The sequence below is a fragment of the Quercus suber genome, unplaced genomic scaffold (assembly GCF_002906115.3).
Source record: "Quercus suber isolate HL8 unplaced genomic scaffold, Cork oak 2.0 scaffold_14, whole genome shotgun sequence".
In the NCBI taxonomy this organism is placed as follows: domain Eukaryota; kingdom Viridiplantae; phylum Streptophyta; class Magnoliopsida; order Fagales; family Fagaceae; genus Quercus; species Quercus suber.
The window spans coordinates 677,372-749,460 of NW_027069479.1; the positions used below are offsets into that span (position 1 = coordinate 677,372).

The 72,089-nt window shown below is 35.4% G+C and overlaps 4 protein-coding genes and 1 long non-coding RNA gene across 7 annotated transcripts in view; 2 read left to right on the forward strand and 3 right to left on the reverse strand.

Annotated features, from left to right (window-relative positions):
- Window positions 1–1,067: 1,067 nt before the first annotated feature.
- Window positions 1,068–2,421, reverse strand: LOC112038383 (probable F-box protein At4g22030). The gene has a single exon (XM_024071194.2). It carries the CDS (start codon window positions 2,378–2,380, stop codon window positions 1,139–1,141), a length of 1,242 nt encoding a protein of 413 aa, XP_023926962.1. The 5' UTR covers window positions 2,381–2,421; the 3' UTR covers window positions 1,068–1,138.
- Window positions 2,422–12,101: 9,680 nt separating this feature from the next.
- LOC136070550 (uncharacterized) lies at window positions 12,102–18,737 on the reverse strand. 3 transcript variants are annotated; one of them, XR_010631774.1, is made up of 5 exons: window positions 18,510–18,724; window positions 18,286–18,422; window positions 18,030–18,128; window positions 16,479–16,547; window positions 12,102–12,706 (listed from the first exon to the last, which is right to left on the reverse strand). It is a non-coding gene; the product is annotated as an uncharacterized LOC136070550 (long non-coding RNA). The 3 variants fall into 3 exon arrangements; XR_010631776.1 differs by lacking the exon at window positions 16,479–16,547 and having other exon boundaries at window positions 18,510–18,723; XR_010631773.1 differs by lacking the exons at window positions 12,102–12,706; window positions 16,479–16,547; window positions 18,030–18,128 and having other exon boundaries at window positions 18,160–18,422; window positions 18,510–18,737.
- Window positions 18,738–22,289: 3,552 nt separating this feature from the next.
- LOC112013946 (short integuments 2, mitochondrial) lies at window positions 22,290–29,839 on the forward strand. Its single transcript, XM_065781210.1, has 6 exons — window positions 22,290–22,364; window positions 25,196–25,315; window positions 25,936–26,077; window positions 26,199–26,269; window positions 27,028–27,112; window positions 29,649–29,839. The coding sequence occupies exons 1-6, from the start codon at window positions 22,290–22,292 to the stop codon at window positions 29,837–29,839; spliced, it is 684 nt and encodes a 227-aa protein (XP_065637282.1).
- Window positions 29,840–38,328: 8,489 nt separating this feature from the next.
- LOC112010042 (putative wall-associated receptor kinase-like 16) lies at window positions 38,329–42,909 on the forward strand. The gene is made up of 3 exons (XM_024042391.2): window positions 38,329–39,231; window positions 39,402–39,566; window positions 41,562–42,909. The coding sequence occupies exons 1-3, from the start codon at window positions 38,349–38,351 to the stop codon at window positions 42,758–42,760; spliced, it is 2,247 nt and encodes a 748-aa protein (XP_023898159.1). The 5' UTR covers window positions 38,329–38,348; the 3' UTR covers window positions 42,761–42,909.
- Window positions 42,910–68,221: 25,312 nt separating this feature from the next.
- LOC112021726 (protein ACCELERATED CELL DEATH 6) overlaps window positions 68,222–72,089 on the reverse strand; it is a 7,721-nt gene continuing 3,853 nt past the window's right edge. Inside the window, exons 3-4 of the mRNA XM_065781212.1 lie at window positions 69,629–70,206; window positions 68,222–69,213 (exon numbers count right to left, since the gene is read on the reverse strand). Of these exons, the coding sequence (XP_065637284.1) occupies window positions 68,545–69,213; window positions 69,629–70,206 (1,247 nt within the window). The 3' untranslated portion in view covers window positions 68,222–68,544. The remainder of the gene's footprint in view (window positions 69,214–69,628; window positions 70,207–72,089) is intronic.

The following is a 72,089-nucleotide window of genomic DNA, read 5'->3' on the forward strand; positions in this document are numbered from 1 at the left end:
TTTTATTTTATTTTTTATAACTAGTAATTCAACAATGTTATTAGCCAATATAGGATTTGTGTGTAGATCAACTTCCGAAAATCATAAAAAAAAAAAATATATATATATATATATATATATGTTGAATCTAGCCATGAAATTTTTACAGCTTCAATGGTGGGTTTTTCTAGGCCCTAGCAGCCTCGCATAGGAACGCAACCAAGGCCATGGCATACCTGCGTGCACGCTGCCTAGGCCATGGCAACCTAGCGTGGGCATGCAACAAAAGCCGTGGCATACACGCTGCTTAGGCCCTGGTAGCCCTGCATGGGCACGCAACCAAGTCTATGTCATGCATGTAGGGAAAAGAAATTGAGCACAAAAAAAGGCAATTAAAAAAAAATCAATTTAAGGTCCAATTAGTCTAAAATGAACTAGAGGAGACCAAATGGACAGAATTAGGCCAAATGGATTGAAGTAAACCAAATGAACCGAAGTGGAAAGACTGTACCAAAGTGGACTGAATGAACCGAAGTGGAAAGACTAGACCAAAGTGAATAGAAAGGACAGAATGTGCTGAATTAGATTTGATTGGATTGAATTAGACCAAATGGCCCGAAGTGGACCAAATTAGACCAAATGACCCAAAGTGGACCGAATTAGACCGAAATGTTACGTTTATGTGGCTCAGAAAGAGTGTAACAATAATAGATGTTACATTTTAGATTTTAGATATTATTGTTATTTTTTAAGAATTACATGTACTAAAATTTGTACTAACTACAATATCACCGAAAAATAATTAGTAATTTGTTTAATATATTGCTGATGTGAAACTAAAAATTAAATGAAAACATTTATGAAGTGCATTACTTGAAATATTTTATTGTTTGATTAATATTAATTTTTTTTAAAAAATTAAGTGAACTTTTTTTTTTTTTAAAGAATTCAGCTTAAATGACTCATGTACTAATGTATTTGGACAAAATAATTAAATTAACTCATTTAACACCATTCTTTGCAAACTTAACAGAGACAAAATTTGTGTTTGTATTGTATGTTATATTGTTATACAAAGAGTACAATCGTTAAAAAGAATCAAAGTTAGCCCATTTCAATGTTACCTAATCATACAAAAATCTTGTTGTCCAAACTAAAATTAGAAAAGTTTGCTTGCAAATTCATCAATTGAAGTTCCCTCTCTTCGGGAATAGGCAGATTTTCGTGCAAGTTCTTTTAGCTGTGACAAGCTTCTTCCAAACTTCAAAGCCACCTTCATCTCAAACAATTCCCCATTCTCTCTTTTTTCCAAATCTTTTTCTTCAAGTGTGCCTTCAATTGATTCTTCCAATAGGCGAAAGAAGCCAGCGTTGTTTCTATACATCTCAAACACCATTCCAACTTGTCCACCATGTTCAAAAGCATTAACAGCATTTCCTAATGCCCCGGCAGCCACCGCTATTATTGCTGCCCATGATCCATTACCCACAAAAGTGGAACCGATGGCAGCAATGCCAGTGAGTAATGGGCCTGAGATAGCCAAAATCTTGTTGATCTTCAACATCAAGTTGCCTAGCCTTGCATAGTCTTTAATGTCTTTTCTCTTCACCACTTCAATAATATCTCTCATTTCAACTTCCAGCTCCTCACTCCAACCATTCTTCGCCATCTTATGAAATTTACCTTCTTGTTCTTTGGTTTTGTTCTGTGATTGTTCTGATGGCCACCAAACAGCAGGTTCAAACTTGGAAGGAAACTTTTCGAGCATTGCTCCTAGCAAGGGAAGTGGGAAGGCTTTATCAAGAGCCAAGACCTTTTCCATCACAATTTTCACATTCTCCTGAGTTGGATTGCCAAGAGTGAGGATAGTTTGGATTTGGCTTTGGAGTTGCTTGAACAATCTGGTAGCATTACGTTGTTCCTCAGCGAGTTGTGAGGGCTGAATTTTGTTCATTATAAGCAACAATCCTGTGGCTGCAGAGTACAATAGCGCCGACGATAATTTCAAAGCCAATAGAGGCATTCCAGCGCCTCCAATTGCTCCAACACCAGTTAAGGTTGCAGCAGTAAGAGTTATCATGTTGATAGAGTTCAAAAGAAGGGTGTTCCAATTGTCACGTTGCTTTCCAATGTTATTGTGCATCTCTACCCTATCAGCTACTGCTTCTAATAGTGCGTAGAGTTGGGTATTTGCAATACTAGTGGAGTTGTATGATTCAACATCAATTGGGACTGTATTTGTAAAGCCAGCCCTCATGTTCAATTCCTCAACCACAGTTCTTGTTGGCATTTTTGGAACTGACATAGGGACTCTTGGAAGTTTTGGGACAGGAATAGTAGCACTGATTTTGTTTGAAGAAGAAGAAGAGAGTATGAGAGATGAAGTTTGTAGGGAAGCCATTTGATTGAGGTGGTCTCTTTGGTTATTTTCTGTCTTTGGAGGATGAGAGGTTGAGAATGGAGGTAGATAGGCATGTGGAGTCTTATTTATACCAACGAAATATAACTGATAAGAAGGGGTCAGATGTGGAAAATATTGACTGGCAACTGGCTTGACTTAGCCCAATCGGCTGACCCATTCCCTCTTCATAATTTTCAAATTCAAAGTTTGCTCCCTTTGCTTGGGTCTCTCATGCCACCCAGTAAAAACCTATTACATCAAACCTGGTTGCTATTTGACCAATGCTGCCTGGTCAATTTCTACAAGTCAAAAGAACAAAAATGCCACTAGAACTACTATACCCCTTCAGACCAGGCATGCACTCTTGTAAATTGTAGTATTTGCTGTGAATCTGATGGAGAAAGAAATGGTGAGGGTTAATAAAATACAAAATCTTATTGATAAAGAAGAAATATAAAATATGGGATATGATAGAATTTAAGTGATCACTAACTATTTCTTGATATGTTAGCCAAAAGTCTTGTAATTCAAAAGTGTTTTCCTAATAGAAATATCCAAAACTCAAATCTTTTAACCCCCAATTATTAAAGTATCAAAAAATAAAATAAAAACACCTAATGTGTGTGGAATAACCACTCCCTATTATGAGAAGTAACAACTACATCCTAAAATATCACCTATTATGAACACAATCATGCCGCTCATCATAGGTCACTTTTATGTCCATAATAAATAAAATGGCTAAAATAAAGGGAAACACTAAAAATTTTGCCTATATAATAAGAAATCCAAAGAAATCCAAACGAATGACAAAAAAAAACCACGAAAAAATGAGGTAAAAATTAATTTAAATATTGAAGAAGCTTAGGCCAGCATCACATTAAACACCACAAACGATGAATTCTATATCTTATTTTGTACATATCATTAATTTAGATTGTCGTGCATTTTCCGTGCATCAACAACACCCTTTTTGCAGCCATTAGAAGTTATTTTATGTCATCTTAATACTAAAGGAAAAACAGTAATTTCACATGGGTGAAAATTCCATAACTAACATTGACCTTTAAATTCACATCATATATATTGTAGGGTCAGTTTTTTGTAGCCTAAGCCCAAAAGAGATTGGTTATAGGCCCAACGAACCCAGAATAATAAATTTGTAGAGAGTGGGTTGAAGGTTTAGGCGCCGACCGGCGTCTTAGAAACCTGAACATCTTTTTCTTTTATTGAAGAAACACTTGGAACAATTTACAACTAGGAGGTGCTCTTCGGCCCATGGCCAAGGAGGCTTTTCTCCTCCCTTCACTCCAAACAACCCCAAAAAGCCTCCCCACTACATTTTGCTTGTCTCTCATATATACTACTCTCTTCTTCTTCCTGTTGATCGTTCATTGGCCTCTCCTCTGGCCGCCTGTCCTATCAGAGGTCGTATCTGTGCTCAAGTGGTTCACTCTGATCGATGTAGCCCTGCCCGGGGGTTGCATCCCCATTAATGCGGCCAGAAGGGTTAGGTGAACGTATTAAGTGTTGAGGTGACAACTGGCTCTGGGTCTGTCCCCCCTCCCCTATAGTTATCCTTAGTATGCCGAGGACAAGGAGATCCTCGGCGCGGATCCAAAGAAGGGTTTGCTCCCCAAATTGGCCTTGGGTGGTCATCCCTCCTCGGACTGGGCCATTTGGGCCTGGCTTGGAGTGGGCCGTGGCTACACGATTTCCTAGCCCCACAATAGCCCCTCAAAATCTTGCTGCACGCATCCTTGGGCGGGGAGGAGGATTTTGACATCCTCGGCCTCATCCCCCCCCCCACCCCTCGTTAGTGCTGGGGCCCATTCACCTGCCAAGGGCATGTCGCTGACGCTTCGGAGCACGTAACGTGTCCATCATTAAATCCAGGCAGCTCTGTGCTCCCCACGTCCAAGGAGGAGTTATCCATCCAACGGTGGAGATTCTTTTGGCATTCATGAGCGGGAAAACCCGCATGGCTCCTCGATCTAGGGTATAAATACCTGTACGAACCGCTTCTTCCTGTTCCTCATTTGTAATTGAGGATATTCGTGCGCCCTTCCCGAGTTCAGACACCCCCTTACTAGCACCTCCAGCACAAAAGCCAGTCTGAGGAGCCCTTTCTTTTTCCTGTAAGTCGCTTTCTCTTTGGCCCCTCTTTCTCGTTACCCTTTTTTCTGCTTCGCCTGTTCTTTCTTAGTTCTTTTAGGCGTCCACTAGGATGGGTAGGTTTAAGAAATACGTTGATACTAAGGAGGCAATGGAGAAATTCAGCACCGACTATAAAATTCCCGGCAATGTGAATCTGAGACATTGTGAGGATGGGGAGTGGCGCATATACAGGCAGGAGGGCGAGGTGGTAATTCTCGTAATCGCCTTCCTTGAAGGGGAGATGACGATCCCCATGGGGCCGATGATGAGGGATTACCTCATGCACTTTCGGTTGGCCCCCACCCAGTGTGGGATAAATGTCTTTAGGATTCTGGGCTGTGTGGACGCCCTGAACGAGAAGATGGGGCTAAGGTTGACCCACCATGACGTGAACTGGTGTTACAATCTTCAGCTTCTTAAGGGCCATTTGTATTACCTGAAAATGAGGGACGACAGGGTGCGGCTCATTCAGTGCCTCTCCGAGTCCAGCAAGGGGTTCTATAAGGATTTCCTCATTGTGTCAGGGGAATGGCATGATGGCCTTCACTGCCCAACAACAGAGGGCACACCAGGTGGGGCAGTGGGAAATAGATAGGGTTTTAAGCTCTCGTCTCTTTTCTTCACCCCCCTTTCTTTTTTACTAACGTCCTGGTATTTTTCGTTTGCAGACCCGCATGCCTTCCAGCGTCACTTCCATCTGATCAACCAAGAAGACTTGCAAAAGGTGTTGAGGGCGCCGGTGTACATAAACGAGGACGACAACCAGGTTAGGGCCGCCCACATAATTTTGGGTTATACACCTACCCAGAAATCGTTCCCAGTTCCGAAGCATGTCATCCTCGCCAACGATCCTCGGCTCCAGAGGATTACTGTGACCGAGGACGGATTTTCGTTCCCCGAGGGGCCCTCCGACCAGGAAACTGTCACATTAGCCGTCCCCTCCTCTTCCCAACTGTTTGCTGAGGCTGCTGAGGGAGCTCCAGAGGGGGAAGGGGACGCGTTTGAAGTTTTCACTCATCTTGATCAGTCCGAGGATCCTCCCGGGGACTTGGGTGATCCCAATTTGAGCGAAGCAGACCTCCTTGTTTCAGAAACCCCTCCTCAGCCGTCAATGGGTTACAAGAGGAAACCCACCACCAAGTTGTTGGACCTGCTTGAGGGCCAGCCGGGGGAGTCCCAACAGAAAACTCCTACTCCTCCTTCGAAGGCTAAGTCGACTTCCGTTCGGCAAAAGCTTCCTCCTTCTCCTTCTCAAAACCGCTCGCCCTCTGGGTCCGTGCCTGCTGGTCCTAAGAAGAAGAAGGATAAGGGTAAAAGGATCGTGGGGGATAGGACGGTGTCCTCACAGGAGGAGGACATTGCTCTGCGGCCATCCAAGCAGCTTAAGATAGGCGGAAGAAGTCCGGATAGGCAGGTCGTCGACACCACCTCGTCCGGGGCTAACGCTTGGCTCCCAGCCCCGATGCTCCGAGGGGAGCCATTGAGGGATAACGCCTCTCTTAGGGATTTCAACGAGGGCGAAGGTACGCGCGTGGCAGACGCATTGGAGAGGAGCTTGCTGCTCCCAGCGGACATGGCTGAGCTTGACTCATTAACGAGCGAGCAGGTCTTCCTCAGCCTTAAGTGATATGTGAGGATGGTAAGGGCTATAACCTCAATTCTTTTCCCACTCTTTTCCTTTTATGGGGCTCATCGCACATTGGTCATTTTGACAGGCCGTCCAAGCTATCTTTGCATTGGAGGGGGCGACAAACGACCAGAAGGAGGTCCTTAAAAAGAAGCGCGACTGGCGATACCAGGCCACCAATACTCTGAAAAATTCTGAAGCTGACCTCGTCAAGGCTCGATAGGCTCTGAAGGAGGTGACCAGTGAGCGGGATAATGCACTGTCTGGTTTTAAGGGCGCCTAGACCCAGGCCACGGAGCAGACGGGGCGCTTGCGCGAGGCGGAGGAGCAATTGCGGATCGCGAGGGATCTGATTACTGACCTGCGGGCTGACGTGGCTAAGGCTGAAGAGAATCAGAGGGCAGCGGAGTGGGCCAGGGACCAGGCCCTGCGGGCCAAGGACGAGGCTAATCGTGGTAAGGAGATGGCCGAGCGTGCCAAGGAGGAGGCCGAAGCCGCAGCCTATGCTGAGGGGGTGGCTGCAGTAGAGGCAGACTACAAGGCTCAAGTCCCGGGAGTGTGTAGGCGATATTGCTCCCAGGTCTAGGCTGAGGCCCTCAAACAAGCTAGGGTGGAGGCTGCGTCCGACTTGTGGAAGGCGGAGAACGTGTATTATCCCCCCGCTATCCGTGAGGCCGCCCCTGAGGACCCTGAGGTTGGGGAGATTGCTGAAGAGGTGCGGGCAGCTGAACTGGGGGAGCATTCGAGTGAGGAGGTACCCCCAGAGATAGTGGAGATCCCTTCCGATGATCCAGCCCCCACCACTGAGGAAGTAGCTGCTCTCGCCGTACCCCCGCAGACTATCCCCTCAGGCCAGGGCTCGGAGGGGTCAGGGGCTGCCTCTGTCCAACCGGAGCAAGAGGAGTAGGCTCCCTGGCGTTTCGGCTCGTCCTGCTTTTATTTTATTTTGTTATACTTCTCTTCTATGTACTGTGGCTCCTGCCATGCAATTTTTACGAACTCATCGTTGCAATGCGAATTTGATTTCCCTTTACTTGAATTGCTCATTTGTGTACACGCTGCCTGCTTTTCCTTTCTTCCTTAGATCTGTATGACTTTAGCTTGAATTGCATGTTGGTCAGTTGCACCAGTAACAATGATAAGGAGAGAGAACGTATGCATGGGCACCTCTCTCGCGTCTCAAGGGTCCTATGGGGCTTGGTCCTCTCCTAACTTGGGATGTTTTGTAGTTGGCCTCCCTGTAGGCCTGAGTCCGAGGGCCATGCGACGCCCCTGTTCCGTTCGGCGTAACGGTCTGATTGAGTGGTTAGTTTCCCCATAGGCCTGAGTCTGACGACCATGCAGTGCCTTGGTTCTGTCTAACGCTTTGATTTCTCTGTAAGTATCTAGTTTCCCTATAGGCTTGAGTCCGAGGACCATGCAATACCTTAGTTCTGTCTTGTACCCAGGTATAGAGGAGCGAGTAGTTTCCCCATAGGCCTGAGTCCGAGGACCATGTAATGCCTTAGTTCTGTCTAACGCTTTCATTTCTCTGTAAGTATCTAGTTTCCCCATAGGCTTGAGTCCGAGGACCATGCAATACCTTGGTTCTGTCTAGTACCCAGGTATAGAGGAGCGAGTAGTTTCCCCATAGGTTTGAGTCCGAGGACTATGCAGTGCCTTGGTTCTGTCTAACGCTTTCATTTCTCTGTAAGTATCTAGTTTCCCCATAGGTTTGAGTCCGAGGACCATGCAATACCTTGGTTCTGTCTAGTACCCAGGTATAGAGGAGCGAGTAGTTTCCCCATAGGCCTGAGTCCGAGGACCATGCAGTGCCTTGGTTCTGTCTAACGCTTTCATTTCTCTGTAAGTATCTAGTTTCCCCATAGGTTTGAGTCCGAGGACCATGCAATACCTTGGTTCTGTCTAGTACCCAGGTATAGAGGAGCGAGTAGTTTCCCCATAGGCCTGAGTCCGAGGACCATGCAGTGCCTTGGTTCTGTCTAACGCTTTCATTTCTCTGTAAGTATCTAGTTTCCCCATAGGTTTGAGTCCGAGGACCATGCAATACCTTGGTTCTGTCTAGTACCCAGGTATAGAGGAGCGAGTAGTTTCCCCATAGGCCTGAGTCCGAGGACCATGCAGTGCCTTGGTTCTGTCTAACGCTTTCATTTCTCTGTAAGTATCTAGTTTCCCCATAGGTTTGAGTCCGAGGACCATGCAATACCTTGGTTCTGTCTAGTACCCAGGTATAGAGGAGCGAGTAGTTTCCCCATAGGCCTGAGTCCGAGGACCATGCAGTGCCTTGGTTCTGTCTAACGCTTTCATTTCTCTGTAAGTATCTAGTTTCCCCATAGGTTTGAGTCCGAGGACCATGCAATACCTTGGTTCTGTCTAGTACCCAGGTATAGAGGAGCGAGTANTTTTTTTTTTTTTTTTTGGGTGGAGGGGGTGGGGAATGAATGAATCATGTTAAAAATTTTTTTTATGAATATATGATTATGGCATGAAATGAACACAAAGAACAAATCTATCAAGTCTAAAGAAGAATATAATGAATTAAACAATAAGCTATATTAACAAGAAACCCTATTAATCTAAACACATGTTTTTTGTACTTTTTTATTTTATAAAAGAAAAAACATAATTATCTAACATATTTAAGCAAAAGAATCCTAATTAGCTATTGGACTCAAAACTTTCGTCCATGCACCCTAACCAAATTTTAGTCCACTTCGAGTCGTAGTTCTCACCATGGTCCATGGGTCAATTTCTTATACTAGGGTGAACTTTTGGATCCCTTTTCAATTCTTATACACAGAGGTTTTTTCCCTTAAAAGTGTGCCCTTGATCAACCCTGAGCCTCCTCTTTTTTGAATTTATTTACATTTTTATTAGACTCACTTCAAAACAAGACCATTTCAAGTCAAAGAAGTTAGAATTGATCAAATAATATGACCAAATTACTATTGCCAAAGTAAATACTTACTTTTTTGAAGCTTCAAAAATGAAATTTTCAATTACTATTATTTATTACAATTTACATATTTACTTTGTTTAAATATTTACAGCAAGTAAAGAGATAAATATTTTAGTATGAATTTGTATCATTTAAGTCTTTAAGCTTTTTCCTCTCCAAAAAAAAAAAAAGTCTTTAAGCTTTTAGTATAATTTTAAGTCTTTAAGCTTTTATAGGCTCTTTATGTTCTTTCACAATTAAAAATTTTCTTTACTTAATCAAGATCATAAATTATCCAACAAGATTAAAAAAAAAAAAATGGGTATGGAAAATTAAAAATTATGCATTATCCATTGGAATCATCTGGTATTTCAATGTCATCATAATTAAAAAGCTCAACCAATATGAATCGATTCTTTGTATTAATTTTAAATTAATCCTTTAGGAATTAATAAGCTTAGAATGATCCTGTGATGCATGTCTATGGTAAGAATTTTTATGGAAAAATCAAATTAGCCTCATACAACCTTGGAAAAGCAACATATTGTATACGAAAAATAGAAAAGATTAATTTACCCTTAATGCTCATGATAACCACGCACATATATTATATATTATATATTATATATTATATTATATATATATATGTGGGCCGGAAATCGTGCAGCCACGGCCCACTCCAAGCCAGGCCAAATGGCCCAGTCCGAGGAGGGATGATCACCCAAGGCCAATTTGGGGAGCAAACCCTTCTTTGGATCCGCGCCGAGGATCCCCTTCTCCTCGGCATACTAAGGATAACTATAGGAGGAGGGGGACAGACCCAGAGCCAGTTGTCACCTCAACACTTAATACGTTCACCTAACCCTTCTGGCCACATTAATGGGATGCAACCCCCGGGCAGGGCTACATCGATCAGAATGAACCACTTAAGCACAGATACGACCTCTGATGGACAGGCGGTCAGAGGAGAGGCCAATGAACGATCAACAGGAAGAAGAAGAGAGTAGTATATAAGAGAGACAAGCAAAATGTAGTGGGGAGCTTTTTGGGGTTGTTTGGAGTGAAGGGAGGAGAAAGCCTCCTCGGCCATGGGCCGAAGAGCACCTCTAGTTGTAATTGTTCCAAGTGTTTCTTCAATAAAAGAAAAGATGTTCAGGTTTCTAAGACGCCGGTCGGCGCCTAAACCTTCAACCCACTCTCTACAAATTTATTGTTCTGGGTTCGTTGGGCCTATAACCAATCTCTTTTGGGCTTAGGCTACAAAAAACTGACCCTACAATTGGCGCCGTCTGTGGGGAAGGATTAGTGCACCGGCCGGCGACAGGCGACGGTTCTAAGTAAATTCTATGAAAGACTGATGGTGATAAAAAAAAAAAAAAAATTCGAGCAGATGATTCAACAGAAAAGAAAGAGAAGTCGATATTATTTCATAAAAAAAATTTACAGATTAAAATCAGAGGCTCAGGCAGGCATGCATTACCAACGTTTCCTACCAGCTAGTTCTACAATTAGAGCCCAGGTGGACCTACAAATTCCCTAAAACTAGCTAGAGGGAAGTGTCAACCCATGCTTTATTGGCATCAAGAGAATGGGAGAAATTGCACACTAAAACAACGGAATTGGCGCCAGCAGTGGTGACAAATTCTGTCAAATTTCTCCACCCTTTCTCGTGAGGGCAAGCTTGACACAAAGTGGGAAGCAATAAAGCGGCGACCAGACAAACCTCCCTCACGGATGTTACGCTTCCACTAGCTCAGTCTCTAGGGAGCGTTGGAGCGTTGATACCAAAGGGCCGGCCATGACGTGAATTAAAAGCCTCTGTCGGTGGTAAGGTGCAAGAACCCGCGTACTTTAACAGAATGGCCTCACACCCGCCCTTCCCCCTCCTGACCCCTCAAATTCTTGCCGTATTAAATCCTGGGGCGCAAATGTCTCTCTCTTTTTATGCTTCATGACCTAATGAATATCACCTCCCTCCTTCTTCGATGAAGGTGATCAATCTAGAGCTCGAAAAGTGTTTTTTTTTTGTGGGGTTGTAACATGATTCATTCATTCCCCACCCCCTCCACCCAAAAAAAAAAAAAAAAAAGAGATTCTTTCATTGAGATGGCAGATTTAATCGTATAATTATGTTTTTGGTGCATATCTCTCAAGTAGATTTGTAGATCCATGCACTTATGAATTATGATAGTATGTGTCACAATCATAATTCTAATTTTCATTGCTTAGAATCGTCCTTTGATAGATTTGTGTATTTTCTTTTCATAAAAATGAGGTTATTTTACATAAAATTATGAAAATTAGGTTAAATTATTAAATTTCTAGATTTGAGATCTAATCTAAATTCTTATGATAATATGTGAAATATGTTTATTCTTTATGTATAAAAACATCTGCGCCGTACACCTTTCAATGCAAATTCTAATATGCTCATGCATTTTCAAGTGATTTGTTGATGTTCTTGCTTCGATTGACCACCTTTGTAGTCCTTTTGGATTAGCTTTCTAATGCTACTTGTTTTTCCTCAGTCATACAAAACAAATAAAGCCTGCGCTGGTTGAAATTCAAATCCAAATTTGATTTAGCCTTAATATCATTTTCCTTTGAGTAGTTGTTCCCTTTTGCCTTAAATTAAATTGGATTGACCTTCTTTAACTTGATTAATGTCTACATCAAAAATGAGTCCATCAGATATTTTTTTTTAAGAAAATTCACTTGTGCCATTGTGCAATTTGCTTGTTAACTCGCTCGTTTTTATAGAGCTTGTTAGAATCACTTTCAAACCCCATTAAAAGACTTCTTTTTTTTCGGTTTTTGTTTGCTGAATAACCCCATTAAAAGACTTATTCATGCTTTAAAACTCATTTGGAAGTACAAAATTAATTATTGAATATTATTCCAAAACCATTCTATAAAATGCATATATCAACACAAAATAAATACAATAACACTTTCTAATAAATACAACTAGTCGCTAACCCGTGCAATGCACGGGAAAGTTGCTAAAAATGAGATCAACTCAATATATATATTGGATCCAAAGGAAGTTACAAATTGTCAAGCTTTACAATTAGAATCATTTGCAAGTTAGACTACAAAATTGGGTAAAAGAATCAATTGCATGTTACGAACTATCCAGCTTTTTATTGGTAGCAGAATCACTTTCTCAGTTTCCACTAAACAAATTCAAACCCATACCTCAGCTTCCACATAAAAAAAAATTCAAATTGATTATCACCATTTTAATATCTATTTAAAACATTGAAGATGTGACTAACTTCAAAAAATATTATCATCAAAAGTCAAATATTTATTTGATAAGCAAGAACTTTTATTGGAACACACTACCAAACTCAGTTACAAAGTTCCAAACCCAAAGACTTATCTAAGTCTGTGCACAAACTCAATTACAGATACAAAGAAAAACACAACTAAAACTACAATTCAATCAACTCTAGAACAAAACAGACACAAGAATACCCCCAATATAAACATAAATTTCAAAATCACAAAATTATCCAACACATAACTGGGCTAAAAATCTCAGAAAGGTTGGGATTTCTTCTTTATTTTTCCTACTCAAGATATGGATTCATTCAAGTACCTGTACTTGCAGTAGAAAGAACATGAAGGAAACATTTATCAGAAAAAAATTAATAGCAAAGCTATAGCTCATTCCACAATTGACAAATTATCTACCAAAACCTATAAAGTAATCCACAATTGACAAACTAATTAACAAAGCAAAACTCACAATTCACCAATGAATCTAAAAAGACCCTTCACAACTGATTGAGCTTCCATTTACTTGTACTTCACTATTTTTTTTTATCCTCAACACCCAAATAGATGTTTAATTAAAATTTTGAGAATATAATCCAACATGCAAAACTCAGATATGTCCCTAAAAAATCACAAACTTGGTCATCCATACAAAAAATTAAAAAATAAAATAAAATAAAAAAAGGAAAACAAAAAGAAATCTGGGTATCCATAAACTTGGTCATCAAAAACACAAAATATAAACTCTAATCAATTAACCACTAATCTATTAGAACCTACTGTATCTGAAATTTCAACCAAAAATTTTCTCAAATTTGAATCACATACACAAACCAAAATTCAATAATATCAATCAGAAAAATCAATTGGTACATATAATTCAAAAGAAACCAATAATGGAAAAAACCCATTCTCAGCTTCTTTTCATTTATGCCTTCTTTTCATTTTTCTCATCATTCAACCTTAATCAAAACCACTAACCCAAATGCCTAAATTAGAGACCATCAACCCAATAACCCATATACCTAAATCAAAGACACTCAACCCAAAATAACAAAACTTAAATCATATTTAACACCAATTTTTCTTGTCTAAAAATACTTGCACTATAGTGGTTCCTGCAATATATGGGTGGAGGCTAGGCTAAAGGTGTGGTGATGGTTTGACATGTTGGCAGCCCTCAGATTTCTCTCTCTCTCTACCTGCATTGACAAAAAGAGAACTGAATGGTTAGGGTTTTTGGTTTTAAGAAAGATAGAGACAATGGCTAAACTTGTCGAAGGATCTCTCTGAACTTGTTGAAGGAGAAGGAGAAGCAGAATAGGAAGGAAAGAGAGAGCATCTGAAATTTGAATGTGTAAGGTTCCCATAAAACTTATAAGAGGAGTCGGGTAATAGGTCTAGAAAAAAAAATCATATTTAAAAAATAGAAAAAAAATAAAATAAAAAGCTGATGTGGAAATTTGTGTAGCTTACCAAAAAGGTAAGAGGCTTCGGTTTTATATATTGATGAATTTTGAATGTTCCCTAAATCCTAAATTAGACCTTTTTTTGTGTGTAGTTATGCCAACAATCCAAGTCTTGCAGAAATTGAGTTAATGAACGAACCCATGCACCAAGAGTCACTCTAGACAACCTTAAAAACTATTATAAATCTGAGTATGATGCTGTGAGAAAGTACACACCAAGTGCTTATGTGATCCTCTCAAACCAGTTGGGGAACGCTGATCTAAAGGAGCAACTCTCATTTGCTAGAAACTTCAATCATGTAGTCATTGACATGCATTACTACAATCTCTATTCAGATGAGTTTAGCAACATGAATGCACAATTTTATGCACTAAAAACCGTAACAACATCCAATGGCCCCCTTAGTTTTGTAAACCAATCTTATGCAGTAGTGGCAGCCACTACTGTTGTTTGGTATAAATCTTTCCTATCTGGACAGAACCTAAGACCAAGACCACTTTTAAATTAGACCCAAATTCACTAAACCCACAATTCATTCTCAATGATAAATTTCAAATTTGCAGAGAATATCCCAAACTCTAATCTCAATGCACAAACCCACCATGAAATAAATCATTAAAAAATCAAACCTTCTTCTCAATATCCCATAAACTTTCAAATACATAATCTCAAAGACCATTGTGATTCAATTCATCTCCTTTCTACTATATAAACCTATCCTATTTGCAAAACCTGAAATTGTCTTTAAAAGTTAAATACCAAAACATTAAGACCAAGTCCAAGTTCAATACCAATCCCACCACCAATACTCTACTAAATCTGTAAAAATATTTAACATATTTGAAGATGTAAACAATTCTTCGCCTTTTCCTCTTTGATTGTACATTAGGATATCAATCTCCGAATTTCCTATCCTTGATATGAAACATTAAATTACGTAATAAAAAAAAAAAATCAAACTTCAATTTAAATTAAAATTAAGATTCTAGTCCTTAACATCCTCAATTATCCAATAAATGTATGAAACACAAATTTTAAGAACTACTTAAGCAATATTTCAAATAAATTAAAAGACAACTTTAAACTATTCTTTGTATATTTTTCCTTTGTTGCTTTCTAGTAGTCATTAAATAACTCCTTTTGTTTTCCTTGATAACAAATGTTGGTGTGAGTTGTACATTGCTTTCAACATCAATTTTTCGAAACTTTGTAGAATCACCACATAGGTAATACCTCCCTTCATACCAAATACAATTGAGGGTTGCTACTAAATTTGTGAACACATAGAGGAGAGTCCTATACCAAATTGGATCCATAGACCAAATTTTATTCATTGGGAAATTTAAACAAATAGAGAACAAACACAAAAATAACCAAGACAAAACCTTCAAACTCACATTGATCATTTTATAGAACTTGGCATACAAAACAAAAATCCCAAAGCCAAAGCTTATCAGTAAAATCACATACCAAATAAAATGGAGGTTATGATGTGGTTTTGGGGAAGGAGATGGGTAGAGAGAAGAGAGAATAGACTAATAGAACACAACGTATTCAAGGCCTAGTGATATCCATTGAGAAGCTTTAAACAGGGCCAAAAAAGTCCTTTAAGAAACCTTTCTTTTAAAGGTATAGATATTATAGTAGGGCTGTCCAGGAGACCCAGAGACTCGCTCAACCTGGCCAACCCGCCCAAGTCCGACCCGCTGCCACCTGATCTGACGACGTTGGCGGTCAGATGCAGGTTCCGAATTGTCAAACCCGACCCCGGTGGGTCGGTTGGCGGTTTTGCATTTCAAAACCCATGAAACTCGACCCAAACCGATACCTTCAATGTTTCCGGCGAAATATTACGCAACCCAGACCAAATCTCCGATACCTTTAAACATTTCTGACGAAATATTAAGCAACCCGGACCAAATCTCCAATACCTTTAACGTTTCCAGCGAAATATTCAGCATACTAGACCAAATCCGGTGAGATCTCGCAGTTATCCGATGAAATTTAGGCCAGATCTCGCCGGATCTTGCCAAATATCGGCCTCGGCAATGAAACCCGAGGCCAACTTGATACAACCCTAAACCAACAAGACTCGAACCGAAAAATCCAGCTAGGTCGTCCGGGTCGGTTTGGAGTCCTATTTTAATCCACCCAACTCAGTTGGGTTGGGTCCGGGTTGGGCACAAATCCGACCTGGCCTGACCCGTGGACACCCCAAGGTTATACAATATCAATTGATTATTTTATATTCTAAATAAAATTTGATTTGTGGTAAATTATGATAAAATAAGCTTCAAGACCCCAATATTTATAAACCACTTAAGTCAAAAAGTAAATTCCCAAAGTCATAATCTATTTATTCTAAAGACAACCACACACAGAGACATTTAACATTCTTTCAAACATTGCCCTAACAAAAACATTTGAGAGAGAGAGAGAGAGATGGGTAATTATAGAGAGACAAAGCGAAAAAACTAGTGAATCAATTGGACAAAATTCTGTGTTGATTAGTATATTAAAGCCAATGAATGTTTTAGATACCAAAGAATGTTGAAGGCCGATAGCAAAAGGGTTTTGAAGAGGCCATTGTTGATTTATTTAAGTTTTAATTCTTTTAAGAATACCTTACAAATTGGCTCCCTCACTAACTCTTCTCCATTGTTTGGTTGAGTAACTGTTCTTGTTGAAAGAAACTGATACAATAGGAAAAATACAGAGTCGTTTACAATTTAAAGAAAACAGGTTAAACAGCCAAAATTGATGATATAAACTTTGCAACATTTTCTAATAGAGCAAAGCAATACAAATAAGGAACCAAGCCAACTAAAACTTAGGCATACACTGCCAAAAAAAAAAAAAAAAACATTTATGCACAAAGGGTTCATTCTATTACTTTAATTTAGTAGATTTCCTTCTTTGCTGTTCAAACTTCCTGACAATGGGGAAAGAAATACCCTTTCTTTATCTCAGATTTAGGCTTCTTATAAACTTCATTATCCTTGTTTTGTAACAAAGACAACACCACCTTAACGAAAACAGTTTCCGTGAATCAAAATTCCTAAGCAAATCTAAAAATACCCATAAAGTAATCTCCAAAAGGAATATAAGCAGAGCATTTACCAATAGGACTGCTATATTAATAAGAAATATTTTCCTCAAAGCAAAAGCCTATTTGAAAAAAATTTAGTGAAACCCTTCGCATTGAAGTTAAGATTCAAAATAATTTTCAGTAAGGATGGAAAGTCTTCTATCCGTTTTTTACCTTGTACTTCCTAAGTGATGGAAAGTTTGGTTTGGGCATTTTTACAAACACTTTGAGGGAGCAGACAACACAGTCACCAACCTAAATCTTCAACTTGTAGTACAACTTTAAACAACAAATAATTCTTCAACTTTCAATTCCAAATTCATTCAAATCCCAGTACCAAAAAAATAATTAAGCTCCACAAAGTTCCACACAACACTCCAAATCATCACACTAGTATATCTCAAACCCAGTAAAAAAAACACATGAATGATATAAATAGTTACTAAGTATTTACTATCTAACCACTCCAAATTATCTCACACACACACACACACACACACACACGCATACAATGAAGTATACAGAAAATTTCAAATACCAAGAGCAATAAAAACACAGGCAAAGTAAGAAAAACACAAAAAGGAAACTCACAACATGGTTCATGTGTCCCTAATTTATTTGTTGTTTTCTATTTTAAATGAAGCAGTGTGTTCATAACCATAAGGGCAGAGTTGCAGAGACTAAAGAGAGTTGAGTTAAACAATGGAAAGAGATTGAGGTTGGGACTTGGGAGACTGAGAAAAGAGGGAGAGAGCAAACTGTTTTTAAAGAGTCAAATAGTTTGAAACATAAAATAAAAGAGTCGAACTGTTTTATGGTTTGATTTTGGGTAGAAATAGTTTATTTTTTCCCTATATCAATATTCATAAACCGGGAAAAGAAAAAAAAAAAAAAAAAGGTTTGAAGTTTATATGACATCCCAAAGCATTAATAGTTAACACATGAAACAAAACAAAAAATCAAACAAAACACACCAAAAGATTTATTTGAATTTTCTCAAAAACGACCCTAAAACCCCAATCTTTACTGCCAATCTCTTCAATCAACAATAATTCCCACAATCACAATTCAAATAATAAATACATACCCACTTAGACAGCCATTGGTTTCTGCTTAGAGAATTTTGTAGGGGGATTTTCGGAACTATGAGAAATCAATCAGAAGGGCAAAAACATAGTAATTGAACCTGAAATCAATCGTAATAAAAATAAAATAAATAAAAAAGGAAAAAAAAATACCCCTTATTGACGCTCTCAATGAACAATAATAATGTAAGGCTCTTTTGGATTTTTAAAAAAACCATAAATTTACTCCAAATAAAGAGAATGGGTAAGGGGGAAAACCTAAATTAAAATAAAAACATCATAAACCATTCTTTAAAACGCCAAGAGACGGAGCCCCCGTACAATCTAATCTTCTATAGGGTTTCCCCAGGTTCAACAAAGCCAACATCGTTTAAATCCGTAGTTGATAGCAAACCCTGATCTTAGACAATTTAAAAAAAAAATTAGAATCATTACTTTGAAGAAATTTGGAATCCTAACTTCAAAATTGTTACTTATCTGACCTTAAATTGCAGAGACATTGAAAGTTGAGAGAGACTTGGAGAAAGACGAGGGTTGTGTGAGGACTTTTTTTTTTTTGACAGACGGTTGTGTGAGGAGTTGAATAGGATTGGAGTGATTGATGTTTGTGTGAAATTTTGAATATGTGTGGAGAAACCCGGAGAGAGGCTGTGGTTGTGTAAGATAAGAACAAAAAATAATGGTTCGTGGGAAGGAGTAATGAACCAATCAAAATTTATAGTGACCCCTAAGCCCAAATGCTGTGTCTAAAGTAATTTATGTAGTGACGTTGTGTAGTAAAAAGTGATTAATAAAAAGTCAAATGCTTCGGCTATTAGTTATTATTCAGATAGATTATGATACATCAAGTAAACACTTGGCCAAGAAATATTTATTTAGCTACTAGCATCATTCATTTGCATGAGTAAACACCACGGCAAGATGCATATTTTTAGTGATTAATAAAAAGTCAAATGCTTCGGCTATTAGTTATTATTCAGATAGATTATGATACATCAAGTAAACACTTGGCCAAGAAATATTTATTTAGCTACTAGCATCATTCATTTGCATGAGTAAACACCACGGCAAGATGCATATTTTTACTCCGTCAATAATTTATCTCATGGAAAACTAAGAAACAAACAACTATTCACTCAAAAAGAAAAAAAACTATTACATTCTAATCGGCCGAGGCAGAATACAGAGCAATATCAACCACATGTGAGATCACTTTTTATTTTTAGGAAAACATGAGAGATCACTTTTTATTTTTAGGAAAACATGAGAGATCACTTAGTTAAAGCAAATCATCGCCAACCTTAATATGACGCATATGCAACGGGCCAAATTATGTTGTGACTGTTTAGAAAATAAAACAGAAAATAAATGAATAATTTGCCTCTCTATAATTGTTCAATAGAGGGCCTTTATATATCGGCATGAGAGAGTGTTGAACATGAAAAATATGAGCACAATAAGTAAAGTATATTGGGTCTGAGCCCATTGGGCTAGGAAAGGGTGTTATACAAGCAAAAAATGTGCACAGTAAGTAAATTGGGCTAAGACATGTGCTTTTAGTGGATATACATTAACAGTGACAACAATGCTACAATCCATATAGGCTCTAACCTTATCTTCCACGAGCATACAAAAGACTAGGGGTGTCAAATAAGTGGATTTGGGATAGGCATAATTGAGTAGGATACATAAAACTCATTTACCCATTTATTGCCCATTTAACTAATTACGTTTAATCCAAACCTGACCCAACCCAATATTATGGGCAAACCCCAATCTACCCAATTATCCAATAATCAAAATATCAAAATGCCCTTAAAACTTGAAAATAACCAAAGTACTCCTAAAGTCCTTTAAAATTACCAAAATGCCTCCTAAACATAAAAAAGACAAAATATGCTCAAAAATCACTAAAAATTACCAATATATCTTAAAACCTAAAAATGACCAAAATATTCCCGAAACAAAAAAAAAAAAAAAAAAAAAAAAAAAATTGACCAAAACCCAAAAAAAAAAAACCAAAATACCCCTAAACATAAGAGAATTACCAAAATACCCCTGAAACTTAAAATTGACCAAAATACCCCCTAAACCTAAAATTGATTGAAATACTCCAAAACCTAAAAATGACCAAAATGCCCATGAAACCTAAAAAATGACCGAAACACCCCCAAAACTTTTTAAAAAATGACCAAAATACTCCCGAAGCCTAAAAATGACCAAAATAACCTCTAAACCTAAAAATGACCAAAGTACCCCTAAACCTAAAAAATGACCAAAATACCCCCGAAACCTAAAAATTAACCAAAATAATTGCTTGAGAATACCAAATAATTTTCTTGCTATTAGTGATATAAATACAAACAATCATCTTTTATTTTCAAATAGGTGCAACTAGAAGCTAATTATGTTAAAATATTTTACAGGTTGATCAACAACAATAGTGATTACTGGTGAGTTTTCTATTGGCCATTTTTGAAAATTTACAGTAATTTTTTTTTTTTAATAGACTCACGAATATGTTTAACATGCAGTTTCCACCTCGGGGTCATTTCTTTTAGGACTAGTGATATACATACTCTACTGTGTCTATCGCTATGACAAAATAGAAAAGAAATCAAGCAAGGATTGAAATGTTTTTGGAGGATTACAGAGCTCTCAAGCCCACAAGGTACTCATATAATGATGTTAAAAGGATTATAAATCAATTTACTAAAAGTTAGGACAAGGAGCCTATGCAATAGTGTTCAAAGGAAAGCTTTCGAATGAAAGTCATATTGCTGTGAAGATTCTAAACAGTTCTAAGGGCAATGGGAAGAATTCATAAATGAAGTGGGAACAATGGGTAGAATCCACCATGTTAATGTTGTTCGCTTGGTTGGCTTCTGCGTTGATGGATTTAGAAGGGCATTAGTTTATGAGTTCTTAGCAAATAATTCACTAGAGAAGTTCATTTCCTTAGTAGATTCTAATCGTTTCCTTGGCTAGGAAAAACTACGAGACATTGCTCTTGGCATAGCAAAAGGAATTGAATATCTTCACCAAGGACGTGATCAACAAATTCTCCATTTTGATATCAAACCTCATAATATTTGGTAGATCAAAATTTCAATCCAAAAATTTTTGATTTTGGTCTAGCCAAGTTGTGTGCAAAGGATCAAAGTGCAGTGTCCATGACCACAACTAGGAAACCATGGTTACATTGCACCCGAAGTGTTCTCTAGGAACTTCGGGAGCATGTATTACAAAATTAGATATTTACAGTTTCAGAATATTGTTGCTTGAAATGGTCAGAGGTAGGAAAATGTTTGTGTAACCGTGGAGAATACTAGCCAAATATTTTTTCTAGAATGGATATAACATAAGTTAGAGAAAAAGGAAGACCTATGAGTCTATGTTGAGGATAATGGAGATACTAAAATTGCAAAGAAACTAGAGATTGTGAGACTTTGATGCATCCAATGGCACCTAATGGATCGTCCTTCCATGAAAGTTGGGGTTCAAATGTTAGAGGGTGATGGAGATAATTTATTTCTGGATTTCATAGTAGTTTCGTTTGAGAAAAGAACCTAAAAGAACTGATATTGTAACTTTTGATTCTCTCCTTGTAGACATTGAGAAGATGTACATTAGTCAAATATACCAGTGTCCAGGCAATTTTTCCTATCAGTGTAATAACATTTTCATAATTTTTTAAAAAAAAATTTTAATTCATATAGGAAGTTTTTTTTTTTTTTTTGAGAAACATTAATTCATACGGGAACTTACCGGTCGAGTAGAACTGATATAGGTGGCTGACTACAAGACTTGTAAACTTTTACATGCCTCCTTTGGAAGTATTAATTCGTAAATCGATGGGAAGCTTAATGAGAACATTGAGGTGACTGTAAAAAACCCAATTAGACAGAATTATGAGCATCCAAGAAATCCTTTATTATTTTTCTCATCTTAGTTTTAATATTATTTTTAATATTTACAAAGAAAAATCATTTTCCAAATTAATAGAAAATTCTTTTTATTAATTTAGAATAAAAATTATTTGTCACCAAAATTAAATTAAAAAAGAAATGCAAGTAAAATAAGAGCTAGTCAAGCAGAACAAATACCTGATTATCAAAGGGGTGCATAGCCTCTAGACCTTTGGCTTAGGGAATGAGTTCACCATCAATTTCTATGCAGGGATGTGAGCAATCTTGCGCCACTCCTTCTTCCTTTGCATTCATATCGTCAATGTAGGGCATTCTTTGATCCGTAGGTGAGAAATGGAGGCAGGCAGCCCCTCCTCTGGCATGTGCTTCAGCTCAGGGCAGTCTATGATCCCCAATCATCAAAGAGAGGTAATGGTGCGGACACAAGATACAAGCCCCCAATTACACGCACGTATAGGAGAAAGAAGATGGCCCAACCTGTGGCCTTATGGCTACGGCCTATTAGTCATTGGGCTTGAGTTTCAGCAAGCCCAAATATTTAATAATTAGGGTTTCTTTAGGGTTTCTTTATGTTAGCTATTTAAACACTTTTTGGGATTATTGTAATACAAATTTGATGATTATTAAAAAACGTGTGTTTTCTTTTACTGGTGCCGACTCCAGTTTGCTTGGTGCTGACTCCAAGCAACCCCTAGGTGCTGACTCGTAGGGTTTTTTCTTATTCTATTGTTTTTGTGGTTGTCCTACGTCAGGTAAGGTATTGAAGCCCTTTCTTGTCCAATGATCTCATATTTTGAAATCTAACAATGCTAAGTTGCGTAAGACTTGTAGGCAGTAAATCCTCATCTGGAAAGGACTCCACATCCCGGCAATTACCAGCAATGTTAGACAATAATAATGATGTAAGCTTGAGAAAATACATGATGTTTCCGTCACATGTATCCTCCCCCTCACATGGGGGTGGACCTCACATATACCACCTCATCAAGCTCAACTTGGCCTTTCAAGTTCCAACAACTTGCAATTCGGTGAATGACCAATACCATAAAATAACCCCTTTGCCTCAAACATAGATTTTGAAGTAAAATTCCAGACATTAGGTCTATGATCCCCAATCGTCGAAGAGAGGTAAGGTATTGAAGCCCTTTCTTGTCCAATGATCTCATATTTTGAAATCTAACAATGCTAAGTTGCGTAAGACTTGTAGGCAGTAAATCCTCATCTGGAAAGGACTCCACATCCCAGCAATCACCAGCAATATTAGACAATAATAATGATGTAAGCTTGAGAAAATACATGCTGTTTCCGTCACATGTATCCTCCCCTCACATGGGGGTGGACCTCACATATACCACCTCGTCAAGCTCAACTTGGCCTTTCAAGTTCCAACAACTTGCAATTCGGTGAATGACCAATACCATAAAATAACCCTTTGCCTCAAACATAGATTTTGAAGTAAAATTCCAGACATTAGGCCTTTTGTATTGCTAACAATATCCATGGTCTCTGTATTGAAGTGCACGGAGATATTTGGATTGTTGTACAGTCTGAAACATTCAAGATAATCAACCTGTTAAGCAAACATTCAGGTCAGGGAGTTGAAAACTCACGTACAAGTTGTTCATTAGTACATAATTCACCAGCAAAAAGGCAGCCAACAGAAGAAAAAAAAAAAATATGACCATCACAAACTGAAGCTTTTTAGCCGCTACTAAGAAATTCACAGTGGCATTATAATTAGTGTCAAGGCAGAGGGTCATTGCAAGTCCCACAAAACACTTTTAAAGTAGGTTTAAACAATGGCATAAATGTGATTTAACATTCTTTGAAGTGGCTCCTAGTAGAGAATTTAAATGATAGAAATTATTGCATGGCAATTTAGGTAAAAATATGAACGTTCACTGGTGAGCATCACAATAAAGATTGTGTAAGAAATGTTGTTATAAGCAAGACTACCTTCCTACACGTTACAATGCACTACCATATGCTACATGTTAGAAAGGACCAAAATCAATCATGTCAACAATAGAGAAATTCAAGGGTGATATACTATAATCTAACTGGTGTTATTTGATGCCCCAACCGCATAGGTATCAATAAGCCACAATGTCCCTCTTTTTATAATCCTTGCACCCAGTAGCACAATTATTGATGGGTACACTTAAATCCTAAAGTGTCAAAATTGATCTCTATCCAAAAAAAAAAAGTCAAATTGGATCTCCCCACCCCTCTTTTTTCTTTGCTAATTCCCTCTTATACAAGGAAAAGCTTTAGAATACAATGGACCTAAAATTGCTAGAGATAGGGGTTCTCAGAAGACAAGCAAGACCCAATTCATCAATACCAAAATGTAAATAGAAAGTATGTCATGTTCTCCAAAATCCATATAAAATAACACCTTCCCAAATTTTTACTACAAATTGATCATTTAATATCATATGAATCTATTTAAAAACTTATACAATTCAATTTCAAGTATATATAAATATATTTTAAGACAATTATATATATATATATATATATATATATAATTATACACAGATAAATAAAGCTCTCATGTTTACGAACAAATTATTATGTTTGAGATTGATTCATTTAATAATTGAGTCTAAATTTAGGTTTGAGTTTGACTTGTTTGCTAAACAAACGAATATAAATAAGCATTTTTCTGTGCCAAGTTCAAGCTGTTCATAAATAAATTGTTTCATAAACAACCCTACCGTTAATCTCTTGATTAATCAAAATAGTTTCAAACATATAGCGCAAAATCAAAATAAATACAAATATAGAAAATGTCCTTAGGTTGCCAATCTCGTACTTAACTTTGTAACTTTGTAAGGGAGTAGCAAATCATAATGAAACGCAACATTTGGAGATCTATATAAAAATAAAAACAAAAATAATAAAAAATTGAAACTTTAAAAAGATAAAATCAAAATTTTAGGTTGTTATTATTATTTTAATTCAAACCCGACCCAATTAAATCCATGGACAGCCAGCCCCCATTTCCACTTATTTTTCCTAGTTTTTAAAACAATGTTAGAGTTTTGTGAGATGAACAGAACAAATTAATGTGATCGATCAATATTCATTCCCCCAAAGTGACAGCAGAGAATTGAAGGGGAGATGGCTTTATTTCAACCTTGCTGTCGTCGAAGTCCGCGACGCTCGCATTCCTTTCTCCTCCGCCAGCCACCGCGTCCAACCTCAACTCTCCTCATCTAAACGACTCGTCGTAGCTCTCAAACAAGAATGACTTGGCCAACCCTAACATCATCATCCCCAAATGGATTCCTGCTCCTGCAACCAGGATTGCATCGCTATTAATTAATGCCCATAGCAAGACCTCTGTTAGCACGGTTAGTTCACTGTTACTTATTAGTGAATACTGACTAGGTAACAAGCACGGACACCCTCCAAACGTGTCCGACACGCTGGGATACGCCCTCTTTGTTTTGTGGTGTTTTGGGTTAAAATTCGATAGGCAAATTTAGTCCCTCAATTTGTAAAAATATGGTCATTTTATCAATATTTCTGTTAGCAAATGATGCAATTTATTCAAAACATTTCTGTGTCATTTAATATATCTTATTGTTTGATGAGTATTATTTTTTTATTTATTTTTAAAAAAATGTTTAAACTGCTTAATTTGCTAAAATATTGGGACAGAAGGACAGGATTGACTCATTTTGACAAACTGAGGTACTAAATTGACAAATTTTAAATGTTAAGGACTAATTTGACAATTGAAGTAAATGTCAAGAGACTAAATTGAATTTTAGCAAAAATATTAAAATGGATTTTAGATTTTTTTTATTTATTTTTAATTTTAAAAATTGATAGTTATTATTATTTTAAAATTTTTTTAAAAAATGCCTATAAATGAAAATATATATCTATGTTAATTATCCATTCTTCTTATATAGTGTAATAGTAACTTGTCCTCTCTCTTGTCTTATCATGGTTCATGTACTGAAAGCTTCTTGAGCTTGTGGAGTTCAAGCTGAGGGAAGTGATTCCAAGGGAACCCACTCTACTTGTTTTGGTGGTTGGTGTTCCTAATGTTGGCAAGTCGGCTTTAATTAATTCGATCCATCAAATTGCATCGTCTCGATTTCCTGGTAAGTTGTTACTATGTTTTTGCTAGATTATGGTTGAATGTCATTGTCTTGACTCTTGATATGGAACTGGTAAAGGTTATTAAATTATTTTAACAATAACAGCTTCGGTTTTCTTTCATAGTGCAGGAGAAGATGAAGCGAGCTACAGTTGGCCCATTGCCTGGAGTTACTCAAGATATTGCTGGATACAAGGTCAACTGATTTTGTGTTTTATGGTTTATATACCTTAGAAAGTAATTAGAGACTGAAATTTTAGCTTCATGCGTTTTTCATACTTGTTAACATTCAATAATTAAGACTAGATATTTGGGATTGGACCCTGATATTGATAATGTTGGTAGGAAGATGTAGGTTTGGTTTTGAATTGTTTGATTGAACGTTATCGCTTAATATTTAGATGATGCTCTTGCTTTTATGAGCAACAGACTGTTTGCAAGGAAGTTATTTCTGACTCATGTTATATCATTTGACCACAGATAAAGTGCAGGGGTTATACTATGAGTCTATGACTTGGATCATATTTTTGCCCCATTTGAACAAACACCCCCCCCTCCCCCCCCCCAACACACACACACACACAAAACCCATCCTCCAATTTGCTAGCTTGCTTACTATTTTATTCATTTATTGTTCTACTTTTGATTTTCTTTTTAAGCTGGTATGTTTCAGTAGGTTTATATTTATAGTGGAATAAACTATTAGGCTTAGGTCTCTGGTTTAATTATCAAAAGTTTGTAATAACTAAATCATCAGTTGCATACGCCTTATTTAAAGACATGTTGTGAACATCAGGCCAAATCATCAAGCATTTGGCTTAAATCTTTATGTTTTCTTCTATCTACTGCTACCTTTCTCCTTCTATTGTATATCTTTTGCTCAATACTTCTGTTTGAACATTTTTGTATGTTTAGTTGCTGACTTTGCATTTTTAACTGCTGATTGTGCATCAGCCTAGCATATATGTCCTAGACACTCCTGGTGTATTGGTTCCAAGTATCCCTGATATAGAGACAAGACTGAAGCTAGCTCTTGCAGGTATCATCCTCTTGCAAATAATTTCTCCTAAGTTTCTTATGAGATCTCTTTATAATTTATACAGTATACGTGTGAATGTGCACACAGCGATGCATGGAGGTTTTCTTAGTTTAAGGTATCCTAAACCGTGCTTGACTGTTGTAAACAGACAAAAATAAGTGCCACCTCTCTCCAACCACTAATAAGAGAAGCCATAGCCCTATTTAATCAGAGTTGATTTGGTTGCAACAAACTAACTGGATCAGCTTAAGTAATTTTGGGTGAGGCCTAAAGTTTTATGCCTGAAGTTGTGTTGGTTTAATCCTTCTTTTGACCTCCAACCAACACAGGTTGCCCAAATTGCCGCTTGTAAAATTTTCAACCTTGGTGTCTTGAATTTTATACTTATTTTTTCTTTTACTATTTGCCCAAGGTTGAATTTTATAACATATTTCATACCATGAAATGAAAATATACCCAATTCTCTGACCATCTTCCATTAATCAATAGTGCGACATTAAGACATGATTTGAGCAAGTGTATATGCACGTGTCTTATAGATGATTTAAAATTGAACCATGGTAGAATTTGGTTTTACATTGCGCACCAAATATCTCTCTACTTAATTATCCAAAACAAAAACTATCCAACCAAATTACATAAACCTAAATCATATTTAAGCCCCTAATTTAAAAAGAAAAAAGAAAACAAAAATTACCCATAGAGGTTTCGGCGTCTTGATGGTAGTGGGAGGCCAATATAACGAAGATGATGACCCCTCAGATTCCTCTTTCTATCTCTTTCAAATATTTTGTTAGTCTCAGGTCTTTTATTTTGGTAATATATAGTGAAATAGTGCATTTTATTTAACAATCCATAACATTTTTGCAACTCTCTATCTCTCTTCAAAGTTTTATCTAGTTAGTTATTACTATTAAACCTTACTTTTTTTTTGGAGAAACTCTATCAGTCCTTACTTATTTTATTTTTATTTATTTATTTATTTATTTTTATCATACTAAAATAGTGGGTATGCTAAAAGACATAAAGAATAGAAATAGGTGTGATGTAAACTTAGGCAATTAATGAGATATTAATGAGATAACAGTAAAATAAGTTAATGTAAACTTTTGGATAACGCTAAAAATAAAAACTTAATGAAAGAGGTAAAAAAAAAAATGCTAAATGGAAAATTAGAGTGTCACTTGGCAGGACCTCATGCACTCTCGTATGAGATCTCTACTTTTATATATATATATATACATATATATTGATTGGACTCTAGCTCTTGGGTAGTTAAATTCTTGTTCTCAGAAGTTCGATCCCAAATTTTAATGGGATATCATAGAATTCCATTATATAATTGGCCGTTTCATGTTATCCTCTCAAACTATTTTCCAATAATTTTTGTGGGATTGCATTTATGTTCTTCAATTTTGATATGGACAATATAGGAGTGAATTCCAACAATATAAAATTCAATAATTAACATGATAGTAATGGAGATTAAAGCAATTCTTGTTGAGAAATCAAAGTTTTCTGGCTCCTTTGGCATAAGAAGGATTTGAAAAATTGCACTCATTATTCCTAAACATGATAACCAGTGGCTTATAATTATTGGTGTGTCATTTTTCTCTGAATGTATTCTTAATATATTATTTATAATTTTGGTTTAAGTTAGATGGAGCTTTTGATGGAAATGAAAATTTATAATTCCAAATACTAATGCCAATCCTTTCAATGCAAATTACATTTCAAATTTTCTAATTAATTAAGCATGTTAATATACACAGTGCTTACTAATTACAAAAAAGAATCATAAAACATTAATATAAGAATATATGCTTACACATACCAATCCATGGATCTCTCAACTTTATACATAAGAATGTACTCACACCAATCCATGGATCTCCCAACTTTACACATAAGAATGTACTCAAGGGAGTATACACATCACTTCTTTATTTATTTATATCTCTTACTTGGAATTACAATGACATATATGTTTATTTATTTACATCATTTAGTGTTATATTTATTTAATTACATCACTTGAAAGCAAATTAAATAACATAAGTATTTATTTATTTACATCTTCTAATCCAAATAGCAATGAAGGAATGCTTACGAATTATGGAAGGAATTTGTGACTTTGAATTGAGCAATGTTTAGATTCTATCGGATGTGAACCATGTCGAACTCCTGAAAAAAAGGTACTTTGGCATTGAAACTTGACATTAGTAAGGCATATGACAGGGTGGAATGGCCTTTCCTCCAGGGCATGATGGTGAAACTGGGCTTTCCAGAAAAGTGGATTAAATGGGTGATGGAATGTGTGTGTTCACCCTCCTTTGCCATCATGATTAATGGAAAGCCGTATGGTCACTTACAACCTTCAAGAGGGATTCGCCAAGGCGACCCTCTTTCACCATATTTGTTTCTTTTGTGTGCAGAAGGGTTTACTGCTCTTTTGGAAAAAGCATTTATGGAAAGGCGAATTTGTGGGTATCTATTTGTAGAAGTGCACCAAAAATAACAAACTTATTATTTGCAGATGATTCTCTACTATTTTGCCAGGCATCTCAAACCGAAGTTGCAGCCATTACTGAGATCCTTCAAAAGTATGCAGGTGCATCGGGACAATCTATAAACTTACAAAAATCTTCGGTATTTTTTAGTAAAAACACACCGATTGGCCAAAGACAAGCAATTGCCTCGGCTTGGAGTGGGAGGTGGAGAAGTTAGACGCCTCCTTAGTTACATCTCAATTCTCAAGAAAACTCAAATGAGAAAATAGTATTAATCAGCTAAAAAGCTTCATCAGCTATAACCATCAAATATCAAGTGCCTTATAGTATATATATATATATAGTGGCGTTAGCGTTACTCATTTTGAATTCACCATCAATTTCCATTATTTAACTATCGAATTATTCACATATTGACATAGGCACAAGAAAAAAAAAATCATAACCAGCAGCTGCTCTTGTGATTGTTACACTCAAAATATACAAAACAATATTTTTATTTATTTATTATTTTTTTTTTAGAATACTAAATATTTTTTAACACACATACGAGGAGAGGAAAAAGGTTTTTTAAAGAAATTTACAGTGATGTATATCCAAAATCCAAAAGAGTCTGACTCTTTGATACACAACACAGACTTTAAATCTCTTAAACTCACACTAATTTTCTAATGTGAGATTAACCACTATTTTTTCTTTTAAGAATACTAAATATTTTTAACACACACACACGAAGAGAGGGGAGAAGGCACTTCAGCTCAGTATTATGAGTTTTGGACCTTCCCAAAATTATAGTCTCATAATAATACAATTAATTACATTAAATAATGTGCAACTTTGTATAAATCGCAATCTCCCAACAGCATAAATATATTCTTTAAGACTACTTGTTCAAATTTAATTGGTCTACGTAGTCTTGGAGATTAAGCCAAGGCCAAACTGCCGAAGTCCCTGACGTTTAATGATTGAACCTCTCAGTTTTGGAGACTAGGCCAAGGCCAAACTGCCAAAGTCCTTACGTATAATGATTGGACCTATATCTGTCTCTTTCTATGGGTTGGCAAGTTTAAGTTATACCTAATATAACTTTAAAAAATATTACATTACATAATAACTTGTTATTGAATTCATACTTTAAAAATTCAACCAGTGGATTACGTGTTCTATATATTTTTAATATGCATGTAAATTTTCATGTTAATCGAATGTTATTTACTATTCGACTTATAAACTCATCTTTTATGCATTATTTTAAATTACAATTAAATTTAAACAATTAATTGATGACATAACTATTAATTTTTAATCACCTTGAAATTTTGCAAACATGTAAAATATACAAAGATACTGTAATCTAACAATGATATTTTTAAGATATGAATTCAATAACAAGTTATTAAGTGCTGTAACATTATTTAGAGTTATACTGTGTAACTTGAACTCATCTCTCTCTATATATAAAAGTTATAACTAACATATATGTCTTCATTCAAGTCTGAATATATGTAGATACACGTTATATATGCCCACTCATGATATGTAAGACCATTTTACATAATAAAATAAAATAAAACACCGGCACTCTTGTGAATATGAAATGGTATTTTAATATTACCTATAATATAACATAAGCATTATCTTGTGTGTGTGTGTATTTTTTTTTTTTTTTTTTTGTAATGATTTTTATAATCCGTGTTATAATTTCTTCATTGTCGAAATTTCACTTAATTCTCATGTAATGAATTTTAGTAATTAAAAAAAAAAAAAATCTCATGTACAATATGTGTCAATTCTTGTTAAACTTATAAAATGATCAAATTATAATCATTTTAAGTCATATTCTAAGTTTGTAACCATTTGTACATCTAAAATTTAGAGTTCAACTTTAAAATGATATTCTGTATTCCACTTATAATATATTTTTAGGCCAAAATGAGCATTTGCCCTTTTTACTAAAACTTTTCAGCAGAATGCTCCTGTTCTAAAATTATCTAGCAAAATGTCCCTGTTTTAAACTTAATTTTTTAAAAATCGAGTTTTAGTGAAAAACTCAATTTTTAGAAAATTGAGTTATGTAAAATCAAACTTTTTAAAAAAAAAAATACACGGAACTCAAGTTCCATGTAAAATTTCTCACATTACTCGTTTTTTCGTCAAATCGAGTTTTTCATTGAAACTGGATTTTCTAAAAATCAAGTTTCAAAACATGGGCGTTTTGCTAGATAGTTTAAGAACAGTGGCATTTTCCTATATCTTTTGAGCGAAATGGGCAAATGCCAATATTGGCCTATTTTTTAAATCCTATATTTGTCTTATAACTTTTTGACATTACAAAACATTGATAAATGGAAAAATAATTTATATTATTCAACTAAATTGATATAAAAAAATATTTAAAGAAAGCATCAAAAATAAAAAATAAAAATAACGCCAGGGAGCAATTTTCTCCTCTTGCCTGCTCCTTACAATTTTTTTTTTTTTTGATAGGAAGACTGTAAATACTTTTATTGAACTTAGAAAGCAACAGTAACATCATGGTAAAGAGCTTGTTCTAAAAAACAAGGATTCTCTTCGACCCAAACAGAAAAATCAGCAATGCTATAAGCATGCTTTGCTAATAAATGGGCTGGCCTATTGCCTTGCCGACCAATATGAGAAAACTCCACAGTACGAAACTCATGGGATAATGACAGGACGTTATAAACCACTGCTGCTACCGAGGCTGGTGGAGAGGAGACATCCTTCAGAGCATTACTAACACCAACGAGTCACCTTCAAGTTCTATATCATGGATGAGCAGGTCCTTTGCAAACAGAAGGCCAAACTCAAGAGCCTTCGCCTCTGTCTCCACCGGTCCCAGAGGTGCCATAATCTTCTTGCTGCATGCTCCAACCTCTGCCTGCATCATCTCTGATTACCACTCCCACCCCGGCAGATTTTGTGCAGCAAAAACTGCACCGTCCACGTTGACCTTGTACTTCCCTGCTTCGGTGGATGCCATTTCGGTTGCTCCCTGCTCTGTACTACAGATGGTTGCTCACAACAGGCCGATACTCCCTCAGGTACTCCAAAGCGTGATCAACTACAGCCCTACTGCTCTTCTTTTCCCTCCGTTTCTGCCTTGTTCCGGTCAGTCCACATTGCCCATGCAACCATCACCATTTTATCTACATCGTCACTCTCCCACTTTTTTCCAACCTTATCTGACCAATTTCCACGTACCACATGAGATCCATAAATTTGAAGAGAGCTGAAGATTACGCTGTCCATCAAACAGGTCGGACAACCTCCATACTTCCTCTTCATTGGAGCAGCACCAGAACATGTGCCTGAGGTTTCCTCTTCTGCTTGGCACACCTCGCAACTACTCTCCATTAGGACCTTCCGTCTTTTGAGGTTATATTTAGTGGGCAAAGTGTCCTGGCAGCCCGCCACACAAAATGCCGGACTTTGTGAGGAATGCTCATGCTCCACAAATATTTCCAGAATTTCCTTTGGTTGCTTTCATCTGAACCGCATGCTATTCCACCTTGGATGCTTCCTCCATCGCAACCCAATAAGCACTCCTTACAGTAAATGTCCCTGTTGTCGTTGGGGCCCATACTTGCCTATCCTCCCGCAAATCAGTACTCAGGCAATCCCATTTATTATCTCTGCCTCATGGGGCAAGAAAACATGGTTTACAACCTCCTGTTTCCACATCCCTCTATTAGCGTCAATCAGCTCATCCACCGTGCATCCTCCTGGAGAGTAGACAGAGGAGAGGTGACTTTAAAAGAGGAAGGAGTAGGCAGCCATTTGTCCTTCCAGATTTTTATACTTCTCCCATTCCCCACTTGCCACCGAAGACCCTTCCGAACAACACCTTGGGCAGCCAATATGCTTCTCCAAGCAAAAGAAGGATTATTCCGTTGCTTGCCTCTACAAATTCACAATTAGGAAATATTTTGCCTTGAAAACCTTGACCATAAGAGAATCTCCACCCTTTGTAGTCTCCACCCTTGTTTAGCAAGAAGAGCAAGATTAAACTGCTTCAATTGCTTAAACCCCATGCCACCTTTCGCTTTTGGAGCACAAAGCTTTTCCCAACTCATCCAGCCATCTTCCTTTCATCCTTGCATTGACCCCACCAAAAATTCCTTATCAAGCTTGTCATTTCATCACACAGTGAATCAGGGATTTTAAAACAACTCATGGTATAAGTTGGAATAGCCTGTGCTACTGCTTTTATAAGGATTTCCTTACCGCCTTAGACAATAGTTTCTCCTTCCAGCCAGCAAGTTTCTTGCGCAGCTTATCTTTAACCTCCTTGAAGGTATTCTTCTTATTTCTTCCCACCAATGCAGGTAATCCCAGGTACTTCTCATGTTGTTTAATAATTTGGGCCCCAAACTTAGTCTTGATCTCATCCTGAACTTCCTTATAGTGTTTCTACTAAAAAATAATGAAGTTTTAGTCCTGTTAAGCTGTTGCCCTGATGCTTGCTCATAAACCCCTAAAATCCCTTGAAGGGTCTCACATTCTTCAATTGTTGCTTTACAGAAAATGATGCTATCATCTGCAAAAAATAAGTGAGACAACCTAGGACCCCCCTACAGATAGAGACCCCCTCAAAACCCCATCAGATACAGCTTTCTTAATTAAAGCAGAAAGACTTCAGCACAAATTAAGAAAAGATAAGGAGAAAGAGGATCACCTTGTCTTATGCCTCTCGATGGTGTGATTTTATCACTCAGTTTGCCATTAATCTTAACAGAATAGGTGACAGAATTAATGCACTGCATCATGAGCCCCCTCCATCTTGGTGCAAAACCCAGTCTCTCCATGATTTTCTCCAGGCAACCCCACTCGACTCTGTCATATGCCTTACTCATATCAAGTTTCAATGCCATCTCCCCTACACTACCCACCCTTCTTTGACTTATGTGGTGCATAGTCTCAAAGGCGACTAAAACATTGTCAGTTATTAGCCTACCATTCACAAAGGCACTCTGTGTTTCACTGATAATTGAAGGGAGAACTCTCTTCAGTCTATTGGCCAGTGTTTTGGATGCTAGTTTATAGACCACATTACACAAACTAATTGGTCTATATTCTGACACCCGTTTCGGATTTTTAATCTTTGGAATAAGCACAATATGGGTCTCATTGAAATTTGGAGGCATCGCCCCAAGATTTAAGAAATCTAAGACTGTCTTGATAACAACCTCACTAACTGTAGGCCAGAATTGTTGAAAGAAAAGGGTGGCATCCCATCTGGGCCCGGTGCCTTTAGTGGGTACATTTGTTTTAAGGCACGTGTTACTCATGTGGTTGAAACTCCGTAGCAAGCTTGAGTTCATGCTCTCTGTGACCTTCGGTTGCACTGCCTCCAGTAGCTCAGTAAACTCAGTGGGATTACTTGAAGTGAATAGCTCTGAATAATACTCTTTGAATATTCTCTCCACTACTCTTTCATCTTCCTGCCAACAACCTTCCCCATCATAGATGCCTTCAATCAAGTTCTTTTGGTATCGGGCTGAAGCCTTAGCATGAAAGAACCGGGTGTTGCGATCTCCCTCCTTGAACCAGTTGAGTCTGGACCTCTGTTTCCACATCGTTTCTTCCTTGTCCAGCCAACAGTTGAGTTGCACTCTTGTTTCTTTTAAGTCCTTTATAATCTCCCTTGAAGTTGGTTGTAATTCAAGCCACTCCAGATGTTTTTGCAGCTGTGATATCGTCTTACCAACGTGTCCAAACTCGGTTTGGTTCCATGCGGTCAGTTTAGTCCGACATGAATCCATGCAAGAAAGAATTGGGAAGCTATGAGCTGAAATAGTACCTTCCATCCACGCCTCAGACACGATCTGCTCACATTTTAGATCCTTGAGCCACATGGACTCAAATCTAAATAATTTCCTTGGCTTCTTTCTTTTCGGCTTTGGACGAAAACATAATAAAATCTGGCTGTGATCCGAAGTGGACGAAGATTTATGAATGACCACGGCTTCAGGGAACAATTCACTCCACTCCCTTGAAACCAACACCCTGTCAAGCCGTTCTTTAATTTGAACTCCTTCCCTAGTCTGATACCACCACGTAAACATAGGCCCAATAAACTTTACCTCATGAAGCCCACATAAAAAAATAGCATCTTTAAATCTCTCCATTTGTCTACTGGGCCTCTGCATGCCTCCTTCTTTCTCATCCTCACATGTGATCTCATTGAAGTCCCTATGACAACCCATGGAAGTTGGCTGCCAATGCTTAAGGACTGAAGGGTGCGCCAAGATTCAGGTCTCAAAGAAGTATTTGGGTTCCCATAAAACCCAGTTAAATGCCATTGCCCCTCATGACCGCCCCTTCAACTCTAGCATCAATATATGTTAATGTAGCATTTTGCACCTGCACAGTAGCCTCTGATTTCCAAAATAAAGCTAATCCACCACTCAGCCCATTACTAGGAACCACAAAACTATTCTTAAAACCACATCTGTCTCTTACATTGCGCATCCAATCAACATTCGATTTTGTTTCCATTAAGAAAACAAAACTGGGATCTTCTAACCTAATAACCTTCTTCAAGGCATTCACTGTCTGGGGGTTCCCAAGCCCCCGACAGTTCCAACTTAGGATACTCATTGAGCCCAGCGGGGTTGCTTAGCAACCTCCGCCGCTCCTAGGTGTGTAGCAAATAGCATACTAAGTTGTTTGGTCTCCTCGTCCACCTTCTGTTTCTTCTCAACGTCACCCCTTTCCTCCTGTAAACCTTCAGGTCCCTCTGTTTTGCGTTTATCCCAACTTCAATCCCATGGGCCTCTATCTCCATACACTCCTTAGGTTTATGTAATATCCTAGTCCAGCTGCCCTTCTTTGGCCTGGAGAGTCATTGGGCTTTCTATTCGGCCCACCTGATGCTTTGTTCTGGGCCTGAGCATTTTTCAGACCCACCTTCTTTCCAGCTGTCTTCTTTCCTTTGTTATTATCTTTTTCTCAACCCACCCCATTTGAAACCTTTCCCGTGTTTGACCTGTCCCCATCTCCCTTATCTATTATTTTTGAAATTCCCTCTCCCAGCACCACCTGAGACTCCGTGTTTTGTTTAACACTATTAGAATGCCCAGCACTCTTATTTAATTGCTGAATTATCTCCGTCACAACCGGGAGATGATCATGGTGATCCTCCAGAATTTCGCTGTCTATATCTTTTAGAATCTCCTCAAAATCCGCCCCCGAAATCTTTGGAACAGAAATCGCTGCAAATCTAGGACTCCCCGTGTTTTCCTCCAGTCTTGCTTGTCCATCACTTTCCGGCATCATCACCGGAGATTGAGACGAACCCCCATCCACGTCCTGTCACCTTCCTGGAGTAATGGTCGCGACGGCACTACCTCCTTCCTCTGGCTCTGTGTAGGCAGTGCAGTCCCCTTGTATGACGACGGCTGGTACATGCCCTCTCAAAACCCTTCACTTCTATCGTCTGTCTTCTTCCTGGGCTGAACTGCGATGCACGGATCCAATGCCCAAACTGCTGGCTCTCCGTTGGAAGCGTACCCTTGCTGCCCAACCATAAGTCACAATCCTTGTCGTCATGCGAAAGCATACCACACCAGAAACAAATGTTGGGTAAACGTTCATATTTGAATGAAACCCAGCTCTCCGTCTCTTCATCGAATGAAACTTTCCTCCCTCTGCACAGCGGCCTAGAGATATCAACAGACACCCTAACACGCATGAAAGTCCCCCCTTCATTTCATTAGTGTCTCTTGAAACACTAATGAAATGAAGTATAAAAAAAAATTGTATACTCAAAAGGATTTAGAAAGATATAAATGCTTGTAGTGCTTTGAGGTTTTACTTGAATGTTGATTCAAAATAATAGTTTAGTCTTGGCCCCCTAAGCAAAATTTCTAGTTTCACCCTTGGTGAAAGGTAGTGGAATCTGTTGAGATAGAAAGACCATAACCTTAGGAAGGGCCCATTTAGATCTTAACAAATTTGAAATTAATCAATCAAATGGAAGATCAATGATGAATTTTGCTTGGCTATGTATGAAGATATCATACAACGATTTCAAAATATGAAATCTCGTACAAGGTAATTGTAAAACTTCATGTATTTGAATTTTATTTTTTTGTTTATATCAAGTTCTCTTTTGTTTTAGATTTTGTATAATTTTAATGCAATTATTTATTTATTTATTTATTTACTTTTTTTTTTTTTTTTTGAGGAATTGGAGGTGTCTGCAATTGACTTCATTGCTTTGTTTTTTTTTAGGTAAATATATATATGGGGAGGGTAGTGTGGTATGGGATTTGAACCCCTCTTTCAAAGTCCACCTTCATTGTTTATTAATTCAATCCATTTAGTCATTGACTCGTTCTGATGACTTTGTCAAAGCCTCAGCATGGACTCTAGAACTTAACGTCATAGATAACTGTGGCAAATATTATACAAATATAAGTAACACCCGGTATATGATTTGAACGGGTCTATCTTAATTTTCTAATGCATATAAAATTCCAGCATCTCCTAAAATAAAGGGTTAAGCTTGTGTTTTGTGCATCAATATATTAAATAAGATTCTGACACCTGTTCAAATTCCAAATTCTACTGTGTACTGTACTGGACATAAACCGTATTTTAAAATAAATAAATAAATAAAATCTAGCATCTATATATAGGAAGTTCTTTTGTACAGAAATACATACAGTAAACTCGTCTTCTCAGAAAATATTGGGTGCTATATGGGTTTCCGATTCCACAAGTTGCTTTTGCAAGTCACATGGGTTGGTGTGTTATTATCAGTGACTACTTCAGCCTCAGCTGTACTATCATATCCATCAGCCCTACCTAATTGTCAGAACAGTTGTGGAGGTGTCGAAATTCCATATCCTTTCGGAATGAATCAAGGATGTTACTTAGATGAAAGCTTTTCCATCACTTGTGATAACTCGACAAGCCAACCTGTGTATGGAGATGTCATTGTTAAAAACATTTCCATCGAAGACCACAATATAGAGATCTTGGCCTATACAGCCAGGGACTGTTACAACAACACTGGTGCGCTTGTGAATAATACCAATTACCCCAGTACTCTCTGGTCCCGTTATTTCACAATTTCTGACACTCAAAACGTGTTCACGGCCGTCGGGTGTGACACTTACGCATACCTTAATGGTTTTAAGAACAATCATTCTTTCTCCCTCGGCTGCACGTCGGTATGTGTAGATGCTAGCAATGTGGTCAATGGCTCTTGCTCTGGGATCGGCTGTTGCCAGACGGAAATTCCTGAAGGAATGAAAAATATTAGTTTGGAAGCACATAGCTTTAATAATCATTCAAAAGTATTGAATTTTAATCCATGTAGCTATTCCTTTATTGTGCAAAAGGACAAGTTCAATTTCTCAGCTGATTCCCTTCAAAATCTTCCGGAAAAGATGCCAATGGTTCTTGATTGGGCTGTCGGAAATGAAACATGGACGGTCGGTAATGAAACATGTGCTGTGAACACAAAGAATTATTCATGTGGAGGGAATAGCATCTGCAAGGGTTCTGAAAATGGAGGATACTTTTGTCTCTGCATGGATGGTTACCGAGGGAACCCATACCTCAAAGATGGTTGTCAAGGTATTCTTCTTATATAATTTTGATATAGTCAACTATAAGTGGCAGAGAATCACTTTCACTAACTACATTAGAATTGTGATATAAAACTTGTGTTCACGAACTTTCTTATAACCCTTGCTTGTATTTATATTTCCTCGAAGTTACTTAAAGATGGGCTTTATTACCACCAGATATTGACGAATGCAAAGAGGGCAATAACAACTGCACGGGCAAAAACACTAATTGTGTTAATGGCCCAGGAAGTTATTATTGTGTGTGCAGCGTGGGGTACCATTTTGATGACAGAGGGGCATGTGTCCATCCATCATCCAATCTAGCAATTAAGCTCACCATTGGTAAGTAGATTCAATTATGGAAAATTCTTGTTATGTATAAACTATTTTACACAATATTATATATACTCCAAAAAAACAATTGAAATTGTGACTTTAAATCATTCTTTTATAGGTATTTTTGGTTGTGTAAAACAATTTGTATGTATTAAATACAACCCTTTAATTACTAATATATATTGTGGTGCATTCTTGAAAAATGCTTATTGAGTTTGCAGTTGATTGTCAATTATGACTGTACCATATATATATATATATATATATGAGTAATTAATTTATTAATTTGTACTTCAAGGGGATATCTTTATGGTATTCTCTTCTCTCACATAATAGTGAGCTTTATTAACTAAATCTATAGTGAGAGCCATCGTTGATTGTGAAGAATATTCACACAATAAAAGTCTAGTGACATAAAAAAATTTCATAACTTTTCTTATAATGTTTGACATTTTATGTTATGACTAGTGGATTGTAAAAAAAGTGTTATTGTGAATTTATCTGAAAGTAATGTTTCAATTATAACTTCTTTGTTTTAATTATAACTTGTGGACATCTAATGACAAGGTTATCAAAAAATTTGACTCCCTAGCTAGCATCACTTACATTACAGGATTATGTCATAGCACCCAATATTATTAAAATTATATCTATAGGCTTAACCTTCTGCCTTAAGTTATGTCTTTTTATATTATATAAAATATAAATACTTTAATTAGAATCTCCCTAATATGTTATTTATCCAACACTAAAAAAATTCCATATGATTAAGACACTTTTTCCCCCTAAACTATAATTATTTGTAGTTATACCTCAAATGGTTGAAACAATCAAATTAGGGGGAAAAAACCTCACATGGTTGAGGTAAGTGCCATTACCATTTTTTAAGGAAAAAAAATTTGAGATTTAATTTTTTATTGTTGCAAAATAATAAATAGTAAGAGTAATTCTACATCCACAAATTATTTTACAACATTTTACTTTATAATATTTTTACAAAATGTTTATGTGGCCCACAATTAATATCATTTTTTCATTTACTAATAATCATTTACTACATTAGCAATTTGTAAATTTTTTTTTTTTTTGTAAAATAGTTTGTATCTCTAGCATTATTCTAATAGTAATAAAGAATGATATTTTTTTGGAAAAATGAAAAATAATTTGAATTGAAATTTATTTATTTATTTATTTTGGTTGGGATAGAACTTCCACATAATATTGAAAATTTTTTTCTTCAACTTATTGTTGGATTGAGATTTTGTCAATCCAATTTGTTAGTATTATCAGAAAAAAGAAAAAAAGAAAAAAAAAAAAAAAAGAAGCAAAAGTGGATTATTGAATGTGGTGGGGAATAATTTAAGATCATTGTCCATGTGTTCAATAAAATATTAAATAAATAGTCTTGAACTTTTAATATTTGACTTAACTCATATGTTTACCAACCTAATTTTTAGCCTATATTTATAAATTTTAGAATGAATGTGTTCCATTAAATTGATTAAATTTTTAGCCTAGCTAGTTTGTTACTTTTTTTATTTACTTTTGGTTATCAGCAAATAAAAAAGATTAAATTGAAATACTGTAATATGATATATTTAATTGAAGTCTTGCCAATCTGGAAATATCTGCATGCAATGAGAGAATGGGAATAGAGAGTGAAATAGTCCTCTCTCTCTCTCTCTCTCTCTCTCTCTCTCTCTGAAGAAAGCTAATACTCTCAAAATCTTTCGTTTTTTTTTTTGGAATGGTAATACTCTCAAAATTGATCTCTTATATTGTCAAATTTTATTATATTTTATCTTTATTTTTACATTGTGAGAAAGAAAGTTTTCTTCATTGTTTCTAGCCTCTCTTGTTCTCTTCTTTAGCATTTTAACTTTCAAATATAATATAGATTTAAATTGACTTGATTCCCAAATTTTTGAAAAGAAAAAGAAACTATACAACGTCTCTTTGTGTATATATATGGAGTATTACATTTGTTTCTTTCAAATATAGGTATTGGCATATGCATTATAGCTATGCTTGTCTGTAGCTCTTCGCTGTACTTGATAGTAAATCAAAGAAAGCTAATGAAGATTAAACAAAGGTTCTTTCAGCAGAATGGTGGTTTAATATTACAACAACAACTCTCTAGACAAGATAATTCAACTAACGTGGTAAAAATCTTTACAATAGAAGAGTTGGAGAAGGCTACCAACAATTATGATGAAAATCTAATCATTGGTCGAGGAGGGTTTGGTACTGTTTATAAAGGATTTTTACCAGATGATAGAATTGTGGCCATTAAGAAGTCAAAAATAGTAGATGAAAGCCAAATTGAGCAGTTCATCAATGAGCTAGTTGTACTTTCTCAAATTAACCACACGAATGTGGTTAAACTATTGGGTTGTTGTTTAGAGGCACAAGTTCCTTTGCTAGTTTATGAATTTGTACCTAATGGTACTCTCTTTGAGTATATACACCATGAAAGCAAGGTGTCTATTGTACCATGGGAAACTCGTCTTAGGATAGCTACAGAATCTGCAGAAGCACTTTCGTATTTGCACTCTTCAGCTTCTCCACCTATAATCCATAGAGATGTCAAGTCTTCAAACATATTACTAGATGGTAAACACATAGCAAAGGTATCAGATTTTGGAGCATCAAGATTAGTTCCACTTGACCAAACACAAGCCATAGCTACAATGGTGCAAGGAACTTTTGGATATTTAGATCCTGAATACTTGCACACAAGCCAATTGACAGAGAAAAGTGATGTTTATAGTTTTGGAGTGGTCCTTGTGGAGTTATTAACAGGGAAAAAGGCAATTTCATTTGATAGGCCTGAGGAGGAGAGAAGCCTTGCTTTGTATTTTCTTTCTTCTTTGAAAGAAAATAGATTGTTTGAAGTTCTTGAGAAGAATATAGCAAATGAAGAAAATGTAGAGCAACTGAAAGAAGTTTCAAATCTTGCAAGGAGGTGCTTAAGATTGAAAGGGGAGGATAGACCTAATATGAAGGAAGTAGCAATGGAACTTCAAGGTTTAAGAAAGATGGAAAAGCATTCGTGGGTTAATGTAGGTTCCAACTTGGAAGAGACTGAATACTTACTTGGGTCATCTGATTCTCGTGAATATGGTGTTAGTAATAAAATTACCACTGGTTATGATAGTGTGAAACATCACGTAATGTTGGCCTTCGACGATGGGAGATGATCAAAGCTTGGTAACATAAGTTTACCAAATGCCATATATATGCTAGTTTGTGTAATCTCTTGCCTCTCAATTTATTTCCTTTCCTTGTAATTTTTTTGGAGTTTTCTCCTAAAATGCTTGTGTAGGGATAAATAATGAACTTGAAACTTCAAAATTGTAATTTTATTATAGTGCCTTTCTATTCTTATCTTACTTTATTTGTAAACACTTCACATAAATCTCTTACAAATTTCTTTACATTTGTGTTTTCATATCAACAAAAGTATACATAATTTATACTTAAAACGAAACTTTAACATGATATATATTATCTTCCCTTATACAAGAAAATTTCAAAATAAATTTTTTAATTTATAAAATAACACACACACACACATATATATGTGTGTGTGTGAGTAAATCAAGTATAGTTTCTAAGATGTTGTATAATAAGTTCTCTAATTAAATTAAAATAAATAGTTGCATTAAATTTAATTATCATTGAAAAATATATCATTAATTGTGTTTCACTGGTCAATAATCATGTATTTGAATTTGATTGGGAGAATCTAACTCAAGCATTGTATCTAAGAAGCTATACCTAAATTTTAGTCATTGAAAATATGATTGGTTTTTTTTTTTTTTTTTTTTTTTTTTTAATACTAGAACACTTGCTTTATGTCCTCTCTACGTGTATTCAATCACCATCTGATGGGGGCTATTAACTAGTCTCTTCGAGGATTGCGGAAAGCAATTATAAAGTACTTTCATCAGCATCATTATTTATTTTTAAAATAAGATTTTTTTAATTATTATTTATAAAATATTCTGAAAAAAATTTATTGATAATATTAAAACTTCACTATAGCATTTACACTTTACACACAAGTCTTGGAGGAGATCAGATATATCCAGATTTGGTCATCAGTACAACAATCACATGCATACTTGATGTGCTAAGTATAGTGCCATTCAGTTCCGATGATCCCATCGTCGGTGACACATACAAGAGAGCTTCCATTTCTTTAAGCCCAACAAACCATTCCATGCATTGATAAATCTTCTCCGGGGAGGTGTTTGTAGGGAGGACATGGCTTTCTTCTCCTTCAAGATATCTAGTACCCCTAACTCTTTGGCCAAATGTTTAGTTATTTGTTTTAAGTCATGTACTGGTTATACCTACCAAATACATCACTCCGATGGCTGGTGAACTTCAGATGCTATGTATACTGTAAACGGTGCACAGTTGCACATCCTTTTAATATAATTTTTTTTTTTATTATAATTGGTTAGATTTTTATAAAAAGTCGAGTTACCTCTAATTTACAAAATATTTATTATTAATTGTTATTACTTCTCAATATAAGTGAGATATTTTTAAAACCTCTTTAACAAGTACACCGATACCAGTTAATAAAGGCATATATATATATATATATATATACAGAGGGAGGGGGCAAGAGGAGAAAATCGCCCTGACCCGGCATTATTTTTATTTTTCGTTTTTAATGATTTCTTTAAAATATTTTTATATGTCAAATTTAATTGAAAAATATAGATTTTTTTTTCCTATTTTATAAATGTTTTGTAATGTTAAAAAGTTGTAAGATATAAATATAGGATTTAAAAAATATAGTATAAGTGGAATATGAAATATTATTTAAGTTGAACTCAGAATTTTAGATGCACAAATGGTTATAATATGACTTGAAATGATTATAATTTGGTCATTTTATAAGTTTAACAAAAATTAACATATATTGTACTTATGGTTTGTTTAATTACAAAATCATTACATGAGAATTATAAGTATAATTTCGACAATGAAAAAATTGTCAATAACTACTTCAACCTTAGCTATAACATATCAATCAACCTTACCTAATCTTTAAAATAAGTATAGTTCCAAAGATGTTGTATATTAAGTTCTCCAATTAAATTAAAATTGATAGTTGTATTTATACTACTATTTAAGGGACTTTTCCTGTTTGAATTTCTAATTTTTTATACTTAAAATACTCTCATCATACCAACTTATAAGTTTTCAACTAACAGGAATAAATATATAAATTAAAACTCTTACACTTTAAGACCCACAAACTCACGTATGCTTTGCAATTTCTATCTCACTTTCTATCTCTCATTCTTTTTCAGATTGAAGACATTTAGTTTATCTCTACATCCTCCTTTCTTTTTCTTTAGAATAAAGACATTTACTATTAAACACTCCAACAAATTTTCAGGTTTTATCTTTTGCAAGTTCTTCTTTGTTTTCTTTTCTTTTGTTTATGATTGACTTTCTTTGAGTTCTACTTTTTTTTTTCTTTTTTTATTTATTATTTTTTTTATGTGTATCACGTTAACTCTTTTTTTTTTCTTTTTCTTTTTTAAATGTAATTTTAAAATGAATGGTCCTTTCATATACTCTACCACTATACTTCTTAATCAATTGTCATTTTATATTGTAGGTATTGTGATCCAAAGATAGAGCTGCTTTATGCTACAAAAGAAGCATTCAAAATTATTCGTGAACAGTTAAATAGTATGACTTCCCTTACCTCCTTTAATAGCCTTTAAAAATTTTGAACTGAAATAAAAATAGTTACCACAATACTCCCTGATTAATGATCAAAATATAAATAATCAATTACTATTTCCTTCTCCTTCCTCACTTTTTTTTTATTTTTCCTTCTTTGTATTTTTTTTTTTACCATCATTGTATATGTTTTTGGCGTTAAATTTTTTTATTTTTTTATTTAGGTATGTAGCAACCTTGAGTTTTACTTCCTTTTTTTTTTTCTTTTTTTCTTTTTTTTATATGTATCACGTTAGCTCCTTTTTTTTTTTTCTTTTAAATGTAATTTTTGCATATATATATATATATATAGGGAGGGGGCAAGAGGAGAAAATTGCCCCGACCCGGCATTATTTTTATCTTTCATTTTTAATGCTTTCTTTTAAATATTTTTATATGTTAAATTTAATTGAAAAATATATTTTTTTTCCTATTTTATAAATGTTTTGTAATGTTAAAAAGTTGTAAGATATAAATATAGGATTTAAAAAATATAGTATATAAGTGGAATATGGAATATTATTATAAGTTGAACTCAGAACTTTAGATGCACAAATGGTTATAATATGACTCAAAATGATTATAATTTGGTCATATTATAAGTTTAACAAAAATTAACACATATTGTACTTATGTGGCATTTGGTACAGGGTAATGTTATAAGATTCCTGAGAATGTTTAAAGATTCCCATGTTTGGTTGCAAATCATGCTAGGGAATCAGATGCCAGGGGAATCCTTAAACCCCTCTCAGTAGGAATGTGGATTCCCTTTAAAACAGGTGGGAATCTAGATTCCCAAGCTTAAAGGAAATTGTAATTTTTATAAATTGACAATTTTAACCCTTTTTTTTAAATGACTTGGTAGTTCACATTCAAATCTAAGGATAGAATGGGAAAAATAAATAATTTATTTAAGATTCTTAGGAATAAACCAAACATAAGAATAGCTACATTCTTAGGAATGTGATTCCTAAGAATCACATTCCTAAGAATCTGGATGCTAAGAGTAATGTGGATTCCCCCGTACCAAACGCCACCTTAAGGTTTGTTTAATTACTAAATCATTACATGAGAATTATAAGTAGAATTTCAACAATGAAAATTATCAATAACTACTTCAACCTTAGCTATAACATATCAGTCAACCTTACCTAATCTTCAAAATAAGTATACTTCCTAAGATGTTGTATATTAAGTTCTCCAATTAAATTAAAATTAATAGTTGTATTGAATTTAATTGTTATTGGAAAAATGTCAATAATTATGTCAAATGCATTGTATCTAAGAAATTATACATAAATTTTAGTCTGTAATTTATAGAATGACCGATATATTATTTTCTCTTACCCAAGAGAATTTCATCAAGTCAATTTTATCTAATTTAAAAACAAATATGTTCTTTCTTTAAGTCATGTATAATTATCCATTAAATTATATGAATCATAATTAATATTCTTTAAACATTTTAAACCAAGGTTATTTTGTTAAATAAATTAAGGATTGCACATTAGAGTACGTAGGGTTAGGATTTGTGGCCCAAGCCTAAAACAATGAATTTGTAGAGAATGGGTGAAAGAGCTAGGTTGATTATAGAATCGACAACAATTAATCACAACCCTCAAGCATAAACCAACATGAATTTACACGTAAAGAATTGGTGTCCGAAGAGGCATATTATTGATTATGTGGTGAATACAGATCTTAAGGTTACAATAAAGCCTTTCTTCTCTTCTCCCTCATTCCTTCTGCCCTCTTTCTTAGGAGCTTCTTTCCTTTATATAACCTCCTTCCCAATCATCCCCATCATCCATTTGTTCCTCATCTGTGACTCTACTTGAGTATATATCATGTCAAGTATTTCATCTGGCTCTCTGTGAGTGGCGGTAGGTGAGGTTACACTGTTCAGAGGTCTTCTCCACATAAATGCGGCCAGAGAAGTTGTTGCAGTAAATGTGGTGGTAGCAACTTTTCCTTTAGATATTTCCTCATTCTTATCTTCTCCAGATATACCCAGAACTTATCTTGAACATAGAGGTTGCTAGGAAAATCATTCGGACCTTCCACACGTTTGATCAATCAACACTATTCGCGTCCGAGGAATAAAATCTCCTCGGACGGAAGGCGGTCTCCTCGGACGGCAACCATCCTTCTTTCTGGGGATCCTTCCAGATGGGCCTTGCCCTTACCATCTCCTTCTCTTCGAACGCACATTAACCCTCACATGGAGCTCTACGCCCACTATGTTAGATTGGGTCTTCCCCCCCCCTCCCCCCCCCCCCCCCCCCCCAACAGAGTATATGAATAAGAATATTTTTAAAAAACACAAAAGGTATACAAATATGTTATTTTTGATAAACTAAATAATAAATATTTCCAGTTTTTTTTTTATAAATAAATATTTTCAGTTAAATATGCCCTTTGGGTGTTCAGGGGCTGACAATTTTCTATGGGTCTACACTCATAGCCAATGCATTTGGGCAGCTGATTTGTGCATGGACTGTAGTTTCGTTCTCCATTGAAAGAAACACTATTTAGACCCTAAAATTATGACTAATGTCAATTTAAAAAAAAAATTAGCATACAAGCCCAATGGACTGAGGCCCATAGTGTAGGTTACTTGTATGGTACATCATGTCCACTTATATATAAAGTTGATCTTTGTACCTTATTACTTGCAATTTAATACACAACCATTCAGACTTTCACATAGTAGCAGAGCTTAATCATAAAAACTGGATGAGAACCTAAATTGAGAGTAGACCATAATTAATTTCAATCTAACTAGAGAATTAAGCCCAATTTTTTTAAGTAACTAGCCAATTGACAATATCATACATATGAAATATAGTAGCAAAACCCCTATAACTATAGTAGGACATCAAAGTGTTTACAGAGAGAAAAACTCGAAAAATTGGCTAGAAAAACTCTTCGGGCCTCAAGCATTAAATGATCCACTAATCAAGAATAGTAGCAGTACATAATACATATCACTTGCAAAACCCTCCAAATTATGTAATGACTATGTACTTGAGTTTCTAGCCCCTACTGGTAACAAATTCCTCTAATATTTTCTCCCTGTTAGTCTTTGGCTTGGATTTGCCAAACAAAATACAAGGGCTATAGTAGCATTTGAAAAACATCACTATAAATCATGTAAACGCTGCCGTGGGAGGACTTTCGTCTCGGCCCCCAATCAGATATTGACCCAGTTTGGATAGCGCGTTTCCTCGCGGCGCGTTTCCAGTTTTGCGTTTTCTGTGTTTTTTTTTTTTTTTTTGGCCGCACTTGCTGACTTTGGAGACAAAATTTACTGTGCATGTACTGTGCTGCACTGTTCACGCACTGTTCATGCACTGTTTATGCACTATTTACGCAATATTTAATATTAAAAGTGGGTCCCACAATACTATTTACACATTTAAAAATTATTTTGCTACAGTGTTTTCAGCAACAATCAGTTTTTATCAACTTTCAGCAACAATAAGTGCTATCCAAACGGACCCATTGTTCTTTTTGGAAATAGCGTTAAGCCTTTCGTCAAGGGTTTGCTCAATCCCACATCGGGGAGAGATGCCTCCCACCCATGTGTAGTAGTGGTACACTCATTTTTAGGCCAAAGGCTTAAAAGGCATGGGTGGGAGGTGTCTCTCCCCGATGTGGGATTGAGTAAACCCTTGAGGATAGGCTCAACACTATTTCCAAAGAGGACAATACCTGATTGGGGACCGAGATGAAAGTCCTCCCACAGCTGCTATAGGTTCATTTGTGCTATAGCAGCAGTACAAAAATGTTGATGTAGAACCATTACTATAGGTTCATCTAGATCTATAGTAGAATTTTGGAAAACATCACTATAGATCCAAATCTATAGCAACGTCTCTAAAACGCTACGATGGACAATTTTTTAAAAAAATTGGTTATAGTAGCGTTTTAATACCTATAGCAGCGTTTTTTGAAAACACTCCTAAAAAAACACTGCTATAGCCAACGTTTTATGTAGTATTGTGACTAAATCATCCAATTGCAAAACCAAATCTTTTTGGTCAATCCAAGGCCACTTGGAGATTTTGGGTATTCTCCACTGATTCTCAAGCACCAAACAACACCAAGAATTTTGAAGGTTTCTTTGTGTGTGATGGTTTTAATCTCCTCTTATAGTAATTAACAATTGCAGATGGAGAAGGTGGAGAGAATGAGAGGGTTTTAGTTCTAGGATGTTAGGTTTCTCTATAGCTCTTTGAAACTAAGGTTTTAGATTAATCATTATTTTTCTATTAAAAATTAAGAACTAAACAATTATGGTTACAAAAGAAAAATAATAACAAAACAAAGCAATGAGGTAATTACAATATCAGTAAGCCAACTACATTCGTGCATTAAAAAAGGCAACTAAAAGAATATATATCTAACTGAAATTTTCTTCTACGCTCAATCAAAAGCTTAGAAAAACCAAAAAACCAAAAAAAAAGAAAAAAAAAAAAAAAAAAGAAAAAGAAAGGAGAAGCACAAAGAGTAATAAATATATTTAGTCTGCCTAACAGAAGATTGGACATAATAAGCACACAAAATACCATTATTATTAATAACCATAATAATACTTTTTATCTAAACATGTACTCTTATTGTTTTGTTTAAAATATTTTTATATTAAAGTACATGCTTCAAATAGTACCCTCAAGAAATTCTCATATAACATTATAAAAATCAATTCAATTTAAAACATGAAAATTACATTTAATTAAATAAAAGCTACCCACAACATATATGATGGGCACGGTGGATGGCCCTGATGGCTTGAAACCATTGAAATTAAAGTTGGGAAGAGAAAAAGAAGAAGAAGTGGTATGACCGATAAAAATGCTACCCAATCTAGTAAGAAATCTATCATATTTTATGAAAGACAGGATTTCTCCACACAAGCTTGCAGCAATTGCTTCAAACAGGATAGATGTCAACAAATAAAGAAACACATATGAAGGGTCGTGTGACACGCACATGACCCATTTTAAGAAAATAGATGTTAACTTAATGTTAACAGCTTCTCTCTGTTTCAATCTAAACCAGATAGCACCACAATCCCATACCAAGCCAAGCTTCTCTCTTCCTCCTCCTCTATCCTTTGTTTTTCTCAAAATTCCAGACCGGCCAGAGAATCACAACCACATGCAGTGGCTGCTAATCTCACTGGACCATATCTTCATTCCTCGTTTTCACCCCCTTCTCCCTTTGCCAATTCCACCCCATTCACTTTCTCACTCAGCCGATGCCACTCCTAGTAACCTTCTCTCTCTTTGCCATTCCCATTCCGCACCCATAATTCACGGCCAAGGACCACCACTCCTACCACTCCATCATTTCTTGGCATTCTCCCTAATAGTGACAAAGGCAATAGCTCTCAATTTTTTTAGGTCTGATTTTCATTAAATTTATTGTAATTGAAAAAAAATTGTTTTAAATATAATTATTTCCTTAAATTTGTTTCTCAAATTGCATTATACTTGAAGTTTGAATATTTTTCCTTATGATTATTACCATAGTTGAGTTCTATAGCTTAAAAGCTGATGATTTTGTTGGTTTTGAATGGGTATTTATTGTTGGTGGCTAGGATTTATTTACTACTTATTTTTAGGGAGTTTGAGTATAATTTTTGTTGAATAGGATTTTTGGGTATTTTGAGTTTTGAATATTGTTGTTTTTGTTCATTGTGACTACTTATAAGACTATAAGCAACTATGGTTTTTTTGTTGTGTTTAATAAAAAAATTGAATATTATTTTATATATTGAATATTCCTAACACTATTGCTTTTTATTGGTTTTTGGATTTAAAAAGAAGCTCAAGTAGAACCTATTGATGGAAGTTCAAACACCCCAAGTAAACACAATAAGGAAATTAAGGCACCAACTATTGGAATGAAATTTGATTATGGTGATAGTGCATTTGAGTTTTACAAATAATATGCTCACAGAAGGGGCTTCAGTGTAAGGAAACATTATATAAGGTGAGAGAGTGTTGGACATGTTAAGAGGAGAACATTTTGTCATTCAAAACATGGTGAACTAGCTATTGACAAACGTCGTGAACAGGTATCTTTCCATCACCTAATTTCACGAATTGGTTGTTTAGTACAAATGACTTGTCAACTTCAAAAGGATGGTATGTTAGAAGTTTTTCTTTTCATGAACAACATAATCATGAGTTTGTTCCTTCTCCAATGAAACATTTGTTAAGATCAAATAGAAAAATAACACCTACCCAACAAGGTTTTGCGGATAATGTAGAAAAATCTAGGACATCAATAAAATAAACCATGGAATTGTTGAGCATGCAAGTTGGTGGTTATGAAATCTTGGGCTTTTGAATGTTGACTATCAAAATCATGTAAATTCCAAAAGGAGAAAGGCTTTAGAGAGAGGAGATGGTCGTGCTGTGATAGATTGCTTTAAAAAGATGCAATTAGAAGATCCATCAAGCCAGGGAAAAAACTAAGAACTATATTTACAAATCAATTTGCTGCAATGGCTAATGCAATAGAAGATGTGTTTCCTAAATCAAATCACCATCTACGTGTGTGGTTGATTTATCAGAATGCTGTTAAACGTCAACATCATGTATTTAATCCATCAAGCCAATTTCGAAATGTTCTTAGTAATTTTGTGTATGATTTTGAAGATGAAGATGAATGGATATATAGTTGCTTGGAATAACATGCTTGAGACATGATCTTCCTAATAATTCATATGAAATGTCTATTGTATATATAGGTATATACAAGGATATGATGTACTAGTGATGTTTGAGTTTGGAGAATATGATTTCATAAAGTGAAAATTCAAATTCTGGAAATTTTTAAGTGAAAATTCGAAAATCAGTATTTTCGATTGATCGAAACTTTGGCTCGATCGATCAAAAATGGTAAGGAAATAATCTTGGAGTTTTTGGATGTCTAGATCATTGTTCGATTCCTTTTCGACTAATTGAAAAGAGCACTCGATCAATCGAAAGTAATTTTCAACTGATTGAAAATTGTGAAACAGGATTTTCTACAAAATTTTCTGGTGATTGTTCAGAAAAGGTTGAAGAGGTTTCAAGCATTGTTAACAATTGTATGAAACATTTGAACTTTTTATACTTGCCTTTTGATAAAATATAACCCTATAAGTATAAATAGAGACTTATGTTCACTTGAAATCCTGTAGTTATTCTCCAGAATTGCTATATGTAGAACCCAACATTTGGTTATATCCTGGAGACAAATTTGCTATAACCCTTTAGCAACAATAACGCGGGGGGCAAATATTGCCTATGGAAAATGATATAGTGCCTCTAAATTATATATTTTTTGTTTGTCTTTTGTGTTAATCTTGTTCTTCCATTATTACTTTGTGTAATATCTCCAACAATGTTTGATGTGAAAGAGAAATGATCTATGTTATATGGTTGGCATACATTTGCTATTGACATGAAAAGCACACAACGCAATGAGTTAATGAACAATGTGTTGAAGAAATACTCAAAGACAAAACATGGCCTTTTGCAATATTTTGAACATTATTCTAAAGTATTGTCTAATAAGCAAAGTCAAGAACTACAAGGAGAGTTCAAAATGAGGCAAACAACACCGGTTTTACTAGTTGATTTTGAGATGTTGAGAGATGTTATAAAGTTGTACACTTCAGAANGCCGCAGAGAGAGAGAGAGAGAGAGAGAGAGAGAGAGAGAGAGAGAGAGAGAGAGAGAGAGAGAGAGAGAGAGAGAGATGATGTATGAACATGTTGATAAATTTTTTGACAAATTATTGAAGCATTTGCAAGAAATGAGAAATGTTGAAAAGCCCATTAGAAAGGAAAACAAATATCTCAAAGTAAGAAGGCTCAACCCAAAAAGACTAGTGGAGCAAGACAAGTTCAATCACGTGGTGGTCTAAATAAAGTAAGTTCATTTACATTTCATTATAGAACATGAATGTGTAGGTTCATAAATTTGCTTTATGTGACAATTGTTTTTTTTTTTTTTTTTTTCACATAGATCGATTCCTTAGATAATATTAAATCTCGCAAAGAATATAGTAATGTTGAACAACCATCACCATTAGTAGACAACATAACTCATGTATGATGCTACTAATTACATATTTTGTCTAATATTCTATTAAACAATTACTACTATTAAAAAGTAATAGAAATTTATTTAAATGTCATATATAGGAATATTTTAATTGTAGTAATTTGGTTGGACAAGATAATATTGTTGGGTTATATGGTCTGAATCAAGTATGCATATAAATTTCTTTCGCTATATCCTACAAACAAATTACTGCTATTACTTATAAATTTTTTCTAATATCCTACTACCCAATTACTTTCATTAGCATAGAAAATGAAATGTTGATTTGTTTAAATGTTATATGTAGGAATCTTTTAATTGTGTATTTTTGGTTGGACAAGAACATGTTGGGTTATATGGCTTAAGTCAAGTGTGCACAGTTGTTATGAATTTTGCTATAATTTAAAATTATAATTTCCTTTTTTTTTTTTTTTTCCATTTACTTATTCATATTTGGTGGCATATTTTGTAAGCTTCAGAAGATCTTGATATTGATAACCTTTGAAAAACACTATATTGGCTATTTTCCTTGTTTTTTGCACAATTGTTGAACAACATATTGAATAGTTATAATAGCTAGTGAACAGAATTTTGGCAATATTTTTTGAACAGTACACTTGACTTTGATAGATTTTTGAGGAGTATTTTGAACAGCACATTTGAGCTTATAGAATCTTTTTAAATACATTTTGTAACAAATGAAGCAAATAAGAACTATATAGGTCCTATATGTGCATGTTTGAGTAAGCTTCTAGTTAGGTACCAATTATAATTGCAACGAGTAGATATTTTTATATGCAATGGAAAAGTTCATTTCTATATTTTTGTATCTATATATTTGCATATTTAAACAAAGGCAGTTTTAGATTAATGCAATATAGTGATGTGGATGAAAATTTAAATTTAGAAAGTTTAAATTTAGCAATAGATTTGTTGAAATTTTCCTTTTATTTGACTCTCTTTTATAAGAAATATACTCTTCAAGAAATCAAACTCAATAGAGCTATGGTAACTGGTGACAACATCGATAAATTTTTTCTGGACATAAACGAAGTAAACTCATTAGCTTGCTAATTATGGACGTTAAAAATATCAGTAAGATTAAGGAAGGGATCAAATATCCTAAAACATTAATTACACACATTGGTTTGATTGATACACATTCATTATAAGCCTGATAGAAACAGTGTTTGGACCCTTAAATTTTCCACCCTACATACACCTTAAGTAGTCATCAATAGCACAAAGTAGATACCCACTCATCAAATAATTCCACCAATACAAAACTCATTCATAAATATCATTTTCAATGCTCATAAATCACATGGATATTATTATTAAAGCTTAGATAAAAAATAACCTTAAGCAAAAGTGTAAAACCCACCAAAAAGATGAGAAATTTTTACCTCAAATAAAATGATGAAGATGCTTTGGAGTTTTTAAGTATTTTTCCGGTGATCTTACCGGAAAAATGATAGTGAGATGGTGTGATTTGGAGTGGAGGCCGGCGGGTGAGTGTGGGAGTGAGTGTGTGTTTCTGTAAAGAGAAAAGAAAGAAAATGAAAGAAAGAAAAGAGGGAGCCGGCCAAAAGAGAGAAGAGCGGTGGGTGAAAATGAGTGGTGGGGAGTGGGGTTAGGTGGGGGCACACGTGGCTCACAAAAAAAATGCTGACTTTACATTTTTTTTTTTTTTTAACTGACGGGATGTTTCAGCTTAGCATTGAAAGAATGAGTATGGATTATTCCCATTGTATTTACTGAGCTGCCATACTCTATATTGTTGCTTTTCTAATAATCCTAACGCTTTACTAGCATAGTTCAAGGTGCTTATTTACTTAAGTTTCTAAATGATATAATCAGATAGTTTCTGAGATATGTGCTGACATGATATTAATGCGTTGGTATACGTTTGAAGTAAGAAAACTGTTATGCTGATCTATGTGATTCAGGTGATCTAATATGTCCTAGCCTGCACGCACACTTTTTTCAGGATTTCTTGAAGATAATGTATGGGAATTCCTTAAACTTTTGACTGCCCATTTTGGTGAACGCTGCCCAGCCCCTGAACCATTTATTCCTGCACCAGTTATAGTGGAAACAACTTCCAAGAAGGGCGAGGTACTAAATCTGCTAAAAGGCAAGGTTATTTGGATGGATGAGTTACAAACTGACTGTAGGAGAAAAAGTTAAAATATCATATGAACTCATCAATGTGAGTGGCAAAATGAAATGAATTTATAAAAGGATGTATTGGATGCATGGGAGGGATTATTATATTAAGCTTTACAAGGTTCAGTTTTGTTGATTGCAGTTGAGTTATTTTAAGAGTGATGTAAAGTTCAAAGAGATCCTGCCTCTTTAATTTTTTTTTTAATATTAACAACATTAACATTCTCTAACTTGTTTTATATTGCAATGGTTAAGGATGTAGTCAAAAAATTTTACAACCAAAGATTTGTGAGAGTAGTACTTAAAATTTTTTCTATTCTAAATCAGTTCAGTTCAAATTGGGTGGGGGCAGTGGCGAAGCCAGGATTTTAGCCTAGAGGGGGCAAAATTAAAAGATGATATTAAAAGTAAAATTAATCTAAAAAATATTAATCAACAATAATAACAAAATAAATAAACAATTGTAAGCAAATATGAATATATTTCATATTATTAAAATAAATAAACAAAATTAACCAATTCATAGCTACTAAAAATTTACAAACTGATGGAGTAAGAATGTGATTAGTGTTACTTAAAAAATATAATGAATAAATGTTTGAAATGATTTTTTTGTGATTTGTGACATATCAATTTGTAAGACATAAGTTGTAAAATTTGTAGTATTTCTAGTATCATTCAAGAATAAAATATTGTAAAAAGTATCATAAATAGTAAAAATAGTGTAAATAATAATATAAAATAAAAAATAAAAAATAGTGAAATAGGTGCAACCATGCAAATTGCAGTAGGACAAGACAAAAGCAATGGATTGGTCACTTTCAACAAGTAAAAGTCCTTCTTTCATTTTTTTTTTCTTCCATGTCAATATATAACTACTTTAGACTACTATTATTAAAAATTTTGAGGAGTCAGGGGCAGGTCCCCCCCTCTGGCTCCGCCAGTGGGTGGGGGGTACGGTAGAAGATGAAAATTTGAGTTGGCAGTCAACAGAGAGTGTTAAGTTCAGAGTTTATTCCTAGTATGTTATGAGCCTCTAAAAGGGTCATTTGGTATTGCTATTTCTATGGAAAACATTTTGCATGCTAAAGTGCCTTGAAAAGGGTATAGTGGTTGTTGACTGGTCTTTAGTTGATGTGATCGCTTAATCTGAAAACTGTTTATGCTCTGTATTAGATACAGTTGCTTGTTTCATCTGTGGCTTTCCTAGCTTAGACGTCGAGAATGTGGTTGGAACCTTTTTTTAGTTTTATTATTATTATTATTATTATTCTTATTATTATTAAAAGTTAGATGTTGGAACTTGACTTTGCATACTTGTGTAAACTTTCAGGAGATAATTAGCTGCAATCTGGGAGCCTTGAACTGTGCTCTTGAGGTATACCCTTCCGCTGTGTTGTTCTAATTCATGGTATCCGTATCACTTACCATATTCAAGATAAGAGTTACATGGAGGTGGCTCTCAAGTTCAGACAGTTCAAACAGCAGCAAGACAAGCATGAGTAGAGATGATGCGAAAAGCTTATCAGTTCCTTAGTTGTGAATTTAAATAATTCTGCAGCAGAATTTGCGGATTAGGATGCCAGATTGCAATTTAATTTCAAATGTATTCAACAAATGTAAGAATTACTTTTGATCAAGTGCCTGATCATTTAATTTCAAACGTAATAATAACGCAGGGGCTTGATCATTTAATTTCAAACGCAGCATTTGTAATCTATTCTCGCAACTTTATTGGAGCCAAACAGGAGTTACTAAAACAATGAACATGGTTTTTTGGCAAGAAGCCATTTATTTTTGAGCTACAGACTCCAATATTGACTTTAATACAGATTACCAGTGCTATGTTCTTAAAATAGATTATAGAACTCAAGGCTTCATCTCCTATTTGCTAGACTTCAAAGGAAAATTGGGAGTCTAACTACAAAACCTTTATTTACAGATTATTTGACCACAATGAGAGAGATTCTCAATGCAAAACAATGTGTAGAAATTGATGTGGGTGTGCAAATATTTGATATGGTGGTGATCAAATGCAGAAATGACTATTGAATGGAAGCTGGCTCAATGCCCTAATTGGTGCCAAATTTAGACATAAGGATGCTGGTTGTCTGAAGAAGGAAACAACACAAAAATGAATCCCTAGGGGAACTAAATGAGATAACAAAAGATAACAACAAGTCCCCATTGATTTACTAGCTGAAAACCAGCAAACATAACAAAATTAAAGACAGATTACAAAAGATAACAACAAGTTCCAAGAAGAGACTAACAACAGATAACAACATAAAAAACATGAGAAAAACTCCGGATATAATTAGAAGCAACCAATAGCAGATTATAGTTTTTTAAGAAAGTACTTGTGTAAGAAGCAACCAAGCTATGCGAAGTCCACCATGTTGACGTTGCGCTCTGGTTGTGGTTGTGGGAGTGGCACGACTCGCCTGGCCCGGTTAATGCTCACCCATAGCAGCAGCCAAATGAACAAAATTAGGACAACCAAGACAATAGTGGCAATCTATATGCCAATGAGGTTGGTATTATTCCCCTTTTTGGGAAGGATCAGAGGGGAGATATGCCGGCATGATCGGAAATGGTGACCCGATTGGAAATTGGGTGGTGTTGAAGGTTGGGAAGAAAGGCATGGTTCGGGTGCAATATTAGAGAGAAGAAGAAGAAGAAGAAGAAGAAGAAAGTGGGCGGGAAGTGAGAGAGAGAGACAGAGAGAGAGAGAGAGGACATATATAGTATCTGCATGCTACGTAAGCTACCATATTTCCATTTTTGATCATTTCGATAAAACCAATGTTTCTATTTTTGATCCTTCTCCATACAACCGAGGATGACAAGCTATGCAAGTATTGTTCGGAGTATCACTATCAGTAGAACATTAGTTCAAGACCTCTAATTTGATGTGGGCTCACTTTGATTTTGTTTAAGTTGTAAGAGGTTTGGGATCCAATTGGGCTGGATGTGCTTTGCTGTGTTTAAAAACAAATGGGTCTCAGGCAATATTATTTAGTAACGGACTGGGTCAAGCATGACACAGCCCAACTTCTTGCATGTGATCAAATTGAGAGAACTAATAAATTAGGCTCTTTCTGAAGGGCATCTTGAGAAACTAACAAAATGTCTTCATGACAAAAGGCCGAGCAATGGGTCATCTAAATACTAATGATGCTACATTTATATTGCCTTTTATTTTTATTTTTATTTAATCTTTAGAAGGCATTAATTCTTTGCAACAATTATTTATTCATTATTTTCAATGTTTTAATTTAACTCTATGAGGCTTAATTAAACTAAGCCAGATAAGTTATTTTTAAGCATTCAGTAGTTTCAATGACCTGGTCTTGATATTAAATAGCTGGAAAATATACTTATTATCATAGATATGGCAAGTTATGTTTTGGAAATTTGGTCTTTGATTTTTGCCTATCTACACCTCCCTACATGTTTTCCATTGCAATATTGTCTTGATTTCAAGGTCAATTATATAGCACTATATGATTACTTTGAAAATAATAAAATTACAGAGCATATATATATATATATATAGTTTTCTTTTATATATGTTCTATATATATAATTACTTTGAAAGAATTTGAGTGATTGCATCTTCATTTAAATGACTGTTCCATTTTGTATTAAGCACACAAATGATTACAAGTATAAGGAATCCCAGTACCCAATACCAACCTATAGTTGAATCCTTACCCCAATACCCAATTGGACTTATATTGTAGCAGCAATTTCTTCGTTCAATGCACGAATCCCAATATGTGACTAACCAATGATGCACGGATCCCAAAACGTGACTAACACACCAACGTGAGGAAAATGTTGACTGCAAAGTTCTTCAGTTCATCAACAATAAAGATCAGGAAGCTCCTTAGTTACAAAACCCTTAGCATAAAGACGCAGTAGCTTCTACAGAGAGAGATGAACTAGAGCAAATTTTGCCTCCGGTCACAATATGCATGTATATTCTTTTGCATCACCTTACATCCTTGTGACAGCTCTTAAAATAATCCTTATATATGTCTAGGGTTGTGAGAAAAGAAACCCTACACAAATACTCATGGATATGCGTGTAATCAGATTTGGAAAACCTGATTTCGTAATTCTTTACAGAGACAGCTTGTGTCGAGCTTCTGTCGAGCTTCAACAGTAATTCTCAATAAAAATGATTCTGTTGAGACTTCTGTCAAGATTTAATGACTAGACTTCCTTCACTTGTTTCTTGGTCAAACTTGCATGGCTTCAATACTTAACTTGAACACTTGTTTCTTGAAGTACTAAACACATCCTAGATCTATCCAATTACAAGTAAAATACGTTTTGTCAAAAGATTAGCCAATTACATAAATATGTCCCTAACAATCTCCCCCTTTAGCAATCCATGACAAAACCATAACAAAACAAATAATCATGAGAGAAGTCTTAAATCACTAAACTCATAACCACTTGTTGAATTACAAAATAAATCTAACCCTAACATAAACACTTGAAAAACTTTGCAAGAAGAGAGTTCATGGCATGGTAGACTTTCACAACCTGTCTTTCTGAAGCACTTAAATAAAACTCACCAAGGCATCATGTGTGAAATAGAAATAAAAATTGCATACATAAAGAAACATGTGTATAAAGAAAGAAAAGAAACAACACATATAGAAATAGGTGAAGAAAAACATACATCATCATATATATGAAAAATAGAGTACAATGTATGTCATAAATATGGTCATAAGACCGATATACAAGAGGCTAATGTATAAAGAAAAGAAAAGTACATAAGAACCTCACTACATCCCTCAAAAAGTATACACACTCCCCCTATCAAAAAAGAGTCATATACTAACTCTCCTTCTACATACAAGACTACTCTCAACCCAAAACTACTTCTCCTTTTTGTCACAAATGACAAAGGGCAAGTCACTAAGAGGCCGACAACTCGTCATCACTAGAAGAGTACCGAAGCCTCTAGAGAAGAAGATGGAGAAGGAGTGAAACCACCAAGGCGAGCCTGTCGATGAGCGATGCGACCGACTTGGGTGTTTATCTGACACATCTCATCGGTGAGATAGTCAAGACGACCACCAAAGTTAGCCTCCATCCGCTGAAGCTGCGCCATGATGGCCTCTAAGGTCACACCAACTACCGAAGAAGAGAGAGGAAANATTTGCTAGACTTCAAAGGAAAATTGGGAGTCTAACTACAAAACCTTTATTTACAGATTATTTGACCACAATGAGAGAGATTCTCAATGCAAAACAATGTGTAGAAATTGATGTGGGTGTGCAAATATTTGATATGGTGGTGATCAAATGCAGAAATGACTATTGAATGGAAGCTGGCTCAATGCCCTAATTGGTGCCAAATTTAGACATAAGGATGCTGGTTGTCTGAAGAAGGAAACAACACAAAAATGAATCCCTAGGGGAACTAAATGAGATAACAAAAGATAACAACAAGTCCCCATTGATTTACTAGCTGAAAACCAGCAAACATAACAAAATTAAAGACAGATTACAAAAGATAACAACAAGTTCCAAGAAGAGACTAACAACAGATAACAACATAAAAAACATGAGAAAAACTCCGGATATAATTAGAAGCAACCAATAGCAGATTATAGTTTTTTAAGAAAGTACTTGTGTAAGAAGCAACCAAGCTATGCGAAGTCCACCATGTTGACGTTGCGCTCTGGTTGTGGTTGTGGGAGTGGCACGACTCGCCTGGCCCGGTTAATGCTCACCCATAGCAGCAGCCAAATGAACAAAATTAGGACAACCAAGACAATAGTGGCAATCTATATGCCAATGAGGTTGGTATTATTCCCCTTTTTGGGAAGGATCAGAGGGGAGATATGCCGGCATGATCGGAAATGGTGACCCGATTGGAAATTGGGTGGTGTTGAAGGTTGGGAAGAAAGGCATGGTTCGGGTGCAATATTAGAGAGAAGAAGAAGAAGAAGAAGAAGAAGAAAGTGGGCGGGAAGTGAGAGAGAGAGACAGAGAGAGAGAGAGAGGACATATATAGTATCTGCATGCTACGTAAGCTACCATATTTCCATTTTTGATCATTTCGATAAAACCAATGTTTCTATTTTTGATCCTTCTCCATACAACCGAGGATGACAAGCTATGCAAGTATTGTTCGGAGTATCACTATCAGTAGAACATTAGTTCAAGACCTCTAATTTGATGTGGGCTCACTTTGATTTTGTTTAAGTTGTAAGAGGTTTGGGATCCAATTGGGCTGGATGTGCTTTGCTGTGTTTAAAAACAAATGGGTCTCAGGCAATATTATTTAGTAACGGACTGGGTCAAGCATGACACAGCCCAACTTCTTGCATGTGATCAAATTGAGAGAACTAATAAATTAGGCTCTTTCTGAAGGGCATCTTGAGAAACTAACAAAATGTCTTCATGACAAAAGGCCGAGCAATGGGTCATCTAAATACTAATGATGCTACATTTATATTGCCTTTTATTTTTATTTTTATTTAATCTTTAGAAGGCATTAATTCTTTGCAACAATTATTTATTCATTATTTTCAATGTTTTAATTTAACTCTATGAGGCTTAATTAAACTAAGCCAGATAAGTTATTTTTAAGCATTCAGTAGTTTCAATGACCTGGTCTTGATATTAAATAGCTGGAAAATATACTTATTATCATAGATATGGCAAGTTATGTTTTGGAAATTTGGTCTTTGATTTTTGCCTATCTACACCTCCCTACATGTTTTCCATTGCAATATTGTCTTGATTTCAAGGTCAATTATATAGCACTATATGATTACTTTGAAAATAATAAAATTACAGAGCATATATATATATATATATAGTTTTCTTTTATATATGTTCTATATATATAATTACTTTGAAAGAATTTGAGTGATTGCATCTTCATTTAAATGACTGTTCCATTTTGTATTAAGCACACAAATGATTACAAGTATAAGGAATCCCAGTACCCAATACCAACCTATAGTTGAATCCTTACCCCAATACCCAATTGGACTTATATTGTAGCAGCAATTTCTTCGTTCAATGCACGAATCCCAATATGTGACTAACCAATGATGCACGGATCCCAAAACGTGACTAACACACCAACGTGAGGAAAATGTTGACTGCAAAGTTCTTCAGTTCATCAACAATAAAGATCAGGAAGCTCCTTAGTTACAAAACCCTTAGCATAAAGACGCAGTAGCTTCTACAGAGAGAGATGAACTAGAGCAAATTTTGCCTCCGGTCACAATATGCATGTATATTCTTTTGCATCACCTTACATCCTTGTGACAGCTCTTAAAATAATCCTTATATATGTCTAGGGTTGTGAGAAAAGAAACCCTACACAAATACTCATGGATATGCGTGTAATCAGATTTGGAAAACCTGATTTCGTAATTCTTTACAGAGACAGCTTGTGTCGAGCTTCTGTCGAGCTTCAACAGTAATTCTCAATAAAAATGATTCTGTTGAGACTTCTGTCAAGATTTAATGACTAGACTTCCTTCACTTGTTTCTTGGTCAAACTTGCATGGCTTCAATACTTAACTTGAACACTTGTTTCTTGAAGTACTAAACACATCCTAGATCTATCCAATTACAAGTAAAATACGTTTTGTCAAAAGATTAGCCAATTACATAAATATGTCCCTAACAATCTCCCCCTTTAGCAATCCATGACAAAACCATAACAAAACAAATAATCATGAGAGAAGTCTTAAATCACTAAACTCATAACCACTTGTTGAATTACAAAATAAATCTAACCCTAACATAAACACTTGAAAAACTTTGCAAGAAGAGAGTTCATGGCATGGTAGACTTTCACAACCTGTCTTTCTGAAGCACTTAAATAAAACTCACCAAGGCATCATGTGTGAAATAGAAATAAAAATTGCATACATAAAGAAACATGTGTATAAAGAAAGAAAAGAAACAACACATATAGAAATAGGTGAAGAAAAACATACATCATCATATATATGAAAAATAGAGTACAATGTATGTCATAAATATGGTCATAAGACCGATATACAAGAGGCTAATGTATAAAGAAAAGAAAAGTACATAAGAACCTCACTACATCCCTCAAAAAGTATACACACTCCCCCTATCAAAAAAGAGTCATATACTAACTCTCCTTCTACATACAAGACTACTCTCAACCCAAAACTACTTCTCCTTTTTGTCACAAATGACAAAGGGCAAGTCACTAAGAGGCCGACAACTCGTCATCACTAGAAGAGTACCGAAGCCTCTAGAGAAGAAGATGGAGAAGGAGTGAAACCACCAAGGCGAGCCTGTCGATGAGCGATGCGACCGACTTGGGTGTTTATCTGACACATCTCATCGGTGAGATAGTCAAGACGACCACCAAAGTTAGCCTCCATCCGCTGAAGCTGCGCCATGATGGCCTCTAAGGTCACACCAACTACCGAAGAAGAGAGAGGAAAAGCAAAAGTAGCAGGATCAATCATCTCCGTTCGTGGCCGCTTCGGTCGAAGCTGGGCCTCGCTCCGCCGAACATAACCGGCGTTGATGGCACCCATAGTGGTGAAGTAAGGAAAGCCAGGAATGGGGATGGAGAAGTGTCGGAGGATCCGTGTGATAGCCAAAGGAAATATGAGCTTATCACATGTAGCCGTATCTAAATACACATCTAGAATAGATGTGATGAAGTGGGAAGGGAAGTCAATAGAAAGGTCCTCAAGAAGAGACAAAACAAAGCGAGAACGAGGCTCAGTAATGAAGTTATAGTGAGACAACAAAGTAAGAGTAAAATTCATCACCATGTTAAGGAACCTCGGCCTTTGGCAAAAGCTCGAGGATAGGGTGTTTAGCTTACCACCCCATGTAGAAGGAGTCTTACAAAAATGAGATAGAAGCTCGTCTTTGGACACAGTCCGAAGACGTGCATAGCCAGGGTAGTCAGGATGCACTACCCTCAGAACATGTGTAGTACTTCGAATATAAGATCCGGGGTAACAACGATACATGTACTTCGGAATGTAGTAGCAAACTGAGGTACGGAGGTATTGATACCGTGTATATTGGAGTAAAACTCCTGTATAAATACAATGGGACACCTCAAGGTTCTCTCAAGAAGAGATTCCCAACCCCAAGTCCGAATGACAACGGGGAGAATCTAACAGGATAACCTAGCGTTCCAGATGAACGCCACATTTCTGGAAGCTCTCCAAGAAGTCCTTTCGAGCCTTCTCATCACAGAACCGAACTTGGGGGGGAGGATGAGATCAGAGGAAGAAGACCCGGAACCTAGAAGAGGATTCTTAGCCGGAGTGGATTTAGGCGCTTTGGGTGCCATAGCGCAGTCTATCTGAGAGAGAGAGAGAGAGAGAGAGAGAACAGAACACATCACAAACCAGAAATAGGAATGAAAGGAAAAGACGTATGCATGAAAAATGCATGAATATGTGACGTGCAAAATTTAAATGCATCATAGGTAGAACCCAATCCAAACCTATCAACACACAATCAACAAAAATCAATCACACATCTAAAATGCATGAAACATTGTTATAATGCAATGAGAATGCAATGCCTGAGCATATAACATTAAAACAACAACACCCAACCCAAAATTTTCACAAAATCTTAAAAACCCAAATCACGTGGATAGAGAGATTTTAGAGAGAGAAAAGTGAAATTTGTCAAGGGAGAATGAGAAAAGTGAATCTGAAATTGGGCCTGAGCTATAAATATAAAACACAGCTCGATGGATCGAGGTATTTATCGAGATCTGTTGAGCACTAAATCTCGACAGAAATGAATCTGTCGAGGTGCTGTCAACGGCAAAAATCACCTCGATGGATCGAGAATCTGTCGAGAAGCTATTAGGCAGACAGAGAGCTCAGAAAATTGGCTCAATGGATCGAAGAAGCTGTCAAGAATCTATCAAGAAGAGTGAAGCTATTTCCATAATCTCATTGATTTTCTCTGGACTTATTATTTGGAATTTATGAAACTATATTTAATTCTAGCTATATAAATGAATAAAATATTGAAAAAGAAAATGTTTTATGAAAATGAAACAGAATGAACAAAAACATACTTCAATAGTAAATTTCTTAATTAGAGAACATAAGAATATTCGACCTTCTATTTATAAAAAAATTAAAAAATTAAAAAAATTAAAAAAAAAAAACTATATTCATAATATTTTCACAACAAATCCTAAGTGGCAGGTTGTTATTGACTGTTACGGGTAGGCAAAAAATAATTTAAGTTGTGAATTTAAACTAAAACTGATAATAACTTACCACCAATGATTTATTATGAAAATGTAGTAAAAATATTGTTGTTAGAGCACTTCTCTAAAAAAAAAATAGAAAATGTAAGAAATTAAGAATAGGTCGAGATTTAAAAATTAGGTGATATTATGTTAATTAAGATTGAGAAAGAGTTCAAAAAAAAAAAAAATTAAGGTTGAGAAAGGGAGTACTCTAAGATGAAATAATCTAAAAGGAAAACGTTGAAAGAAAAAAATTCTAAGCTATTAAAGTGTCAATTTAAAAAGAAAACTTAATGTGATTTACATCACAACAATATAATAATTTTTCTTTTTCTTTTATGGTATGGGTAAACGTTGGAACTTTATTTATTTAGAGAATGTTACGTTCACAACAAATTTTAAGTAGTAAGTTGTTACTAATTCTAATTTAAACTCATCACTTAAATTACTTTTTGCCCATTAATAGCAATTAGCAACCAATGACAACCTGCTTTTTAGGATTTGTTGTAAAAATGTTGTAAATATAGCATTTCTGTATTTTTGAAGATTAATATATTAAAACTTGGAGTAATGCTACAGTCACAAACTATTTTACAATATTTTTACAAATTGTTGATGTGACAAATTCTTACTAGTTATCATTTGAGCCCACCACTAACATCATGATGATAGACTAAAAATTCTCGCATTATTTTACTAAAACCTATTTGATTGCTTCCATAATAATAATAATAATGGTAAGGACTAGAATCATGGCCCAAGCCCACTTAAAACAGTATGACTTAGTACAACAAGTCCAAAATAATAGATTTGTAAGATAATGAGTTTTATGAGCCAAATACAATGCAAAGCAAGTACTAACTTAAGAATAATTGGCTAGCGATATTAACATAAGTGCAAGAGACGCAAATTTCGTATAAAAATCTCTTGAAGTATGATCAACAATGGAGGATGAGCAAAGTAACTGAAAGAGAAAGAATCGAAAAGAGAGAGAGATAGCAAAGCAGAAAACAAAATGGAGAGAAAATGATTTTAATTTCAACAAGCTTAACCTTGATACATTAGTTCCTATTCTATTTATAGTGTTAAGTGTGATAAGTAGAATCTTCCAGAATTACAACTGTTCATAACAAACTTATAACTGAATGCAGGTTTTACTCCGCAAATCCTGGAATAACAGATTGACAGTTACTGCTGGAACTGAAACTAAAACCCAGAGCTTCAAGACCTTGCGTTCCCTGTGCACAGAGGCTTGCTAGAGGAGATGACCTTAAACGACACCGTTGAGCATTCTTATAATAACAAACATAAAACGATATCGTTCTAATAAACATCAACGACACCGTTTCTTCAGCTTCACTTATACAACATCTGAAACGGCAACGTTTAGGTAAAGAGACGTTGGAGTCAAAAACTAGCCGTTATAATTCTTCTTCTTCAATTTTCAACTTGTGATTCTGAGTCTCTGTGCTCTCTTTAACAAACTCCTCCATCCTCGCCCAACTGCGCCGCCGCCATGGTTCCTTCCTACCTCATCTTCCTCCTTCCTCCTTCCTCATCCCTGAAACCGAAGCCACTAAGTGCCGCTACACCTCCGTTCTCCAGCCCTGTCCCTGAAACCGAACCCAGAAATCCACGATTTGGTGCTCTGCTCCTCAAGGCTGGTCGGCGGTGGGTAAGGGCACGAGGAATCCGACGGCTTCTTTGAAGATTACCAAGACCAGTGTGTGAATTTTTCCCTCATCTTATCTACAATTTTAGGAAAAAATTTAACTGATTTTGCTGGGTATGCCATGGTGTTCAATAAAGTTTATTTCTTGTTGCAAGCTTGTTTATGTGTCTATGTTAATTGGAGAATGGATGAACGGATAATAGTATACCTGGGTTTTTGTTTTCCATGTGGTATTGTGTCAAATTTTGTGGATTCTGTTGGGATTTCAAGTGGGAAGTACTAGGTAGAGACAGAATTTACCATGTGGATTTTGTTGCCGATTCAATAGAACGGTGAGAAATGAGAATATGGCAAAGGAATTAAGTTGATTGTTGAGTTTATTTTCAGTTCTTGTTCTGTATCTGGCAGGTTTGTGGGTCCCATAAATTGAAGGAAATTACTGCCACTGAGTTTCAGTTTTTGAGTTTTGAAAACAGCTGAAATCCGTTTTTACTTTCCATGACTATCATCCGTTTTTTTTGAGTCACTGAGTCATGAAAACAATGATCCAAAACTCATCCAAATAAATGTTCCTCCGTGAGACCCACACGATTTGAATGATGGTAACAGATAATTGAGTAATATCACTCAAAACTTATCCCATCCAAACAAGCTCTAAATTTCCTTAATAACATAACGGACAACATCAATAGAGTTGTTAATATAGTGAGTCCTTACCATTCGTAACCAAAACACACGTCATATCAATGTGCCAAACAGTATGACAATGGCAGACTAAATACACTACAGTTGTAAATAAGAGCAACAACAGAATTTCAAGATAAATACAATACTGGGATTCTCGAGGAAACCCAACCTCCTTAGACATGATATTTGAATATCTTTTATTTGAAGAGTTTCTGGAAATTTTGACAGACTAAAATAACGACCAACTTAACATAAATTAATGTTCTCCATCTCTGCATGCATGTCCAATGCAAGGTCCGTATCAAGACAACATATGTAGAGGAGACTACTCTTCTTCGCTATCTTCCTCGCTATCATCAGTGTCACACCATTCATCAAAATCATCAGCGTCACACCCAGAAAATTTAATCAGAAGGTGAAATGGGTAGCGGAGGATGTAACGAATGATAGGATAGGGTGAGGAATTTGGTAAACAAAGTGGAAAAAATATGATCGAGAGAGTGAAGAGGAAAAATGAGCCAATGCTCAAAACTAGATAAGCAAGCCAATTGTGGTCTCTCAATACTAGGTAATTACCTGCCATGAATGCTAAGGAGACCATTGTTATAGCTAGTCCCAAAAATGGCACACTGAAATTATAGGCAGCAATGAGCAGGTTCAAATCACCTAAATGGGCCCAAATGAGAGTAACAACAGCAGTAATGGCACTATACATAGCTATGGAGTTGCTAATTACAAATACGTGGAACATGGGCTTTTCTAGGAATTTTGCCATGCCTCCAGACTCCTTGTAGCCACCTGGCATGGTGAAAGCCGCAGCAAAAGTTACAGTGGCCACAAGGGTTGCGACCAATAAGAGAGTCCCAGTCCTGTCCTTGTATTCGTCTGTGCGTAGAGTCATCCCAACCTTTGACCATTGCAGGTTCTCCCCACTAACGCGTCCAGGAGGAGCTCGTGGGCCACTGACATATCTCAAGGCTTCCCATGTCAATCGCTGCATGGTAAATGAGAGAAATTTTGTCATGACCTTGTTAATATCTCTAAAAAAGATTTATATTAAAAATTATATAAAAATAAAAATAAAAATAAAAAAAGTTTCTCCATTGCACACAAGCATGAATTGAATAGACTATCCATACTACACACAAAATATTACGATGATCATAGGAAAAAAAAAAATTTAAACTCGTAATATAACTGTAGAATTTCAAGATATTAATTAAACAAAAAATTATTACGATATATATATAGATATATAACAAAGGTACATTTGGTTTAATTCTAGTGGTGACATCATATATAACTATGATATATATATTGTTTGGAACAAAATTTTCTACTACAAAAGGGGGGTTTAAATCAATTGATAATGGATTTTCAATTGTGTCAAGCTTTCAATGCTCACATACCTGTCGAAATGAGGGATTCCTCCCATTGCAGTTCAATGCAATGTCAAGCGCTCTCTTGCCTTCTTTATTCAAAGCCGTTAAATCAACTCTTTTGTCCCATGTCAACATGCTAACAACCATAGGATGCCTTCTCATGGCGGCCAAATGTAAAGGGGTGTTTCCATTTCGGTCTTTATTATTGATAAGCATTTCAACTTTAAGATCATGCCTTTTTAGCATATAAGCTACCATTTTGGCTTTCCCATTCATAGCAGCTACGTGCAAAATGTTTTGACCCGCACCAGTGTTTAACTCAATCATATCTGGATATTCATCAAGAAACTTTTCAACTACATTAATATGACCTTTCCAGGTTGCTATATGAATGGGATAATAGCGCGTATCTTCCCCATATACACAAGGCATTGTAGTTTTTCTTAGTAAGCGTTCAACACCTCTAAGATAACCTATTGATGCTGCATAGGTAAGAGGAGTCATCCCTTTATCGTCTTTCACTGTGAGGATATCATTTGGCAGGCTTTCCAAAACAGTATCTAAGATATCTGGAACGCAAACAATAACAATTGAAATACGATATAATCAGTCAACAATGAGCTAGGAAGATGAGACAATTGTACTCCCCTGAATATATCTTTCCATGATAAATTGGTTAATTTTTTTATTCAATTCCCACTTTCTACCGGGCCTCGTGGTCACTTAAGTTTTTTCTTCAAGTTTTTATTTTTATTTTTATTTTTTATAATGTCAACATATTAATCTTAATCCAAGAAGAAAAAAACTGATCAAGATAATGAATAATAAGAAACAGGGGCTGTAGTGTGTGTGTATATATATATATATATATAATTTAGCAATAATCCCAAAAACCGTACACCAATATTAATCAATACTAAAATATTTTATTTCCTTAGCTAAATCAAAAGAGTCTCCAGTATGATTTAGATTCCGTTGGCTGGTAACCTGAAAGCCCATGTGCCCATTGCCCAATATTGTAACTTTAACCCCAGTTCCTACACTAGTCAATGGATTTTTGTTTCTCCTCTTTTAACTCCCTCATTATTCATTCATAAATAGTTTAATGGGTGAAACGGCCTACCAAAATAGGTCGGTGATTTTCTTTTTCACCATTCTCAAATATACTCAATGTCTTAAATAACACTTCAAACTCATTTTGGTTTGTTTATTGGAACAAAATGTTTCTTTATTAGCCTATTTCAACGTACTATTTCGAGGTTGCAGCTACTATATATATGCGCGTGTGTGTGTATATATATATTATTCTATAAAAAAAAAGCTCATAAAATAAATTATTAAGGATTTTAAAGTTATAAGTACATATCTCTTTAAGCCAAATATCAGTTCAATAATAATAATAATAATAATAATAATAAGTATCGGTTCAACTATTTGTAGAATATAATAAGAGTAATAATAATAAATGAATAAAAGACAAACCCAGATCTTAATGTAAGTGATGGTGAAACATTGAAAGAGTTTTAAAAGGCTGAAAGGTTTCCTTTTTATTGTGAGTTACGTGGGGCTCACAAAAACTAAAAAAAGAAAGCAAGGAAAAAATTTAAATTTTAAAACACAAGTGGACAAAACAAAAGAGCGACAAAGGAAGAAGAATTATGTGGGGCTCACAAAAACAAAACAAAGAAAAAAATTTATAAGTTAAAATACAAGTGGAGGACAGAGCATACAAGGAAGAGTACAATACAACACAGTGACAAACAAATAATAGGAAAATTTTTAGGTCCTCTCGGGGTGCGAAAAAATGGTGTTCTCTCAACTCACATTCATGATAAATCTTACCACGAATTTGTTGAATATATAAGTATATATAAGGTTAGGTTGTAATAATGATGTTTGAGTTTAGATAATATAGTTTTGAAAATCTGAATTTTTTAAAATATTCTATAATTTTCTGTAGAATTTTCTAGTGACAATTCAGAAAAGTCGAAGAGGTTTCAATCTTTGTAAACTGTTTTACAAAAAAATAACAAACCCTCCATACGTGCCTTTTCATGAAACATAACCCTAAGGGTATAAATAGAAGCTTATATTCATTTAAAAAATAACTAACTCTCCATACGTGTCTTTTTTATAAAATATAACCCTATAGGTATAAATAGAGGCTTATGTTCACAAGGTAAAACACAAGAAACACAAGAAAATCCTGTGGTCATTTTCCAAAATCGCTATCCATACACCCCAAAATCTTAGTTGTATCCTAGAGACAAATTTGCAATAACCTTTTAGCAACAAAAGTGTGGAAGGACAAATATTGTCTAAGGAAAACAATATAATGCCTAGAAGTTATCTATTTTCTGTTTGTCTTTTATATTAATCTTGTTCTTTCATTATTACTTTGTGTAATATCTCTAACAGATTTTAATGAGTGAACCTTACTATAAATGTGAGAGGAATGAGCACCATCCTCCGTACTCTAGGAGTACCT

Bases quoted from the DNA above. Each gene is read 5' to 3' on its own strand.
- LOC112013946 (XM_065781210.1), top strand. From the start codon at position 22,290: ATGGAGGCAGGCAGCCCCTCCTCTGGCATGTGCTTCAGCTCAGGGCAG. The intron at 26,078-26,198 runs GTAAGTTGTTAC...TTTCTTTCATAG, and splicing joins TGCATCGTCTCGATTTCCTG to TGCAGGAGAAGATGAAGCGA. The intron at 27,113-29,648 runs GTATCATCCTCT...TATTATTTGCAG, and splicing joins ACTGAAGCTAGCTCTTGCAG to ATGATTCTCTACTATTTTGC.
- LOC112038383 (XM_024071194.2), bottom strand. From the start codon at position 2,380: ATGGCTTCCCTACAAACTTCATCTCTCATACTCTCTTCTTCTTCTTCA.
- LOC112010042 (XM_024042391.2), top strand. From the start codon at position 38,349: ATGGGTTTCCGATTCCACAAGTTGCTTTTGCAAGTCACATGGGTTGGT. The intron at 39,232-39,401 runs GTATTCTTCTTA...TATTACCACCAG, and splicing joins CCTCAAAGATGGTTGTCAAG to ATATTGACGAATGCAAAGAG. The intron at 39,567-41,561 runs GTAAGTAGATTC...TTTCAAATATAG, and splicing joins AGCAATTAAGCTCACCATTG to GTATTGGCATATGCATTATA.